We start from the raw sequence: 70338 nt of genomic DNA, 5'->3' as shown, positions 1-70338 counted from the left end.
CTGCGCATGCGTTCTTTTGAGGGAGTGGAAGTGCCAAAAGGAGACCACCATAAAGAGACCATGAAAGAACGAAGAAAAAACGAGAAACGAATAAAAACGACAAAAACGACATTAATTTAAAGAAAAGTGGTTAAAACTAGTCATATTGATTGAAAAAAAATTATATTCCATTAACAAAATACTTGAAGAATACATATGCAGCTTAACAATTTGATAAAATTCAAGGAAAAGCTGGAAAAGCTCCTCAAAAATATATTTCGAAAATTATCATTATCTTGCTGGCTTATTTTTTCAAACAGATTTCATTGCTATGAAATTATACATTAAACCATTTAAATTCCCAAAAGGCAAACATTAACTCTAAAACAAAAGTACTTGAAATTCAAAATGTCTCATGAGGTGTAAACAACACAATTATCACTGTGAATATGTAATTTTATAGCAATGAAATCTGTTTGAAAACGAGGACAACAATAAATTTATGCATCTCGAGAAGAGTGTATTAGGGTGAAATAGAAAACAATCCTAGTTAAGGCCCGGGCTCCACTTGCGTACCCTGTGATTGCACTTCTCAAGCAAAATCTTCTACGTTGTTGATCAAAAGAAAAATAAAGGAATGCCATTGTGGTCTATTCAGACGTACAATTAAGAAAAGTTGAAATGCACCTAAATTTTTTTCAAGTGCATAATACTTTTTCATGATGCAATCTTTTCTCCAAGCTGAAAGAATTGAAGCCATTAAGATATGATCACAGCGCAGACAATGAAGAGACGGGCCTTCAGGAAGCTAGACTTTTTGAGTTTATAGCTATATACTTTCACTTTATGGTGTTTCTGTATGACTGTCTGTGTGTCTAGTCTAACCACCGTTAAATGCCATCGGGAAGGTCCCTCCTAACTTGGAAAGCCAGAATTGGAGCTATTTCACCAAACCCCTGGAGTGTAAGTTATCTAGGCTATCACAACTGCATGAAAAGTTGAACGTGCGCATGTAAAGTTAAACGAATGTAAACAAACTTTTTTCAGGTTTTTAAAATAGATATGCCACACTGAACAAACAGGGAAAACACTCTAAGTGAGGTAAATCTATTTTGAAGACCAAAAAAAACAAACATTGATTGACATTCAACAAATTCAACCACTTTTGGATTCAACTTTACTGATGCGTACATTCAACTTTTTTGTACTTTGCCGGTATCTTGTTTTACCAAGTTAAGAAGGACTTTCTCCAGTTACGACCATATGATGGTCTTTAAAGCCCAAGAAGCCTTATAAACAATAAAGCTATAGTTATTAATATAATAGCAGACAAAGGTAAATTACAGTTTGAACAAAAATATCAAATGTATATTTGAAAACTTGAGTAAATTTCAGATTCAAGAAAAAGAATTGAAATCATTACTGAGATGAACTTCTGACTAAATTACATTTTAGTATTCAGTATCAAAGACAAGAAACAAAATTTGACATACAAAACACCTTTTCCAGTCAATGAATCATCTCATCATCATAACCAGTCTGCTATTTTGTTTGTTTTGATTTGCACAAGTTATATTGTAATTCGTGTTATGGTGTCTATAATTTGCATTTATGCATCAATGCTAAATCAACGTAATAAATGATAATAAAATATAACGTAATACATGCCCTCCCCCCCCCCAATATTTTGCAAAGAAATTTTTTTTACTTTAAAAGATCTTACATATACCGTTTAGAGGGGTGAAATAAGGGTGAAAAGTCGAAAATTTTCTTCGTCGCCCAACCATGGTGGGCGACATATTTTTTTGGCCCCCTCAATTCCATTCGCACGCCGGGGGCTATGTAATATGAAAATATGTATAACATTTACCGCTGTATAATTTACCGTCATATTTATTACGCACATTTTAATAATTGGCCGGAACGCCGATGTCAGACACAAACACACACACACACACACACCTATACGCGTCCCAACCGGATTGTGGGGACACATGTCTCATCCTACACTGTGGGGACAAAACTCACGTTTTTTCAAAACGAGCTTTTCATTTATTCTAACCAATAAAAAAGGCTCATTTTGCATTTCTTAAGTCAAATTAGCACTACTATAACGGTCATAAGCCGTGTGTTCTCGGTTTATTGAAAAATGTCCCCATAATGTTGTGTGTGTGAAAAGTAACCTGACTTACACACAACTGAATTTGATAAATTTTTGCACTATGGGGACATCTCAGTTTCGTGTGTATAGCATTGTGAGGACATAAGCCTAATGTCTCTAGAAGGCTAATTCTTCGAGTCTTTGATGACCTGTGAGGCTATGATAATAAAGGAAGAAAATACCTATTCTCTCCTGTTTTTATTGAATCTTTCTCTTTACATGCCTACTGATACTATCATTTAATACTCTCATTTAATTCCAAAACCGGCTCCATAAATACCTCCAATCAGAAGGTTACAAAGGTGGTACACGCTTTCTTTATAAGAACCAGAAAATTTTGGCTCAGGCTGGGCTGTTCTTAATTTTTCGAATTTTCTAGGGTTAAATATTCTTACGATGTTCTTAATACCCTTACTTGTCGTTTATTCTCTGTACTATTGTTATTGTTAGTTTTGTTCTTTATTTTTTTTCCATGGTGTACTTGGGATTTTAATTACAGATTGTTATGGTTAGTCGCTAGTTCGTATTTTCTTCAGTGCATATGAGAGAAGAGGGAGAAGAGAAGCTAACCCTCCGATATCATCGGACCGGGTCCTATCCCGGGATAGTTTCCTACCCCTAGATAGGAAATCACGGCGCTTACCAGACATTGTACTCATTGCTCGCGACACATCAGAGCCGTGATGTATCGATGATGATACTCGAACAGTACGGGAGAACCTTGCGTTCTTGCAGGTACTGAACAAATGAGTACCATCACCACACCACATTCAATGTCCAGCATATCTCCCCATACTCTTGTATCAGAGGTATGGTACCCTATTCCCCTCACATGGTATGGGTTGACCCGGGCCAAGGTACATTCACTTGCCAAGTGAATCGCAGCACCGAGTGGGAATCGAACCCTGACCTCCAGCACGGAAGTCAAGAACGATGACCACTACACTACTGCGCCTTTTCCAGTACATATGACTTCATTATTATATTTCTTTACTTAAAGAACTTATTCATTCTTAGTTTTTGGCCAAATTTCAGCCTCGTGTTCTTATAAGATTGTTCTTATAAAAACAGCGTGTAATTAATTCACATGTAATTTCTTTGTCCCATGCTCTTCAGATGTTGAAATTCGCTACAGATTTCAAGAAACTCACTGTCAATCACATTTCTTTAGAAAAAATTTTTCACTCGTTGATACAAATGAAAAACGCTCTTAAAGCCACCCTTCACTCGCAACGGTCATAAACCGTCTGTTCCTGATTTTTGGAAAAACGTCCCCAAAATGTTGTGTGTGTGTGTGAAAAGTTACCTGAATACACACAAATGAATTTGAAAATCTTTTCACTGTGGGGACAGTTAATTTTTTTATGTACAGGGTGTTTCACAAAAAGGTATACCCAATAAAATAAATTAAACTCGAATTATTAATAGATTTTAAACTTCTTCAACTTAAATTTTGGATTAACTAAATGCACAATTATTCGCTTTTTCTCTTTTTAGTATTAGCTTTCTAAAATGAAAATTTTGTTCCGAAAGGAGTCATCGTTTTAGAGACATAGAAAGCAGCCACCGAGGGATTTAGGCATGCCCCAGCTAGAAATGGTGATCTGTTCTAAGAAAAACGGGAAATTATTGATCTGTTCTTACATGAAATTCTATCCCCTAGAAGTTTTTGATCTGTTCTAGGCAAGAATTATCGCCGACCTTTTCCCTAAAACATATGCTTTCCGATTTTGGTGGCTTTTGTGTGCTTTAGGGAAATTCCCTAAAATTGAGACTTTCAGGATTTTCACCGTTTTCAAAAGTACAACTTTGAATTGCTCTCCAAACTTAGGAAATGGCTAAATGACTTCAAACGTGTTTTGTTCCTCGCCTAAAACAGATCCTATTGAGCATAATTTAAACAATTTTTCTCTTTGTCCGAAATCTGATATTTTAAATCGATTCCAAATACATACCATCCAAAAAGACTTTAAAAGTGTTTTCGTTGAGCAGGAAAAGCTTATAATCGATTATAAATACCACCCGAAGGCTTCAAAAGTGTTTTCGGTACAAGCAAAAAAAAGCTTAAATTCGATTCTAAATTCGATCTTAATTCTTCAAAAGTGTCTTAGTTCAGCAGAAAACTGTGAAAAAGCTTAAAATTGATGCTAAGATTGATCTTAAGGCTTTGAAAGTTTCTTCATTAGGCAAAAAAGCATGAAATTGATTCTAAATGATATCCAAAGTCTTCAAAAGTGTTTTCATTCAGCAAAAAAGCATAAATTTGAATCTAAATGCCACTCAAATGGGTCAAAAGTGTTATCATTGAGCAAAAAAAGCTTATTGATTACAAATAACATCAAATAGCTTCAAAAGTGTTTTTGTTTAGGAGAAAATGCTTAAAATTGATTTCAAATAGAGTGTAATTAATTACGTGCGTCCCGTGCCCTCGTGGGTCGTGCCTTCGTGCCTCTTGCCCTCGTGGGTAGTTAGTGGGTCCTGAAAAAAATACGTGGGTCCTGAAAAAAATTACATGGGTCCTGAAAAAAATACGTGGGTCCTGATAAAAATTACATGGGTCCTGAAAAAAATTACGTGGGTCCTGATAAAAATTACATGGGTCCTGAAAAAAATTACGTGGGTCCTGAAAAAAAGTTACGTGGGTTCTGAAAAGATGATTTTGTGGGTCCGGAAAATATGATTTCGTGGGTTCGTGTGTGGTGTCCTTGTAATTGTGTGGAATCTCTTTTGGAGAATTTGTTGGGATAAATTTGAGAGTTTAATCGCCAAAATGAAACAACATACAAATTTCCAAAAATGAATAATAAAAATTGAAAATTAAAAACTTTTATACCAGGGAGCACTATCAGACTGTCTTTTTGCAAAATTTAAAGTTGTATTTCAGTGTGATGCTTGAGATATGAGAGGATTTCTAATGCCAAACTTCAATTAAAATATTAGAAAAGGCTTTCTATCAACTTTCAGGACTTTTACTTCGTTCGGGACTTCATTTTTTTATGCTGAGCTTACCCACGAGATTTTCTTTCGGACCCACGAACTACCCACGAGATTTTTTTGGACCCACGAACTACCCACGTAATTTTTTTCGGGACCCATGAGGGCACGAAGGCACGAGGGCACGGGACGCAAGAGGCACGAAGGCACGACCCACGAGGGCACGGGACACATGTAATTAATCACACTCTTTCAAATACTAACTGATTGCTTCAACCTTTTTTCATTTAACAGAAAGTGCCTAAAATTGATTTTGAATGCTATCTGAATTCTTCAAACGTCTTTTCATAAGTGCTTTCATTCAGATAAAAATGCTTAAAATTGATTTCAAATAGCATCTGAAGGCTCCAAAAATCGAAAAATATTTATCATTGAGCAGAAAAAGCTAAAAATTCATTCCATAATACGATTTTAATGCTTCAAAAGTGTTTTCATTAAGTAAAAAAGCATAAATTTGACTATAAATACCATCTGAAGGCTTCAAAAGTGTTTTCGTTCAGCAGAGAAAGCTTAAAATGGTTTAAACACAACCCGACTGCTTCAAATGTTTTCATGAAACAGAAAACACTTAAAATTGATTTCAAGTAGCATCCGAAGGCTTCAAAGTGTTTTCGCTGAGAAAAAAAAGCTTGAAATCCATTCTATATATGTGATCTTAAGGCTTCAATATTTTCATTTAAAGCCTCAAAATTGATATCAAACCATTTGAAGGCTTTAAAAGTGTTTTCCTTGAGCAGAAAAAGCTTGACATCGATTCTAAATGGTATCAAGGCTTCAAAAGTGTTTTCATTCAGCGAAAAACGATTAAAATCGATTTAAAATACCACCCGTCTGGTTCAAAAGTGTTTTCATTTAGCAGAAAACGCTAAAATCGATTTCAAATGCCATCTGAAGTCTTCAAAAAAAGCTTAAAATCGTTTCTAAATGCAATCTTGAGACTTCAAAAGTCTTTTCGGTCAGCAGAAATGCTTAACATCGATTTCAAATATGCTCTCAGGGTCGACTTTTGATTATTATTGACAATTTTCAGGATGGAAATTAAATTTTTTTTAATTTTTCGTCTAATTTTATTCATTTTTGCCACTTTTCAGGGTGAAAATGAGAAAATCATTTAATTTTTCGTTCTGACAGGTTCCCAATTAAATCGATATTAAATTTGATTAAGTCTTCAAAAGTCTTTTCATTAAGCAAAATAAGCATGAAAGTGGTTCTATAAATACCATCTAAAGTCTTCAAAGGGTCTTCAAAAGTGTTTTTGTTTAGCATGAAAAGTATAAAAATTGTTTCCAAATACCACCCGACTGCTTTAAAAGTTTTTGATTCAGATGAAAATGCTTAAAATTGATAAGCAAAATAAGCATGAAATACACCCCTGTCTCAGTGCCCTGGTGGAACTCTTTCCCTCAGTGGGGATGACAATTTCTATCAAAATCCCAATGCGGATAGAAAATCTATTCCAGCTCAAAAATTCCATTTAGGATGGTTTTGAAGTGCAATTTTTCCCATCCAAACTTCCAATGGGGACACAATCATAGGGCAATTTCCCAGTTGGGTTTAGATTTTAGGTATTTTTTTACACTAGGGACGATTTTTAAGCCAATTTTTCGAGCAGGGTGGGGGTCAACCGGGTCTGTGACACAGGGGTGCTGAAATTGATTCTATAAATGTGAACCTTCAGGGGAGAGGGGATAAAGATTACAAAATAAATACCCTGTAATAACTGATAATACCAGTAACTTTACCGGTAAAACTACCAGTTTTTATTATCGGGAAATACTGTCTCTGTGTCCCAATAAAGCTCCCGCTAAATTACTGATAATTATTATAGGTAACTATCGGGACACCGGTAATTACGCTGATAATCGATACAGGATAACGTAATGCCTTTCAAACCAACGTTGCTTTCTTTCCAATAAAAAGCTAGCTTGATGTAGATCAATCCTAATTATACAAACAACCCTTTCTCCCTTTCCATAACATTCATCACGCACAAATCATTTCGAATGTTTTGATTATACAGATTATGATTCGAATGCTTTTTTTGAAAAAGGAACGAAGCCATATCACTGAGAGTCAAGTGATTTTCCCGGAGGGGGGTACTAGGGTTGGTGAATGAGAGGATGAGGGGTATGTGCGGAAGGGACCTCCGAAAACCGACCCTTAGAGAGACCAAGTTTTAGTGGATGCGAGTATAGGTGATTTCTTTACCTAACTCGAGATATTAATCTTTAAAAACAGTGTTTTTCAGTGTTTTTCAGCCAGAAACAGCTGTTTTGTCCAGCTAACCCATCAAAATTTCAGCTGATATACCCGGGAACATTCAATCAAAATCTCTCTTTGAAAATCAAGGATATTGTTCTAAATAATGTTGAGGTTGTTAAACTTCTAGGGCTCAAAATCGATGATAAAATTCCTCTTGTCCCTCACGTGACAGAGCTTTGTAAACAATCCAACCAAAAATTAAGGGCCCTTCGTAGGTTGAGGAACTTTCTGTCTGATGATCAAACTAAGATTGTTGTTAACTCTTATATCTTGTCACCTTTTAATTACTGCCCACTGGTTTGGATGTTTTGTGGTAAAGGGGGAAGCAACCTTATTGTATAAAAAATATGATAGTGTTTTTGCTGTAAATACCTTTGACTTCAGAGCAGTCTCCACCTGGAACAAATTACCATCCAATATTAAAAATCTTGACTCACTAAATTCATTTAAGGCTGCTCTGAAATCTGTTTCCCCGATATGCACCTGCAAAGGTTGCATTTAAAGTTATAGTTTATTTTACTTTTAACGTGCTTTTTAACTTTATTACTTCTTTTTTTAATTTTTACTAAGTTGGATTTAATTAGAGTTTACTTTCATTTGTAAAATCTATATTTTAATACCCAACTCTAAATAAAGAATAAATAAAATAAATAAAATAAAAATCAGGTGGCTGGGCAAAAAATTATTTTTTGAAAATATTTAAAATCTGATGAGAATTGAGGTATAAAACATGCTTTCTATCAAAGGTTATGAAGGTTCAAAGCTTTGCGATGACGTCATCATAAGCCTTTCCAGGTAAAATCTAAAAACCCAGTAATAACGGAACTAGTTCACCAAATTTGGTGTTTTATACATGAATCCATGTCAAAATTCGGAATTCCATCTGATGCTTGGGTCTAGACGACATAGGAAGGCTCAACCCATACAAAAAATAGCTGGTTGTACACTGTGCTCCTGAAGGGAGAACGCTGCGTTGATTTGCCTTGTAAATCTCAAAATCTAAGTTTTAGTATTATGTAGGATTTAAAGCTTTTAATCCAATTTGAGATTTTAAATATCAGAATCGGAAAAAACAATGAATTTTGATATAAATTCATGCATAAAACATCGGATTTGGTCTATATTAATTCAAAATTACGTTTTGCCCGGAAAGGCTTATGATGACGTCATCATAAAACGTTCAACCTCCATAACTTTTGATAGGAAGATGTTCAAGGCATGTTTTATACCACAATTTTCATCAGCATCAAGCTAGAAGAAACTTCAGTTGACCAGCAGCACTTTGGTCATCAGTTGTTTGAGTCGTGGTTTCCAACAAGGGGACGAGTGCGAAAGCGTAGAGAGGCATGGCCACAGGATGTCCTTGGGTTGTACCTTCTGATGAACTGATTTCATATCCACCACTGACAAAGAGCCTTGCACTTGACGGGTATATGTTGCTGATGAAGGTAGCAAACTCAGTACAAACAATTTGAATGTTATGAATCATGAAAGTGTTGTGAGCATCAACCAACAAGATTCCATCGCAATTTTCCTCTTCGAATAAGGTTTGCATAGCATGGACTGCCGCCTCACAACCGGACTTCTGGCCACCACATAGCTGAAGATCTCCAACACATTTCGAGACGTTTGGTTTTAAGCTGCCACAGCCAACTTCCCAACCAACCGTCTCATATAGATCCATTGTTCAGATTTCGTCAAGGACAAAAACTTCTTTCGTCATCTACAGAACAATGGTAAAATACTACCGTATTTACTCTAATAAATGCACATTTAGAAACTCGAAATTTGGATTCATTGCTTATCAGGGGGCATGTCGCTGCGAATTCTTTTCCTGTCAACGGTTGCGAACGGCTGAAGACCTAGAAAACTTCAAAAGGCAGTTTTCCAGCAGTTTCAATGTGCAATTAGTTAAAAAAATTAATCTGCGTCAGCGAACGAATACCTTTTTAAGCGTTTTAACGAAATTAACCTCTAAACTAAAATTGAACAGTTACTACAAGAAAGCATGAACATAGCACTGTAGGAAGTAATAACGGGTCACGTGGAAAAAAAGTGTTTGAAAATCATTGGAATGGGATTAAACCTCAAATAGGCTCTTCCCTAAAATTGGCTTCAAATTTCCGCGTTTACCCTGCCAAGCCAAACGCGGTGAGTGATTTTGCTTGGTTAGGCCTTTAAACCCACCCAACAGCCTTTAGAACAAGTATCAACCCCTAAAATTAGATTTAAATTTTTGCGTTTACCCTGCCAAGCCAAACGCGGTGAGTGATTTTGCTTGGTTAGGCCTTTAAACCCACCCAACAGCCTTCTAGAACAAGTATCAACCCCTAAAATTAGATTTAAATTTTTGCGTTTACCCTGCCAAGCCAAACGCGGTGAGTCATTTTGCTTGGTTAGGCCTTTAAACTCACCTAACAGCCTTTAGAACAAGTATCAACCCCTAAAATTAGATTTAAATTCCCGCGTTTACCCTGCCAAGCCAAACGCAGTGAGTCATTTTGCTTGGTTAAGCCTTTAAACCCACCCCACAGCCTTTAGAACAAGTATCAACCTCTAAAGTTGGCTTTAAATTTCCACGTTTACCCTGCCAAGCCAAACGCGGTGAGTAATTTTGCTTGGTTAGGCCTTTAAACCCGACTCACAGCCTTTAGAACAAGTATCAACCCCTAAAATTTGCTTTAAATTTCCGTGTTTACCCTGCCAAGCCAAACGCGGTGAGTCATTTTGCTTGGTTAGGCCTTTAAACCCGCCAAACAGCCTTTAGAACAAGTATCAACCCCTAAAATTAGATTTTAATTTTTTGCGTTTACCCTGCCAAGCCAAACGCGGTGAGTGATTTTGCTTGGTTAGGCCTTTAAACCCACCCAACAGCCTTTAGAACAAGTATCAACCCCTAAAATTAGATTTAAATTTTTGCGTTTACCCTGCAAAGCCAAACGCGGTGAGTCATTTTGCTTGGTTAGGCCTTTAAACCCACCCCACAGCCTTTAGAACAAGTATCAACCCCTAAAATTAGATTTAAATTTCCGCGTTCACCCTGCCAAGCCAAACGCGGTGAGTCATTTTGCTTGGTTAGGCCTTTAAACCCACCCCACAGCCTTTAGAACAAGTATCAACCCCTAAAATTGGCTTTAAATTTCCGCGTTTACCCTGCCAAGCCAAACGCAGTGAGTAATTTTGCTTGGTTAGGCCTTTAAACCCACCCCACAGCCTTTAGAACAAGTATCAACCTCTAAGGTTGGCTTTGAATTTCCGCGTTTACCCTGCCAAGCCAAACGCGGTGAGTCATTTTGCTTGGTTAGGCCTTTAAACCCGACCTACAGCCTTTAGAACAAGTATCAACCCCTAAATTTGGCTTTAAATTTCCGTGTTTACCCTGCCAAGCCAAACGCGGTGAGTCATTTTGCTTGGTTAGGCCTTTAAACCCATCCCACAGCCTTTAGAACAAGTATCAACCCCTAAAATTGGCTTTAAATTTCCGCGTTTACCCTGCAAAGCCAAACGCGGTGAGTCATTTTGCTTGGTTAGGCCTTTAAACCCACCCCACAGCCTTTACAACAAGTATCAACCCCTAAATTTGGCTTTAAATTTCCGCGCTTACCCTGCCAAGCCAAACGCGGTGAGTTCTTTTGCTTGGTTAGGCCTTTAAAGCCACCCACAGCCTTTAGAACAAGTATCAACCCCTAAACTTGGCTTTAAATTTTTGCGTTTACCCTGTCAAGCGAAACACGGTGAATGATTTTGCTTGGTTAGGCCTTTAAAACCACTTAACAGCCTTTAGAACAAGTATCAACCCCTAAAATTAAATTTAAATTTCCGCGTTTACCCTGCCAAGCCAAACGCGATGAGTCATTTTGCTTGGTTAGGCCTTGAAACCCACTCCTCAGCCTTTAGAACAAGTATCAACCCTAAAATTTGGCTTTAAATTTCCGCGTTTACCCTGCCAAGCCAAACGCGGTGAGTCATTTTGCTTGGTTAGGCCTTTAAACCCACCCCACAGCCTTTAGAACAAGTATCAACCCCTAAAATTGGCTTTAAATTTCCGCGTTTACCCTGCCAAGCCAAACGTGGTGAGTCATTTTGCTTGGTTAGGCCTTTAAACCCACCCCACAGCCTTTAGAACAAGTATCAACCCCTAAAATTGGCTTTAAATTTCCGCGTTTACCCTGCCAAGCCAAACGCGGTGAGTCATTTTGCTTGGTTAGGCCTTTAAACCACCCACCACAGCCTTTAGAACAAGTATCAACCCCTAAAATTGGCTTTAAATTTCCGCGTTTACCCTGCCAAGCGAAACGCAGTGAGTCATTTTGCTTGGTTAGGCCTTTAAACCCACCTACAGCCTTTAGAACAAGTATCAACCCCTAAAATTGGCTTTAAATTTCCGCGTTTACCCTGCCAAGCCAAACGCCGTGAGTCATTTTGCTTGGTTAGGCCTTTAAACCCACCTCACAGCCTTTAGAACAAGTATCAACCCCTAAAATTAGATTTAAATTTTTGCGTTTACCCTGCCAAGCCAAACGCCGTGAGTCATTTTGCTTGGTTAGGCCTTTAAACCCACCTAACGGCCTTTAGAACAAGTATTAACCCCTAAAATTAGATTTAAATTTTTGCGTTTACCCTGCCAAGCCAAACGCCCTGAGTCATTTTGCTTGGGTAGGCCTTTAAACCCACCTCACAGCCTTTAGAACAAGTATCAACCCCTAAAATTAGATTTAAATTTTTGCGTTTACCCTGCCAAGCCAAACGCCGTGAGTCATTTTGCTTGGTTAGGCCTTTAAACCCACCTAACGGCCTTTAGAACAAGTATTAACCCCTAAAATTAGATTTAAATTTCCGCGTTTACCCTGCCAAGCAAAATGCGGTGAGTCATTTGGCTTGGTTAGGCCTTTAAACCCACACAACAGCCTTTAGAACAAGTGTCAACCCCTAAAATTGGCTTTAAATTTCCGCGTTCTACCTGCCAAGCCAAACGCGGTGAGTCATTTTGCTTGGTTAGGCCTTTAAACCCACCACACAGCCTTTAGAACAAGTATCAACCCCGAAAATTGGCTTTAAATTTATGCGTTTACCCTGCCAAGCCAAACGAGGTGAGTGATTTTGCTTGGTTAGGCCTTTAAACCCACCCCACAGCCTTTAGAACAAGTATGAACCCCTAAAATTGGCTTTAAATTTCTGCGTTTACCCTGCCAAGCCAAACGCAGTGAGTCATTTTGCTTGGTTAGGCCTTTAAACCCCCCCCACAGCCTTTAGAACAAGTATCAACCCCTAAAATTGGCTTTAAATTTCCGCGTTTACCCTGCCAAGCCAAACGCGGTGAGTCATTTGGCTTGGTTTGGTGGTTAGGCCTTTAAACCCACCCTACAGCCTTTAGAACAAGTATCAACCCCTAAAATTGGCTTTAAATTTTCGCGTTTACCCTGCTAAGCGAAACGCGGTGAGTCATTTTGCTTGGTTAGGCCTTTAAACCCACCCCACAGCCTTTAGAACAAGTATCAACCCCTAAAATTGGCTTTACATTTCCGCGTCTACCCTGCCAAGCCAAACGCGGTGAGTCATTTTGCTTGGTTAGGCCTTTAAACCCACCCCACAGCCTTTAGAACAAGTATCAACCCCGAAAATTGGCTTTAAATTTCCGTGTCTACCCTGCCAAGCCAAACGCGGTGAGTCATTTTGCTTGGTTAGGCCTTTAAACCCACCACACAGCCTTTAGAACAAGTATCAACCCCGAAAATTGGCTTTAAATTTATGCGTTTACCCTGCCAAGCCAAACGAGGTGAGTGATTTTGCTTGGTTAGGCCTTTAAACCCACCCCACAGCCTTTAGAACAAGTATGAACCCCTAAAATTGGCTTTAAATTTCTGCGTTTACCCTGCCAAGCCAAACGCAGTGAGTCATTTTGCTTGTTAGGCTTTTAAACCCCCCCCCACAGCCTTTAGAACAAGTATCAACCCCTAAAATTGGCTTTAAATTTCCGCGTTTACCCTGCCAAGCCAAACGCGGTGAGTCATTTGGCTTGGTTAGGCCTTTAAACCCACCCCACAGCCTTTAGAACAAGTATCAACCCCTAAAATTGGCTTTAAATTTCCGCGTTTACCCTGCCAAGCGAAACGCGGTGAGTCATTTTGCTTGGTTAGGCCTTTAAACCCACCCCACAGCCTTTAGAACAAGTATCAACCCCTAAAATTGGCTTTAAATTTCCGCGTTTACCCTGCCAAGCCAAACGCCCTGAGTCATTTTGCTTGGGTAGGCCTTTAAACCCACCCCACAGCCTTTAGAACAAGTATCAACCCCTAAAATTAGATTTAAATTTTTGCGTTTACCCTGCCAAGCCAAACGCCGTGAGTCATTTTGCTTGGTTAGGCCTTTAAACCCACCTAACGGCCTTTAGAACAAGTATCAACCCCTAAAATTGGCTTTAAATTTCCGCGTTTACCCTGCCAAGCAAAACGCGGTGAGTCATTTGGCTTGGTTAGGCCTTTAAACCCACCAACACAGCCTTTAGAACAAGTGTCAACCCTAAAATTGGCTTTAAATTTCCGTGTTTACCCTGCCAAGCCAAACGCGGTGAGTGATTTTGCTTGGTTAGGCCTTTAAACCCACCCCACAGCCTTTAGAACAAGTATGAACCCCTAAAATTGGCTTTAAATTTCCGCGTTTACCCTGCCAAGCCAAACGCGTGGTGATCCATTTGCTTGGTTAGGCCTTTAAACCCACCCTACAAAGCCTTTAGACAAGTATCACCCCTTAAAATTGGCTTTAAATTTCCGCGTTTACCCTGCCAAGCCAAACGCGGTGAGTCATTTTGCTTGGTTAGGCCTTTAAACCCACCCCACAGCCTTTAGAACAAGTATCAACCCCTAAAATTAGATTAAATTTTTGCGTTACCCTGCCAAGCAAAAAGCCGTTGAGATTCATTTTGCTTGGTTAGGCCTTTAAACCCACCTAACGGCCTTTAGAACAAGTATTAACCCCTAAAATTAGATTTAAATTTCCGCGTTTACCCTGCCAAGCAAAATGCGGTGAGTCATTTGGCTTGGTTAGGCCTTTAAACCCACACAACAGCCTTTAGAACAAGTATCAACCCCTAAAATTGGCTTTAAATTTCCGCGTCTACCCTGCCAAGCCAAACGCGGTGAGTCATTTTGCTTGGTTAGGCCTTTAAACCGACCACCACAGCCTTTAGAACAAGTATCAACCCCGAAAATTGGCTTTAAATTTATGCGTTTACCCTGCCAAGCCAAACGAGGTGAGTCATTTTGCTTGGTTAGGCCTTTAAACCCACCCCACAGCCTTTAGAACAAGTATCAACCCCTAAAATTGGCTTTAAATTTCCGTGTTTACCCTGCCAAGCCAAACGCGGTGAGTCATTTTGCTTGGTTAGGCCTTTAAACCCACCCACAGCCTTTAGAACAAGTATCAACCCCTAAAATTGGCTTTAAATTTCCGCGTTTACCCTGCCAAGCCAAACGCGGTGAGTCATTTTGCTTGGTTAGGCCTTTAAACCCACCCACAGCCTTTAGAACAAGTATCAACCCCTAAAATTGGCTTTAAATTTCCGCGTTTACCCTGCCAAGCCAAACGCGGTGAGTCATTTTGCTTGGTTAGGCCTTTAAACCCACCCCACAGCCTTTAGAACAAGTATCAACCCTAAAATTGGCTTTAAATTTCCGCGTTTACCCTGCCAAGCCAAACGCGGTGAGTCATTTTGCTTGGTTAGGCCTTTAAACCCACCCCACAGCCTTTAGAACAAGTATCAACCCCTAAAATTGGCTTTAAATTTCCGCGTTTACCCTGCCAAGCCAAACGCGGTGAGTCATTTTGCTTGGTTAGGCCTTTAAACCACCCCACAGCCTTTAGAACAAGTATCACCCCTAAAATTGGCTTTAAATTTCCCGTTTTACCCTGCCAAGCCAAACGCAGTGAGTCATTTTGCTTGGTTAGGCCCTTAAACCCACCCCACAGCCTTTAGAACAAGTATCAACCCCTAAAATTGGCTTTAAATTTCCGCGTTTACCCTGCCAAGCCAAACGCGGTGAGTCATTTTGCTTGGTTAGGCCTTTAAACCCACCCCACAGCCTTTAGAACAAGTATCAACCCCTAAAATTGCTTTAAATTTCCGCGTTTACCCTGCCAAGCCAAACGCGGTGAGTCATTTTGCTTGGTTAGGCCTTTAAACCCACCCCACAGCCTTTAGAACAAGTATCAACCCCTAAAATTGGCTTTAAATTTCCGCGTTTACCCTGCCAAGCCAAACGCGGTGAGTCATTTTGCTTGGTTAGGCCTTTAAACCCACCCCACAGCCTTTAGAACAAGTATCAACCCCTAAAATTGGCTTTAAATTTCCGCGTTTACCCTGCCAAGCCAAACGCGGTGAGTCATTTTGCTTGGTTAGGCCTTTAAACCCACCCCACAGCCTTTAGAACAAGTATCAACCCCTAAAATTGGCTTTAAATTTCCGCGTTTACCCTGCCAAGCCAAACGCGTGAGTCATTTTGCTTGGTTAGGCCTTTAAACCCACCCACAGCCTTTAGAACAAGTATCAACCCCTAAAATTGGCTTTAAATTTCCGCGTTTACCCTGCCAAGCCAAACGCGGTGAGTCATTTTGCTTGGTTAGGCCTTTAAACCCACCCCACAGCCTTTAGAACAAGTATCAACCCTAAAATTGGCTTTAAATTTCCGCGTTTACCCTGCCAAGCCAAACGCGGTGAGTCATTTTGCTTGGTTAGGCCTTTAACCCCCCCACAGCCTTTAGAACAAGTATCAACCCCTAAAATTGGCTTTAAATTTCCGCGTTTACCCTGCCAAGCCAAACGCGGTGAGTCATTTTGCTTGGTTAGGCCTTTAAACCCACCCCACACAGCCTTTAGAACAAGTATCAACCCCTAAAATTGGCTTTAAATTTCCGCGTTTACCCTGCCAAGCCAAACGAGGTGAGTCATTTTGCTTGGTTAGGCCTTTAAACCCACCCCACAGCCTTTAGAACAAGTATCAACCCCTAAAATTGGCTTTAAATTTCCGCGTTTACCCTGCCAAGCCAAACGCGGTGAGTCATTTGGCTTGGTTAGGCCTTTAAACCCACCCTACAGCCTTTAGAACAAGTATCAACCCCTAAAATTGGCTTTAAATTTCCGCGTTTACCCTGCCAAGCAAAACGCGGTGAGTCATTTTGCTTGGTTAGGCCTTTAAACCCACCCCACAGCCTTTAGAACAAGTATCAACCCCTAAAATTGCCTTAAATTTCCGTGTTTACCCTGCCAAGCCAAACGCGGTGAGTCATTTTGCTTGGTTAGGCCTTTAAACCCACCACACAGCCTTTAGAACAAGTATCAACCCCTAAAATTGGCTTTAAATTTCCGCGTTTACCCTGCCAAGCCAAACGCGGTGAGTTATTTGCTTGGTTAGGCCTTTAAACCCACCCCACAGCCTTTAGAACAAGTATCAACCCCTAAAATTAGATTTAAATTTTTGCGTTTACCCTGCCAAGCCAAACGCCGTGAGTCATTTTGCTTGGTTAGGCCTTTAAACCCACCCCACAGCCTTTAGAACAAGTATCAACCCCTAAAATTGGCTTTAAATTTCCGCGTTTACCCTGCCAAGCAAAATGCGGTGAGTCATTTTGCTTGGTTAGGCCTTTAAACCCACACAACAGCCTTTAGAACAAGTATCAACCCCTAAAATTGGCTTTAAATTTCCGCGTTTACCCTGCCAAGCCAAACGCGGTGAGTCATTTTGCTTGGTTAGGCCTTTAAACCCACCCCACAGCCTTTAGAACAAGTATCAACCCCTAAAATTGGCTTTAAATTTCCGCGTTTACCCTGCCAAGCCAAACGCGGTGAGTCATTTTGCTTGGTTAGGCCTTTAAACCCCCACCCACAGCCTTTAGAACAAGTATCAACCCCTAAAATTGGCTTTAAATTTTCGCGTTTACCCTGCCAAGCCAAACGCGGTGAGTCATTTTGCTTGGTTAGGCCTTTAAACCCACCCCACAGCCTTTAGAACAAGTATCAACCCCTAAAATTGGCTTTAAATTTCTGCGTTTACCCTGCCAAGCCAAACGCGGTGAGTCATTTTGCTTGGTTAGGCCTTTAAACCCACCCTAACGGCCTTTAGAACAAGTATCAACCCCTAAAATTGGCTTTAAATTTCCGCGTTTACCCTGCCAAGCCAAACGCGGTGAGTCATTTGGCTTGGTTAGGCCTTTAAACCCACACAACAGCCTTTAGAACAAGTGTCAACCCCTAAAATTGGCTTTAAATTTCCGTGTCTACCCTGCCAAGCCAAACGCGGTGAGTCATTTTGCTTGGTTAGGCCTTTAAACCGCCCACACAGCCTTTAGAACAAGTATCAACCCCGAAAATTGGCTTTAAATTTATGCGTTTACCCTGCCAAGCCAAACGAGGTGAGTGATTTTGCTTGGTTAGGCCTTTAAACCCACCCCACAGCCTTTAGAACAAGTATCAACCCCTAAAATTGGCCTTAAATTTCCGTGTTTACCCTGCTAAGTCAAACGCGGTGAGTCATTTTGCTTGGTTAGGCCTTTAAACCCACCACACAGCCTTTAGAACAAGTATCAACCCCTAAAATTGGCTTTAAATTTCCGCGTTTACCTTGCCAAGCCAAACGCGGTGAGTTCTTTTGCTTGGTTAGGCCTTAAACCCACCCCACAGCCTTTAGAACAAGTATCAACCCCTAAAATTGGCTTTAAATTTCCGCGTTTACCCTGCCAAGCCAAACGCGGTGAGTCATTTTGCTTGGTTAGGCCTTTAAACCCACCCCACAGCCTTTAGAACAAGTATCAACCCCTAAAATTGGCTTTAAATTTCCGCGTTTACCCTGCCAAGCCAAATGCAGTGAGTCATTTGGCTTGGTTAGGCCTTTAAACCCACCCTACAGCCTGTAGAACAAGTATCAACCCCTAAAATTGGCTTTAAATTTCCGTGTTTACCCTGCCAAGCCAAACGCGGTGAGTCATTTTGCTTGGTTCGGCCTTTAAACCCACCCCACAGCCTTTAGAACAAGTATCAACCCCTAAAATTGGCTTTAAATTTCCGCATTTACCCTGCCAAGCCAAATGCAGTGAGTCATTTGGCTTGGTTAGGCCTTTAAACCCACCCCACAGCCTTTAGAACAAGTATCAACCCCTAAAATTGGCTTTAAATTTCCGCGTTTACCCTGCCAAGCCAAATGCAGTGAGTCATTTGGCTTGGTTAGGCCTTTAAACCCACCCTACAGCCTGTAGAACAAGTATCAACCCCTAAAATTGGCTTTAAATTTCCGTGTTTACCCTGCCAAGCCAAACGCGGTGAGTCATTTTGCTTGGTTCGGCCTTTAAACCCACCCCACAGCCTTTAATACAAGTATCAACCCCTAAAATTGGCTTTAAATTTTCGTGTTTACCCTGCTAAGCGAAACGCGGTGAGTCATTTTGCTTGGTTAGGCCTTTAAACCCACCCCACAGCCTTTAGAACAAGTATCAACCCCTAAAATTGGCTTTAAATTTCCGCGTTTACCCTGCCAAGCCAAACGTGGTGAGTCATTTTGCTTGGTTAGGCCTTTAAACCCACCCCACAGCCTTTAGAACAAGTATCAACCCCTAAAATTGGCTTTAAATTTCCGTGTTTACCCTGCCAAGCCAAACGCCCTGAGTCATTTTGCTTGGGTAGGCCTTTAAACCCACCCCACAGCCTTTAGAACAAGTATCAACCCCTAAAATTAGATTTAAATTTTTGCGTTTACCCTGCCAAGCCAAACGCCGTGAGTCATTTTGCTTGGTTAGGCCTTTAAACCCACCTAACGGCCTTTAGAACAAGTATTAACCCCTAAAATTAGATTTAAATTTCCGCGTTTACCCTGCCAAGCAAAATGCGGTGAGTCATTTGGCTTGGTTAGGCCTTTAAACCCACACAACAGCCTTTAGAACAAGTGTCAACCCCTAAAATTGGCTTTAAATTTCCGCGTCTACCCTGCCAAGCCAAACGCGGTGAGTCATTTTGCTTGGTTAGGCCTTTAAACCGACCACACAGCCTTTAGAACAAGTATCAACCCCGAAAATTGGCTTTAAATTTATGCGTTTACCCTGCCAAGCCAAACGAGGTGAGTGATTTTGCTTGGTTAGGCCTTTAAACCCACTCCACAGCCTTTAGAACAAGTATGAACCCCTAAAATTGGCTTTAAATTTCTGCGTTTACCCTGCCAAGCCAAACGCGGTGAGTCATTTGGCTTGGTTAGGCCTTTAAACCCACCCTACAGCCTTTAGAACAAGTATCAACCCCTAAAATTGGCTTTAAATTTTCGCGTTTACCCTGCTAAGCGAAACGCGGTGAGTCATTTTGCTTGGTTAGGCCTTTAAACTCACCCCACAGCCTTTAGAACAAGTATCAACCCCTAAAATTGGCCTTAAATTTCCGTGTTTACCCTGCTAAGTCAAACGCGGTGAGTCATTTTGCTTGGTTAGGCCTTTAAACCCACCACACATCCTTTAGAACAAGTATCAACCCCTAAAATTGGCTTTAAATTTCCGCTTTTACCTTGCCAAGCCAAACGCGGTGAGTTCTTTTGCTTGGTTAGGCCTTAAACCCACCCCACAGCCTTTAGAACAAGTATCAACCCCTAAAATTGGCTTTAAATTTCCGCGTTTACCCTGCCAAGCCAAACGCGGTGAGTCATTTTGCTTGGTTAGGCCCTTAAACCCACCCCACAGCCTTTAGAACAAGTATCAACCCCTCAAATTGGCTTTAAATTTCCGTGTTTACCCTGCCAAGCCAAATGCAGTGAGTCATTTGGCTTGGTTAGGCCTTTAAACCCACCCTACAGCCTGTAGAACAAGTAGCAACGCCCACCATCCACCCGTCTATGTAAATAGTAGCGGATGGACATCGGTTTACGCTATTAAAAAAATACGGATCTTCATCGAAGTACGCTGTTGCTCTGAATCTCTAATGACTGGCGTAGCGGATGACCATCAGATAACGTTCTTTCAAATACCTACATGCAGTTACTGGATCCGGGTGCTTTTCATTTTAAGCGTAAACAACATGGCGACTGCACGCTTACAGAAAGATGTCTTCATGAGTGTTTATTTTCAAGGTTTGTAACTCAGTTTCTTCTCTAATTTATTATAAAGTTTATGGATTTGAACAACCATTTTCATATTTTATTTGCACTCATGCAAACTTCTCTCTCTCTCTCTCTGTTGACAACTTTTTTACACATATTCACCCATGATGATAACCAAATCAAATCAAATGTAAATTGCGGTATTAAATTATCATATACCGGTATATATCAAGGACTTGGATTACCTAATAGCTGATTGATAAACCATCAATCAACTCTTTCAGCCTTTCATAACATCGACCACTTGTTGCTTGTGATCTTTTCCCAATGAAAAATTATACGAAACCAATCAAATATAGCTACTTGATATCCATTGATTGACGTCCGTATAGATTTCAATAGAGGAGGGAATATCCTATCAAAGGCATTTATGCATTAGTAGAGATGTGTATACTAGACCTTCTCTTGTCGATGTTTTCGAAGAAGTCAAACAGTCAAACCCTGGTCAAACCAGGCTCTCCCACTCGATACAATACAAACAAACAATACATTTTTTCAACGAAAACAATGACCAATCGATAGATTAGATATTGATTGGTTCCGACAATGGATAGGTAATCAAGCCTATTCCAAAATCTTTAGTATCCATTGATCATCGATTGAATAGACCTTTTCACCTTTCCATCCGCCATATTGAATTGTATGCAAAAATTATGGTGGCCGAATTGCCATGGTGAAATTCCCTTAGAAAGTATGCAAAACATATGCAAAATATAAATATAAAATAATAAATATAAAAGCACTTCAAAAAACCATAACATTAGACATACATGAACTCAAGCTGAAAAATCACTAGCAAAGGTACAAAAATAATCCTTATTCGGCTGACGATAAATTATTCTCCTGGGAATAAAACCGCTGATTGAAAAAAATTGCGTGTTTTGAAAGTTTGATGTGCGTACTCCGTCTTCGTGGATTGAAATGATGAAATCGTTTAACATCGATCATCTTTATAATGAGGCAATTTTTTAAACGGTTTTAATGATTATCCATTATACCTATCGATTATTGAAACCAATCGCTATCCAATCCAGCGATTTGTTATCAATTGGTCTGATCAAGAGCTATATCGATTGTATATATTGTATCGATTGGGAGAGTCTGGGTCAAATTCAATTGAAATTCAATCAAAGTCAATTGAAGTCAGGTAAGTTTATCAAATTGATTTTCAAAGGAATCAAAGTCGTCAATTAATAAGCTTCAAAAAATGTATATAAATCTTTCGAATATACCTTTTGCAGAACGCAATGTTACGCTGAATAATTAAGAACTCCAGCATCATCAAAACAATGAGAAGAAAAATTTATTACACTGTTTTACTAATTCTGCATTCATGTGTTATTGTTTTAATGCTGGAGTTTTTAACTATTCAACATGACATCGTGAGCTGTAAAAGGTCTATTGACTATGGTCTTCAATTAATTTGATTGGCTTCGATTGATTATAATGATTAGGTAACGCAGGTTGGTCCATGACAGCCCCCTTCTAATTTCGTCAGCCTTCTTTAGAAATAGGAATAAAAGACCTTTTTCCTAATCACAATGTCATGTTCAAATAATTAAAAACTCCAGCATCAAAACAAAACAGGAAAAGATTTAGTTCAATACCCACTTTTTGTCAGTGTGTTATTGATTTGTTAATACTGGAGTTTTTTATTATTTAAAATGACATCATTAGGAAGAGTTCTTTTAAGAAGGTAGGAATTACTGGTTGAGACTTTATTTTTAAATGTGGGTAGGAGACTTAACATTTAACAAAAGAAATATTAAGCCAGAGTCTTCAAAAAATAAATATATCATTGGAAAAATTAGGGCAAAAAGAGCAGCTAAAAACTGTAATATTTTACTTTCAAAAATACTTCAGGGCCTATTTCTAGGCAAGAATTATTCATGTTTTTTATGGAAATTATCTCAACTAGTATCATCACTGAAATCTTTGGCTGACAAAAGCTTGAGAATGCAGGATTGAAATCAGGGTATTTTGCTCAATTGTTCAAGCCATAAAATTTTTGACAAGTCCGACAAAATGTTTGAATGATTTTTTTCTATGAAGCACTTCTTTAAATCACTGTTGGCATTAAGTTTTTGTCTAAAGATGTACATTCGTTCTTCATTTGTGTGATGGAAAGAACATGCCAAAAGCAGAAATGCTCCTGGCTGGAAGGCTTGATTTTCATCGTCCATCATAATGAAATGATATAGATTCCATCATCATCATTGTACAGAAAACTTTCCACTTTGAAAGTAAAAAATACAGAAAGTTTACAGAAAAGAATGGAATCCCCCTACTGTAAAGGAAGTGAGTAAAGTGAGTAAGTGAAAACAAACAATCTAGGGAATTCATTTTTTTCTCATTGTCATGAAAACTTCCAGGTTCATGGTCATTTATTAAAAACAACTCCAAATTCCTTGTATATCTGTTTTGCCTTGTGCCATATTGGTGAAATTTGTAAGTCATTGTTTACCAATAACTGTTTACCAAAAATTACCTGATCAATACTACTATACCAAAAATTACCTTTAATACTACTATCAATATTAGCAGATTTTATTCATGGAATATTTTTTAAAGAATAACGATTTCCTTTGGTATAGCCAAAATTAAGTAATATTTGCTGTATTACACTAAGTACAGTTCCGAAAGTGTTCCTGTGTGAAGAAACAAAGAAAACTATTGTATTGAATCTCCAGATAGCCATTAATTTTCTCGCACTTTTTGGAATGAAGACTCTCCATAGGCCAGACAAGTAAACGTGGGAAAAGACATTTACTGAGCCAAATTTTTGTTGTTGTTGTTTTAATGAGATTGATCGATTTAAAATCTTTTTCTGGTAAAGAATTCATACAGTGGCATGAGATGAAAAGTTTTTTTGGGTTCTTTTTAAAGGATCAAGCTACATAGGTATGAGTTTGTTAAGGATGTTAATAGAATTAGAGGGTTAACTTCCAGTTTTATTACTATATTTTCTATCGTTTTTAAATTCACTGAGTTTCTATCATTTTTTTTTTCCTTTCAGCCATGTGGAAACAAATTAAAGGCACTCTTCACCCTGAACTTGATGGAAATAGTAGCCGTAAGAGAAGAGTACTAGAAAAATTGAAGAAAGATCAGAAGGTGCTAATTACAAATTAGTAGTTCCTTTCTGGTGACTATAAATTATTTATTTTAAATTTATAATTACACCAAATAACATTGCTTATAATGAAAATTATTTGCTTGATCAATACTGCAGAAAGAGCAAAGTATATCTTATTAAGTTTTAAGTTGTTTTTTTGTCTAATAATTCAGAAGAAAATAGAATCCATGGTGGACGAATTGAGCGTTGAGGAAATTTTCATACAAATTGGTGAACAGTTATCTTCTCAGTTTAAGGTAATTGAATTACTCTTATGAAATTCGACTATTTATTACAACTCTTCAGCAATTTTAATACAAAAAACTTCATGATATGAAAAAAAAATCACAACAAAATTCGATATAAAGTCTCCTCACTTTGTTTAAAACTCTCAAAAAAATTAGCTGAGAGAATAAGGAAGGTTTAGATGAAAAAGTACTCTATTATTTATAAGCATTAATTGTCAATTGATTTTTGGGGAAGATTCGGTTTACATTGAATCCGCAATTATATGATGGTCATTAGATTGTTTCTTTTCATTATTAAATCCATTTTTAATTCTTTGTCTAATTCTTAGTCTTAAAAATTGAAACATACACTCTCGATGGAGAGAATCTAGCCTTTGATTTCAAACATACAAAGATAATACACCTACATACATATAATAATTGAGTAAAGTTTGCGTTTGGTATGAGTTTAATGGTGCACAAATCTTTTTAGGTATCTTTGCAGCTCCAAATACCTGACATTCAAAATGGTACACAAGAGGTGACATTTTGGATTTATATTTTCAAGCCTTAATATTGGACTTAAAATAATCCAAGTAGTAGGGGAAAATTCCAAGAACTTTGCTTTACCACGTCCTTTCTTTTAAGTTGGATTTCAAACGTGTAAGAGAAAAGATTTAGGCGACTTAAAGTTCACACTGTATTTAAAGTTTACACTGTATTTTCATTGGTTTGTGCAGTTTTTTTCTGCTTTGAGACAGGGTCACTTAATTTAGTTTAACAAATCGAATTTGAAATTGAGTTTCTACCACCGTATAACTCTGGTAAAAGATTTCGTGGCAATTTCTCTATAATTCATTTAAACGGCCTTTAAAGACGATTAAAATGAAACGACTATTAAGTGACCTAAGTTAAAATTCTGTTTATGTATTGAAATAAGATGTAAATTGCTCGTTTATTCTGAATGAAAAATTTTTCAGCCTTTGTCTGATGTAGAAGAAAATGGAAATGATTTATCAGACAATGTCGAATTTGAACAACGAGAGGTAAATCAGAGATATTCATATTTGTGGGAAGGCTGACGTGCGATTCTCTTTTGTTTTGTTGATTCTGCATTCCTTTTTTTCTTATTGTAACATTTTTAATATGATTTTCGTGTCGTTTAGGCTTTCTTTTCTTTATCAATTTAGACCGTATTCACAAGTTATCGTTCCGTCCTGTTCTAAAACTTAATGAAACTTATTGAAAAATTACAGCTGGCAGTAGAAAGACTTCATCTCGGTTCGGAACAGAACGGAAACGTAATGGATGAACATAGTTATAAGAGAAGACATTACGATGTCTATTTTCCATTTCGAATAGACTTTACATCACAAAAACGATTATATACATCTTTGCTACACAGGCTAATGAATGATGGGGAATTAGGACTGATTGTCCTCTAATGAGGAGCTTTCATTATGAAATGGCCTATTGTCAGAAATAGGCTGATACACACCTTTTGAGAATCAAAATTTGACCTTTAGTGTTGTGTGGTATGTAAGGAGATCATAGGATGATGTATCTGGTTTTCGGGTTTAAGAGCTCAAAGTTTTGTTTGATTTTCCAATTTGAAAATGTTTTTTCTTTTAGAATGACCATCCTAAGAGTAAGCGCTTCAAGTGGAGGACTAAAGAAGTAACTGTTGAAGAACATCAGAGAAAGAAAATTGATAGGTTGAAACAGGTGAATAGTGAACAGGCACACACTATCTCAGTTTTACGCGAGAAAAATGCTTCCCTTTCAATGACAAGTGCGAGTTACACCCACCAAAAGATGGTAGAGCAACTTGGGCAAACGCGTTCGGCATCGTTAGTGGATGCATCCCTTTTTTCTAACGCCTTCCATTCCGGGGACTGCGTTTTGCAAAAAGAAGAGCCCATATTCCTCGATGAGAGTGAATTTAAGGGATTAAAAGTCACGAATTTACCCGCCGGCTTTTTTTGCGATGTCAAGCGATACTGGTTTCGCGATATTAATGATTCTGTTGCTGTTAAATGCACTAAAACTGATATTTTTGGGCATCAAGGAATTTCAATCTTAAGCCATGAACACCGGCTTCTAGTCTTTACTGGCAAACACAAAAACATTGTTCGTACCATGGGTTTGGTGGGCATAAGTGGTGTTTTGTCCCACGTTATGTATTACCAAGATGGAACAAGGCTCGACTTTATGATGCAAAAGTCTACATTCAAAAACTTTTTCGTTTTCAGAGAGTTAATAGAAGGTTCGCTTGTGGACTGAATTTTCTATTTTCAAAAGGAATCATTCATAATCACATTGTTCCTGAAAACGTAATTTTGAAAGAATGGGAGCCTGTTATTGCTGGTTTTTCATTTGCCTGTCGCTCTGAAAGCGTCAAACCAAACCTCTCTAAATTTTTACTGAGAAAATTCCCTGAACAGAGACATTTTGCTCCTGAGATATTCACAGGCTCGCCAGTCAGTTTTTCGACTGATGTTTATTCGTTTGGTGAATTGGTCAAAAAAGTTTTACTGGCTAGACGTGATTTTGGGCTGGATGACGTTCTCGAGTCAAGAATCAGCTTTTTTGCTGATGGTTGTCAAGCTGAGGCTGATTTTAGAGAAAAAGCAGATACTCTCTGGGAAAGAGTCCAGGCTATGTTTTCTTACTAGTTCTTATGATACTTGTTTCCATTGCCTGTGCGTACCAAATCTGAAAATAGAATTCATCACAGCCTCCGTACAGCGTTCCATTTTCAATGAACGGCCGATTAACTTATCTTTTGCTGCTTTAAGATGACAGGGAAACCATATTTCTAGCTCAAGACTTAAGATGAGAGGTTTTTCTTAATTTTTTTTCTCATGATGTTAAAGAAAGTAAAGGATTCAGCGTACGTTTCTAAGGATTGCGTCAAGCAGAATTTCAATGAAAAAAACATACCTCGAGATGCTTTTTGTTTGAAAAATAAACAAAAATAAATACCACTTTTCAAAACTTTTCACAGTTTCACGACTACATTTACAAAGGGCTCTTCCAGAAAAAAACCATTCATGGGGGGTGGAGGATATATTGTCCAGGGGTATTGAAAAAACCCTGAAAAACTGCCATGTCCATGGGGTAAATCTGCGATGTCCAGGGGTAAATATTTGTGTCCAGGGGGTCAACTTGATGCTTGTCCAGGGGTAAAACACGTGTCCAGGGGGTGAAAAATCGAAATGTCCAGGGGTAGATCACAGAAAAAATAATATATCCTCCACCCCCCATGAACGAATTTTTTCTGGAAAAGCCCAAAGCTAAGTTTTTTCTTACCTTTTTCTTTTGTCAACAAGAGTATTTGTAAAAACAGATCGAAAGGCATGGCTTCACCCCCTCTCAACAGCAACTAGTACCTGATTCTAGTCTAAGGCTAGGGACAATCTTCTCAGCTAGGGGTCACCTAAATTTATTACTGATGTTTTCTATTCAGACCAAGCAATGGTGGGAGGAAAACTCAAAATTCATTCTTTGAAACTAGTTATTGCACAGTGATTTCTAAAAAACCTTTGATATCTTGCACTGCTTGGTTAATAACTGTCTAGCAAGGGATTTGCACCCCCACTTACAAAAGTTTAATACTTTTTACAAACCTCTTTAAAGAAATCTTTTGTTATAATAATAGTAACTTTTTGTTATTTACTTGTACAAACTTATTCAGACTCTTGTATTTCTTTGATTGTGCTTAACAAAACGATGATAGATGATACTTCTAAAAAAGCATATCTACAGTATCAATTCTTCAAATTTTCTTAGTTTCTCAAACTTAGAGGCCACCTAGGATATTTCACAAGAAGGGGCAACCTAAATTCTAGGGGCCCAGAGGGGCCACTTCTCAGGGGAACTTAGAACCTGCTTATAAGCCATGAAATAGCGAATCTTTTTTCGAGTAGCTTATTCTCGATTATGATATTATTTAGATATCCATCTCTTATTCTCATTCTCAAAGAAAATTCATTGTTTAAGTTGTGGTGTATTAGTGTCAATCGACAACACATAAGGGGGTTTTGTTCGAGTTCACGGTCAAATTACGCTATGAATATTTCTTGTTATTGGGCTCAGGTAATTGGCGTCCGTTTGACCTTATTAATAAATTGGACTAAATTCAAACACAGTGTTTGATTATAAGCTCCGAAGTGAAAAACATTATCGATTTTAAATTTTAGTAAAGTATAAATAAATAAAAATGTCAAAAAGAGCCAACAACGCAAAAACACCAGAGCAGAAGACCCTCCTTCAAGATTATTATAATAAGGAAAAGACCATCTTGAAGCAAGGCAGATGATCTCTCAAGCTGCTAAAGAGACTGGTCTTTCGGAGAAGCAAGTTAAGGTATGTATACTAAATCGTATTCATAATATTACAGTTCGCCTTACTTTGAATAGCCTTGATAATGAACTAGCCTTGGTATCCGATCGGGGTCTATGTACTTTTCGGTCTCCAAGCCTATATTTAGTAAGACTGCGTAAGATTTCTCAACTGCGGTCGAATAGTGATGATGATAATTTCATTTTCCTTAAAAGTTAGTGAAGGAAATCAAGTTTAATCAATCCCTTTTTCTCTTAAGGACTGGATCAGTAACCATAACAAGCCTCCAAAAGTGTCAAAGAGGGACAAATTATATCTAACAAAACCAAGGGCATATGATGTATTCAGAAAGAAATACTTCAAAGAGTTAGAAGGTTTGTTTTTACGTTTATTTATTACATGCCTAATAATTCTTACAACGCTGAGTTCCTAGGAGTGAAGGATTGAGAAATATGTTTTTCGTTTTTTTTTTTTAAACTCGTGCAAAAACTCAATTGTGTGATGATTGTGAAAAGTTACTTTTTACTTGCAATCTGGTGACACGTAAAAGCTTTTACTGCGACTGCGAGGGGACATGTTGTATTACAACAACATCAAAAATACTCGTAGTAAATATACTTTTTAGTACATATGTGGTTTTTTTCGTAAGGTACTGTATACGACCCACAAATTGCTTTGGCGAAGGCAAATGAGAAATGGGGACAGATTTCGAAGTTTGAACGAAAGATTTACGAAGACGAGGCTGAAGCAGTAGTGGTTGCTGATTTTCACGAATTGCCGATTGAGGATCAACGATCAAAAATTAATGATACCAGGAAAAAGATATCTAGAATGGTATGTAATTACTTAAGTTTGCCTTCGATTTGAAGTTTTTGTAAGGTGTAGTATATTTCAGGTAGATATTAGTAAGTTTCGGATGTGATTATACTAGAAATTTTAATATCAGTTTAATACTTTCCTGCAATTCTGTTCCAAAATTAGTGTCAAGAGCTGGATGGTTATGGGGTAGAAGTTCTTGTTATGGACTATGACACCAATGACGAGAGAGCCACAAAAGAAGGAGTCAACAGCTGCGGAAGTTTAAGATCTGCTAGTTTTCTTGAGGCAGAAAACCGCCTGGAGTGGAGGTTTGCTCAATTCATGGACGGTGAGTATAGCTTAATTGTTGGATTGAAATACATAATCCGATTCCACAGTGCACCTCTGGGTTTGGACTGACATACCTAAATCGACTTGGGTAGGTTTTTTGGTACAGTTTCTGGAGAAACACGAAATTGACCTAGGAGGCAAATGGAGGCGTTCCATCCTTATTATACCTTTTAAATTTCGGGGAAATTTTGCTAAAGCTGTCAAGCCTCTCTGTCGCGGTTTTGTGTGCACTCGAAATTAAAGTTCTCTTTTTACATTTAGGGATATTGGGTAAAGTTGCGGAGGAAAATCAAGAACCTCGTCAAGCTGCAAGAAAAGAAGTTGTCGACCTTCTTAATAATAAAATTCGTATGTTGTATTTTATTTTGTCTTTCGTTATTTTAACTATATGGACGGAACAAGGTAATTTCTTTACCGTAGAAAAATGTTTTTAGTGAACATGCTTCATATTTCAAATTCTCTCTTCGTTATTAATTGATTATTAATAAAACTCGCTTTGAGGCTATCGTAGAGTATTTGGGGGGGGGGTATAAATGAATGCCATAAATGACATTTACAAACACATCGTTATTGATATATTCGACAATATTTCCTTTTTATTCAAATGGGTTTAGGCGCGTTACAAATAGGAAGAACCACAGTGCCGTATAAAGCAATCGTGGAAGGGTCTGTTGAAGTAATTGGGCTACCAGAAGGCTTTCATTTTCGAAACCCAGCATTGATGACAAAGAAAGAATTGATACTTATAAAGGAAAACATCGACAATATATCCTTCCTTTGTACGAGTTAAATTTATATTTTCACCTTTTATATCTCTATAAATTAGACTTGTCACCGTTTATTTATTTCTCGAGCTATTATTAAGGAGAATTTGTGGTTGTCTAAAATTTAAATGTTAAAAACAATTCTCAGTTACGATGCATTAGTTAAAGACCGTTTTATACTAATTTTGCTTTCTTGCAACTTTGAAAAAATTCTTTGTTTTTCCACAGGTCCGAAACCAAGATCGAATGAGTCAGAACTGGAAGAAAATGAGGGTGAAAGCGACGATTTCTTTGACATCAGAATGGAAGACTTTTGTGAGTGGTTAAAACCTGACGATTACGTCCCAAACTCATTAAAGTTGAGAGTCACTCTCAGACAGGTGGTCGAGAAAGACAAGAAAGGAGAGGGATATATAGAGAAGATTCTCGACCATTACGAGAGTACAGATGGGTATATGTTTTCTGTGAAATGGGTCGCATACAAAGAACCAACTTGGACAAAAGGCGATGGTATACCGGAAGAGGACTTGCAACCTTATAAGAAACGTTACAACCTACTTTAAGTGGATAAATTTTGACACAATTCATTCGAGCCACTCCATGCTTGAAAATAATATACTGTATGCCCTCTGAAAAATCAAAATCTAGATTCACGAAAAAAACTCGACCACACGAAATTTATCCACTTTAAAAGTAAGTTCGTTATATCTTATTCAAACTTAATCGACCGCCGGAGGCGGTTTCTTTCATAGTGGTACTATGAAACTAATCTCGTTTTGCCTTGGCTCATTACTTTGTCTACCATTTACTTTCGGTTTTTCTAACTAGATTACCCAGGTGTTTCTCTTTCTTTCGCTGAATGTCTTTTATTCAGAATTGAATAATCGAGACATGAAAAATGACTATATTGTAATCTGTTTTCAATGAATAATCTAAAATGTACTGGAGATGACATGTAGGCGATAATGTGTGCGCGCTCTTTCGCGCGAGCTTGATGCGTGATGGAAGGCACATCCACACTGTGACCTAGTACCTGTCTTCATTGGGCATTTAAGAGTATAAGTTTTAAGCCTTCATTTCTTCCGAAATCTTTTTAAAGGATCGCTAAATTTTGTTACTTTAACAATTCTATATGTATTAGGAAGTGTTTTATTTTACTAATATTTTTATCCTTATTCATGGGATCTTTCAGTAGATATATACATTAGGTTAGGATAAAACATTTATAACATTGATATTATAACATTTTTCTGGAGTTCACCCCCGCACAAAAGTTTAACCCCCCCCGTTGGTTTTAGCCCCATTAAGGTGGAAATTACCTCCCCCCGGACAAGGATAGTGTATGACATTCTTTTGCTACCACCCAGACAATACATCCAACCCCCATATACGAGTATTTTCTAGGAGAGATATTATTTTATTGTATATTTTATTATTTTATTGTATATTTTTTATAGACCTTTATATGCAGAATAGTTGAATATAAAAACAATATAAAAACACTCTCAAATTGAGGATAAATTGGTAACTGTTGTTGATATGATCTGTCGAATAAAAGAGGAGTTAACCTTCGCTTTGAAATGTTGCTTTCAAAATGAATGGCGCCTGTATTTGGACAAAACCAGCAATAATTACTGCCACAACCTAACAACCACAACATGTCCTAACTATTATGTTATGTCGATAATACATTAAACATAAGTTTCACGCGCTCATTTCTTTACAGCCCGCGAGAGTTCTAATAGCGCTCCGCAACACATACGTCAAAATTATTACTTTTCACTTTTTTTGACATTTGTACGAGTTGCAATCCCACAATTCAACGCGGCTCAATTCTTCGCCACGGCATGACGTCAGAACTGGGGTACAACAGAACACTTACTAAAGATTAATTATGTGTTTTCAGTAAGCATAATCTTTTAGTGAGTTAAACCATAGTGTTTGTTTTACCCTCGCAATTATTAAATCTTATTGGTTGAAAAAGATGTCACATGACTTTCCGTGGCATAGAATTAAAGATACGTGCAAGCTGTTATATATCTTTTGTCAAACGATGCAATTAACGTATGCAAAAGAGATTAGCGCAAAGGTTGATGGGATTGGAACTCGTACAAACACATCGAGAGTAATGATTATGTCAAAAATAAAATCTATTTTTAGATTCAACGCGGTGCGCTATTATGGAGATTCTAACGTAGACTTTATAAAATTTTGTTCAAAAAAATTTCCCCGAAAAACAAATAGTGACTAGGTTAACACAAGTTCACTAAAATGGGGATGTTTGGGATAGGCGGAATGAATTTAAAAACGAATGTAAGCCTGGGGCGGAGTAAACATAGCCTGTACCAAACACTAGTATTTTGATGTAGCTGACGATAGTAGGGTTTGTTACGTCGAGACTTGTCCGAGGTCATTTGCAAAAGTCTACACGATGAAGTGTCTTTACAATATGACGTATTAATGAAAGGCAAGTTTAATTCCCTATAGAGGAGTTGTTTTAGAAAAAAATTAAACTCATTTTATGACACAATACAAATGAAAACCAATTCTCAAGCTGATTGTTTCTAATTAACATGTGTTGTTCTAAACTCTACCGCCGATACATTTTTTTCTCCAATTACGGCTGTAAAATCCTCGCCTATATATCTTTTCGCGCTTACTATCTATTTAACGGACGTTATAGCATCGTCCATCTAGTGATTATTTTGTTTTCAGGCATTGGTTCATTTTTTCAAAAATTAGCAGTAGATCTATCTTGTTTCAATTTCCCATGCCATTCAAGTGTCCCTACTCTGGCGCTACGCATATAGATGTCTGCGCACGCTCATGTCCCAATGATTCCCAGTGGGAATGAAATAAAACGCCAAAGAGGATGGATCTCTTGATGATCCTTGGTATTAAGTGGTGGGGAATTCATAATTTCTATTGTTTACCGCTGTGAAAGGTATTGTCTTTGAAGCTATACTTACTTTCTTTATGTGAGTGCATGGAAGTAATAAAGGTAGAGATGGAGATACCACTCCTACTATTCTATTGTATTGTATCGCTGATAGCAAATTGTTGCTCTGTTGCTTTGGGAAAAAGCCATTAATTTTGCTTTTGCTCATGGGAATACTTGAGTCGAAGAGAATTTGAATAAAATCACGCTACATTTTTAATTCGTTCATTGTGTGATGACATTTTTGTTTATAAAACATAAGAAAACCTTGCAAGAATAAGCACAGAACATCGAATTTAAAATGTTCGCTGCTCGGGGAATCCTCAGCAAATTTTGTCAATTTTTACATATTTACTAATGCCAATCTTTCAACTATATTTCTATCAAAATTTTGAGGCAGCTGCTATTTTAGATCTAAATATATTTATAGCAAAGAACCTTCCACAAACAACAAAGAATTCGCAAAATTTGAAGGAATTTACCTCTCGAAAGTTTCCCGATAAAATAAAAACTTCTTTTAAAACTATAAAGGAATTATTACTCGAAAAAAATTCGCATTTTACCTAAAAATACGAGGTTTCGTTGGACAGAATAACTTTACTTTAGTTCTTATAATCTTATATCTTGACTGATTTTTACTATCAATGATTGGTAATCAAAGGAGGCCGATTTGAGAGAAATTTCTAAAGAGTTTTATGACTTCTCTGGCTATTACAGAAAGGTTGTTAGACTCAATCTAACTTTTATTACCTCTATGGTGAGTGTGAAATCATTGTGTAATTATAATAAGGATAGTGAGTATTTTTCTCTGTGGGGATAATGTTCTTTTGGTTTACTTTTTCAATGCAGTCGGTAGTGAGAATTTCCGGGTGTTGGAACGAATACATTTTTTAAGACTAGCCATAGCTTTCACTAACTGCCACCCGCTACAGATGCCTATTTATAAGCATTTATAAAGACTAATTAATGCTTATTAAAGACTAATTAATGCTTATTAAAGCTTTTTAATGCTTTATAGCGAAAGTTTGGAAATGATTATAGGAATAATTCGAATGATTCTTCTCAAAAGCATTTTCTTTGAGATATCAACGATAAAGCTAACATAAATGAAATATATTTTTTTCTAAAAACGTGAATTACTTTTACAAATAATAAAATACGAATCTTAAAATATTCATTAGCAAAAGTGTCCAGGTAGAGTCAATTACAGATACTAAAATACTCAAAAGACATGTTAGTATATTCCAACCAATTTGTAATATAAATGACCCATAGTAGAACCAAACATAAGTAAGAAATGCTATGAGCGAGAAACATAACGAGCAGGAACCAAAAATTGACAGGTAACAACGTACTTAGGAGTTTTTCCAAGGGTTTAACAAAGGATATCGTGATCCAAAATTGTTAACAATAAATGGATTTACCAGTAATCTAGAAGCTAGAACAGCGCCGTGTAAAGGATGGAAAATGATATGACGTAACGTGGTAATAGTAGCAGTAACGAGGCAATATTGATGAGCAGAAACCAGGAAATAGCGTATCCAGGACTTTTCCCAACGACATGACAAGGGATCTCATGGACAAAATTGATATGCCAGTTATCTTGCAGTTGTAACAGCAATATCGTGTAGAAGGATGGAAAATGATGACGTAACGTGGTAATCGTAGCAGTAACGAGGCAATATTGCGTTGTCAAAGTAAATGAATCCTCTTTCATAAGATAAGCTTAAAATGGAAAATAAGAAACATGAAATTAAATGATAATATGGTGAGTGTACTGAAATTTCCTCAAAATAGTTCACAAGTTTCTTTCAATTTTTGATATTAATTTCCCAAATAGTGACTGGTAAGTATCAATAAGAACACAGGTTAAACATAAAAGATTAATAAACCTTAGTCCTATAAAAGTACACAATGAAAAGATTATTTGTACTTACTGTCAAAGTTCCATAATACAGGATTTTTAAGCATTGTCGTTGGGAGTAGAGTATGTTGAATGACGATTCTCGAATAATTTTCGTTACAGCGGAATTTCGTTGCCAATTCAATCACCAAAAATAATCACTTTTGTCCATATTCATTCATTGTTCTACTATTATCATTTTTATCATTGTTCATTATTGTTCTGTGGTAAAGATCAAACATCAATTCACATTCACATTATTGTAATCAACTTGGAACTTGGAAGTAATAAATGTAAATTCAATCAATCAAATAAAATTTGTACAAAATCATAAATAATACGTAATTTCAATAATTCTGTATAAAAATATAATATCCTTCAAATTTATTATAAAGATATAAAAAAATTCATGTATTACAAAACAATATAATATTCTATAAGTTAGGATAAAAATATAAAAAAAATAATGTAAGGATTTGAAAAGTCTATGCAAGGCTTCTACTCATGATCAAGATATTTAAAGTACAGAGTATCCAATGAAAAATTCCTCTTAAAACAAAAGAATGTTTTCATCTATTGTTCTGGGGAATTTTTCATAGGACACCCTGTAGTTGGACCAGTTTTGAAATCTTTCTTATCTTAAATTCATCGATTTTTCATGATAAAAAGTACTAAATAATTTCACTCGTTGGATAAGAATGTATTTCAAAGGAAAAGAAAATATTGCTTTTTGCAAAATACCCTTCCCTGCCCTGAGCCCCCCCCCATGCAATGATTTTGACATGACATATACTAAATTATTCCATCTAATTACTTCTAAGGCTTGTTTCGTGCTGCTAATTCTTCTAGTCTGCTTTCTTCGCGTACTCTAAATTTGAATCTTTTACCGTCACTCAATTTATTGATTCTTTCGAATGGAAATGATTCAATTACCATGTCATTTAGCTTTTTCACACGTGATAATGCAACATAAGTTAAACCATCCATGCTTTCTTTCTTACCCAAATCCACTACAACTTTATCCAATGTAAGACCTTGAGATTTATGAATAGTTATCGACCATGCAAGTTTCAAAGGTATTTGCATTCTTTCTTTCTGTACGTTATCTTCAGATGAAGTTTCTATGATAGGCACAATTGGAACACAATTATCTTCATCATCAAAAAAACTTGGCCCTGTATATCTATCAAATTTTACTATAACAGCTATAGGAAGCGCAGGTGGCAAGTGGTTTCTTTGGAATATTATGTCTTTGACAATGCCTAAACTTCCGTTACAAAGTCCCACATCTGACCACAAGTTTCTTGTAAGCATTACTTTGGCACCTTTGGCAAGGAAAACTTCATTTGCTAAACCAAATTCTTCTGAGGATGATTTTGACGCACTTGGTGGAGTATTTTTTGCTTTAATGACTGCAATGGGTGATTGTAAAGAATCCAACATTTTCCCATTATGTTCTCTGACAACTTCATTTGCAAAGGATAGCCTGATGCATTTATTATAGACAACAAGGTTTTTTTCAGGTTGTCTGGTCAAGAAAAAATTCCAGTCTTCCATGGTTGATTTTCCATTTCTCAAATTTTTCAAAGCTTTTCTAAATTTCTTTTGTGACTCATCCTCACCAGCAGATCTCATATTTGCTTTAAGTTTTACGACAGTTCTGAAACAACAATAGGCCAGATAACCTGCAACTGCAATTTCATTTTTTGGAAAAGAATGGTACAATACATCATCCATGACTGGTGGTAACTGTGCAACATCTCCTACTAATATAATAGATATTCCACCAAACAAAGTTTCTAATTTTCTTGTTGCTTGACGACAGCGACTATCTATCCAGCCTAGCAATCTTTGGCCTACTACAGAGAATTCATCAATAATAATATAATCTATGTCTTTAAGGTTAGTTTGTAAATTGTCAAGTGACTTTCCTTTGAGTTCATGCTTTAACTTGCTTCGAATTGGCAATTTGAGAGTGCTGTGCAATGTTCTTCCATTAATATTAAAGGCAGCAATACCAAAATAAGATGTCAATAAACACTTTTTGCCAAGGAGTTTTTTAATGCAATTTATTAAATATGACTTTCCACTTCCTGCAATCCCAGTGATTATCATTTGTAAAGGGTCAGCATTTATATTTTGAGCATGATCATGTACAATATTGTAAGCTTGGAGCTGCTCTGCATTTAAGTTCTCAACTTGATATTGACTATAATCTGTGGGATTATCATTTTCAAAAGTCTTTTTTTTCTCTTCAATCCAAAAGGGCATTGCATTAATTTGATCTTGAGTATAAGAATCATAAGAATCAGTCCAATATTGTTGATTTTCTGTAGAAACGTTATTGGGCATGGAATTCAGGTCTGCTATATCCATCCAATCTTCACGTAAAAAAATATTTTCACTTTCTTCCTCTTCATTTTCTTCATCTTCAACCTGATATTCAAAATTGTTTGCATTGATGTAATGCCTTTTCCAATTCGGAACTAATTCTCTTCCTAAAGAGCTGTTAATGAATTCTTTCCATTTCTGGCAATATGTCTCATTTGTTGCTTGTAAACCTTCCCAGAGACTGTCTACAGAATCATTCCATGGTTTGTACTTGATCAATTGGAATTTACAAAATAAAGGATAACTGTCACTCTTTGGGTTTGGACTATAATTTGGAAAAGTACGAACAACAACTGCCTTTTTCCTCTTTTGAATCTTTTTGTCTTTAGCACTTATTTTCCAGTTCGAAACAAAATCTATGAGGTTACTTTGCCTAATCTCATTGTCTTCATAAACATATCTGGAAGCATAATCATCTAAGAAAGAGGTTTTGGTTTCAACGCCATCATTGTCAATTTTCATTTGTCTTGATCCCTCAAGAGAGCAACTTACAACATCAAATGAAGAGCAATGTAGTTTCAAAGACATAATTTGATGCATTACTTCTTGAGCACTAAAGTCTCTTTCACCGACAGATTTGATAATCAGTTTTCGAAAAATATTACCAGAAGTTTCCTTTCCTGAAAGATTACCAATGACAGATGTAAACGCTTCTTTTGCAACGTCAGATATCTTTTCTGCTTTTGATGCATACTTGGCAATATAATTCAAGCAAGCATTGTGGTCAAGGATAATTTGTATATCGCAATTAGCCCTCCATGATTGTAATTGAAGCTGTTGATGCCTATTCATTCTAGGATCATTTCTTTTCAGAACAATGTTTGGAACATACTTTTCACCGCCTCCCTTCAATTTTACTTTTTCAAAGGTTAAATGTGTTTTCTCGCAGCATTCAAAAGGAAATTTAAAACGACATTCCTGTTTGTCATTCTTAGTTCTTAGACAATAGGCTGAACTACATTTTGTATGCCGTTGCACGCTATTTGCTAGATCTATGTAATCTTGTTCTAAATCCTCTTCAGGTATATCCTCAAGTCTTTTTTTGCATGGATGAACATTTGGCTTTTCCCATTCATCAACAGGTCCTTCAATTGGATTCATAGCTGTCATTAAAGAATCTACATAATCACAGATTTGCCTTTCAGCATTGTTTCCCTCGATTACAGCAAGATTTAAAAGAGTATTATTTTCAAGGTCAATCTCTGTTTGATTTGATAAAGTTTGTTGAGCCAAAAAACCTTGCAGAGCCTTCTCAGTCAACTCACATATTCCTGGATCATCTTTCAATTTTGCTAAACCGTGACAATGTATAGAACCACGCATAACTGCAAATTCAAACCTATACCAATGCCATTCTGCATTTAAAGATTCATATAACCAATGTTTTACAAAACTTTTTACTCGTTCAGTGAAAAGCCAATCTACTATATGAGGATTATCAACAATGTTTTGTCTAAAATCAGCAGATTCAGATTCGTCATTTGAAGAAAATAAATCATGAATGTCTGGCCAGTGAAAATCAGCCATACTCAATGTCCAAAATATAGTTGGCGTGCCCATTTGTGTTATCGTGGCTTTTAATTTTTCCTTGACATCGCACCAATAGGCATTTGTACCTGTTACATTCTTTGAGTATCTTTGTAGTTTTTTCATTACTACGTAGTGATCATTATCCCTAACAAGATCTTGTAAATCTTCAATGCTCAAATTAGCTTCACCTGGGTTTTGCTTGATAAAAAAATTTCCTTGGCTAATCAATCTTTTTCTATACAGCATATTGAAGCCCCAAAAGGAAAATCTTGGATGAGATGCAAATCTATAAAACCATTTTCCTTTGTCATCAATTTCGGCAAATTTGATTAAATGTTTCAATTTTTCAGCAAAACTCTCTGTTTCACTTTTTGCTATTTCCCTTATGATTGCAGGATTAGTTGGGTCACCTTTTGTGTCTGGAAACAATGTCGGAAATGCAAGACTTGCTAAGTAGGGTGTATTGAATTCACTAAGTGGAGTACTTCCAATATCAACTTCAGTTTTTGTATTCAAAATTTCACTTTTTGTTAAGTCAGCTTCCTTTGCTTTCTCTAGTTTAGATGGTAAGAAACTTTTCATTTCAGTGTTTTCATCAAAAACACGTTCATCGTTATCATCATTAACTGGACCTAAATCTGGCAATTCTTCATATTTTCACTGACATCTTCATTTTCGTTGTCACTTTCATTTTCTTCACCGCTCTCAATATCATTTTTCTCATTCATTTGTACGTGCAAGTCTGGTAAGTCAATGAATCCATTTTCAGGCAGCTTTTGTAGCCTTTCCATATCTATATTGATTTCACTATATAGAAAATTATTAGGTTCACCTTGTTCATTTTTTCCTGTCAGCCATAATAATGCCTGTAAAATCTTTTCACGTCTAACGACAAGTTCTTTTGAAGTATTATTTTTCCCATTTATTTTAAAAATCATTATAGGAATGTCGCTGGGCTCTCGTGGTAGGACATCTGCAATTTTTTGAACATTATGAGGCAAATTTAAAACGTGACCTTTATAAGCTCTCTGACCTCCTCTTGGTCGGGTATACACTTGCATTACAGGAAAAGCTCTAGCAATAAGCATTTCTTCGATTTGATTGAGACCTTTCAGTGCTTCTGGTACTGGACTTGGTTTCATATTATTCTCAGAACTGAATTTTTGGGAGTACCTTTGTCTCTTTTGCAACGCGTACAAATGTAATCATTGACTGAGTTTACTTTTGATGTAATTTTTATTGGCCAGGATTCAAAACATGTTTGACATTGAACAATTGAAAAATTCATAGATTTCTGAAAATCTTTCATGTTTTTATTAATGTTGTGATCAATTTCGGTTTCCTGGGAATTTAATCTTTTATCTTGTTTTTTAGAACAATGTTTTTCTTTCAGCTTCTGAGAGTCATATATTGCCTTTCGTTTTTCAGGGTTGTATGATTTTTGATGCTGTTCTTTACGTTTTGTGGGGTCGTATTCTGCTTTATATTTTGCGGGGTCGTATTCTGCTTTATATTTTGCGGGGTCGTATTCTGCTTTACGTTTTATGGGATCGTATTTTGCTTTACGTTTTATGGGATTGTATTCTGCTTTTTGTTTGTCAGGGTCATAAGAATTTTGATGTCGCTCTTTACGTTTCAAAGGGTCATACTTTGTCTTTCTATTTTCATATCCAATTTTTGGCTTCTGTTTTGAAGGGTCAATGTGTATCCTTTTGTCAATTTTTTTGAATAAATCATCAAGCTTTACTTTTTTATTATTACTATTACTATTACAAAGTCCTTCATAGTTGACAAATTTTCTCTTTCGATTTGGATATTCTTTCTTGATTTCATCAGTCTGAATATTTTTCTTAAAGATGATTTCTTCTGGATTAGAATTTGCTGCGACATTAGCAGTTGCATCATGCACCACAAAGTCTATTTCTTCATCAGTTTTTTATAAAAAGCAAAAAACCATCCTTTATCATTTTCTGAAAACATTGCATTAACATTTTCAAAAATTATTTTTTCAGGATTTAAATCATCAATGTAAACCCATTTGTTCTCGACAAATACACCGCATGCAAAGTGAAAACCTAGATTTCTAACAACGGCTTGTAATCTATAAGTATCTCCCTTCACGGTAATTTGATCAAAAAATGTACAACTGTTGTGAATTGTAGAACTAAATTCTATCAACAAATAACATGGAAGGTCAACAAATTGATACCGGGCAGGAATATTGACAGAACAAATATTACAATAAACTTCTGTACTTGGCTCAAGAGCTCTATTCACACAATCTGGCCAGTTGTTTGGGTCAATCGTTATCTCTGGATATAAAAAGTCTGTAAGAAGAGCAACAATGATACCTGTCTTACTTTGTCTCTCGTTATTACAAACAGGGCAAGTTCCTCGAACATCGAATCTTGTTTCAAACAATCTTTTCTCTCCTTCTGATAATGTCTTGAAAAGGTTATCTGAAAAAAGCTCTGTAAACTGTGCATCACTATTTCTGCTAGCATACGTACCACAATTTTCAATAATTTTTGACCATATTGGTTCACGAATTTCATCAAGCAGTCTAAACGCATTACTTTTGACGTCAGTGATATCATTTTCAATTGGAATTTCCATCGAACCACTTATATAAAGCAAATAAAAGAATTCACTTAATTCTTCAAATGAGAGTTTCGCTTTAATTTCAGGAAGAAGCAGGCGATAACTTATTTCGAGAAAACAATCAACAGCGCAAGAATATGTACGACCGCGAGTTGTTCTACATGAATTTTGGAAATGCGCAACACTCAATGCTGTATCTAAGTCAATTAATAAATCCTCCTGTTCCATGACCGTAAAAAGTTTTCAATTCAAATAGATTTTCAAGTGTTACTTCAAATTTTCACGGAACAGCCTTTATCAAGCCTTTTTTTCCCTTTTTTATTGCAATCTCAGTGTGATATCAGACCGGCCTTTGTTTCAAACAAATTATATATGATATAAGTTATTGTAATTCCTTTACTTTGATTTTACTTTGATTTACTTTCAATCAGCTTGAGGGTGCTACTCAAACTGGGTTTGACAGTGTTTATCCCAGTCCTGAGTTTCCTCTATCTCAGAACTGTGGCAGTTTGAACGTCCGGGACAAACTGTTTGGGTCGAAAAATGAATCAATCTGAATGTCTAAGACAGTAGACAGATTGTAATTTGACTGTCAGCAAATTCACTGATTGGTATATGTATATATCTTGTTTAATCCCAAAGTCAAAAGTAAATGCGTTTTGACTGCAGGAGAAGAGAGCTTGAATTGAATTTAAGAAAACTTCCAGAAACTTCTCCATTCCATTTCCTGCATATTGACCAATCTGGCAAAATTCTACAAGCGGAATAGAATCTACTGTCGAAAGCTGAGTAAAATGCCCGCGGCGCCTGCTATAAAAAAGAAAAAGTTTTTAGGCTAGCAACTACCGTCCTGAAAAAAAACCGAACATTTACGGAAGAGACTAACTACGGGGATGCTTGCGCGACAAAACACAAAAACAACAAAATTTCGAGATTCCAGTCCAATATCTATGCGTGAAACTATGAGTGCCTCCTCGTCGCTTCGCTCCTGCGGGGGCAATTAGATTATTTTCATTAATTAGTTTTGTCCGACAAAAATGTTTCCCTGTAAATTTCCCTCCCTCTGCTCAATATTTTCAAACCTCTCCCCTAGCTTTGCAACAAGAATGTATAATGTTCGATAACTCAAAAATATTTTTTTCATTTTGTATTGCAATCAATTTTGGCGTACGTACTATATGGATGACCCCACGATCCGTTTGATTATTAAATTTGATCCATTAGATCAGAAGTTATGTTTTTTCTGAGATAACTTAAAAAAAGCATTTAGCATTTCAGATTAGGGGGAAACGCCTTTGTACCTTTTTTATATTTGAAGAAATATAAGTTTTTTCCGGATAGGATGTGCGACCTTCTTCAAGCAAATTCATAATCGACTTTTATCGTGTGATTGTATAATGATCAAAGCCGTTGCGTCAAGTAGGGATAGAAACTGGATTTACACAAATTAATTAATCAATTATTGAGTAAATTATCTCACAGGGGTAACTGATCAGATTTTTTCTGCAATCAATTTACTTCGACGAGTATAGTAAAATTATATCAAGAAGAAATTGCTTTAAACCAAGAGCGGAACGGAGCAAGAGTTTATTTTCAGTGATTAAAGAAAAGTTATTCCCTAGACGGAAAATGAACTCAACACGACAAATTCGCCAAAACTTTCAATATTTTGTTGAATTTCGCTAAATTCTAAGGACAGAATAGTCTCTTTTTATACTTCTGTAAGACGGAAATCCGTCTGAGACGGAAGAACTGTGAACACCAATGAATTAGGAGTAAATTATTTTCAGTTTAAGGTGTGTTTTTCTACAATTCTACTCTTGTCTTAAATCAATTTACTTCGACGCGTATCGTAAGATTACATCAAGAAGAAATTGCTTTAAGCCAAGAGCGGAACGGAGCAAGCGTTTATTAGGAGTAAATTTTCAGTTTAAGGTGTGTAGTTTGTAGTTTTCAGTTTATTATCTCAATGGGAATATACAATCAATACACTCTTCTCGAAATACATAAAAGCATTGTAGGCCTCGTTCGAAAACAGAATAATTATGCAACATTAAACTAACATAGACGTAAATGTATTCCCAAAAGGCAGTTTTAAAAGGTTCCAGTTTTAAAAACAAAAGTGTAAACGTTCACAAACGATAATTACATGTCAAGTGATGTTGAGTTACTTAGGCGACAATATTTGAAAGTTAGGCCCTGCATAGCTTTTATGCATCTCAAGAAGAGTGTATTGATAACATGAATCAGATATAATCATAAGTGCTTTAAGGTGGGAGTCACATGAAAAATTGAGAAAGTTGATTTTTTACATTTTCCTGTATAACTTTTGAACTTGAAGAGATTTTTAAATGAAATTTTCTACAGAGGTAACTTAACAATAGATGATTTCAAAAATGTAAAAAAAAGTCTAAAAATAGCCAAGACGGGGGTAAAATCAGCCAGGGGGTAATGTACTGTGAAAATATTGTGTCAACGTTTTAGAATAATCTACAAAACCTAAAATTTTTTTTTGCAGCTTGTTAATATTTGGATAAGGAGTGTTATGAATGGAATTTTTTTTTGAAATTTCATTCCAGGGGGTCTGGAAACTAAAAAATGCATTTTTTGAATTTAGAAATCAAAAAAGTATTTTTTCAAAAATGTAATCCATTCATAACACTCTAGACCATAAATAGAATTTCTCCTGAAAATTTCAAGTTCATAGCACTTGTCAATCCTGAGAAAACGTTGCCAAGGTGTGCGAAAACCCCCTGAAACATATTTTGAGAAAACGGACCGCAAAGTCAGAAGTAGATATATATCTCTTTTTCTCTGTAATAAATCGACCGTTTTACAAAATTCTTTCGCTGTTTGACTAAAATGGACTATAGTTCTACTTTATATGCTTTAAAAAAGGCTTTGAAATATCAAAATAGTCCAGAAATTCCAAATTATCACTTTCACGTGAAGTGTGCCAATCCTAAAATTTTGCGCCAAACTCCACGTCAACATTGATTTAAGTCAATTTAAATGTGTTTTCACAACAAAAACCATATTTTCAATGTAATAGATCATCCTAGTATATTTCCTCACTGATTCTGCCAGTTATAGGTTAATCTAAAGTTGATCTGTTGTGATACAAGAATCCACTTGGACATCTAGTCGTGCACGATTTCTTCGTGAATGTAAATAATCCAGCCAGAGGAGAGGGCGCAGCGGAGCCGGAGGGAGCGCCCCAGACCTTCAATAATTCATCACACACAATTGTTTAACCAGCCTCCAGGCTTTCGATTCCTTTAACACTTGGATTTTAAATAGATACATCATTGAATATGCCTTTGGTCTTTGTCCTTCAATAAGTTTTCCGGTGTCGTCTCAAACTAAGTTCATATCGAAAACGTTGAGTTTGAGAATCAAGTCTTTGGTTTCACCAAGCTCAAGCTTTCTTAGTTGAGAAGAATGACATTAAAGAGCTAAACATGTCATCAGTCAATCCAACATTTCCAAATTAAAGCAGTTTTCATAGTCAAAATCACTGCTGACTGGCTGACACTGCTGACAGCCTCCAAAATTTGTATGTTTTTAAAAATATAATTTCTTTGGTTACCATCTTTGATTACGTCATATTAGGAAATCCCGCGAAAAAAAGGCGGTATTGATTTAGACGCCCGAAAAGGGCGTAAAAAGATCTTTCGTTTGGTATGTCATGATCCTATGTTTAGATCAGCCATAAAGAAATCAGGCCCTAGCAACGGGTATGATTTTTCGTTGCTAAGGAAAATACTTTAGATCAGGGTCTAGAAAAAACCTTCTCTCTCAGGAAATATAAATGCTACGACCTTAAAATTTTCAGAGTGTGTTCAGAAAGGGTATAGGGTCATAAAACGCGCAAAATCTCGAAATCGATAATTTTTTCACCAAATCTCAAAACTTCATGTGACTCCCACCTTAAGTGATTAGGACTTCACGAGAGAATATCTATAATCTCGAATACCTGAATATTCTTAATTTTGTTTTTTTTTTTACATAAAACTCGGTTGACCTATTCTGTATGGTCTGTGCTACTTTCCAATTTGAAATTATTTATTCAACTACCACTAAAAATAAAACATAAAACATGAGATTTACAACATTTTAATTTCTACGAAAATTATAGTAGAAACATGAAATAAGAACAAAAGCTAAATGATTAAACTGGTATTTAAAAAATGCTCATCATACCACGACAAAAACCAAGTAATGTCTTAATTTATAGGTGATGAATATGAGACGTTCGAGACAAAATGTGGCAAATTGTTGAGTTACAAGTATGTTAAAACAAAATCTTACGTATTATTGTCCGATACTTTCAAATGTCAAATTATTGAAATTCCTCGACTAGAACTGCTAACCTGATTAGTTATAGTAGTAATATACAACGAAAAATAAATAGCATAAATAGTTTTCAGTTTATAAAAGCTACAAGTAAAGTTCGTGATCTTCATGAAAATTTTCTTCCGACTCACTGGGATTCTCTTCGTCTGAAGATTCCTCTGCTAATTGGTCATCTTCTATTAAAAATTCCTCGTCCAAGGCTTCATTGTCCACACCGTTAATTGTTGGTGAAAAAAGTTTTTGAAGCTCTTCAGCGAATTCTTTTATCATTTCTAATCGTTCACATAATATATATTTCAGACCAGACGACTGTGAGATGGTAACATTATGAAGTATCTCAATCTGTTGTTCCCAATAACGCAAAGTGTTTTCCATTTCCTTCTTAACAAGTAACATTTCTTCAAGAGCTCTTTGTTTTCGGATATAAAACTGAATGAGTGTTTTGATAACAGGTCCTGGAACAACCGAGCTTTTTACCTATTAAAGACAAAGATTTTCATGAAACTAGGCTAAGATTTAATCTAAAAAATCAACTGTGCCGTCAAATAGGAAATAGGAAATATGTATGTGGGTTTGTGAGTGCATATGAGATTAATTGTCCCTTTCCTTTGGGCATAAAGTTACAAGGAATAAACTTACATGAGAAACAAAGTTGATTTTGTCATAAAAGCTTGATTTGACATCAAGAACAACAATATATTGAACTGGTTTAAAGCTGTCACATATTTCAGAGTTGATAGTGTTGTATGAAGCCAATATGTTCTTGATTTCAGTGCACGACTTGTTAATCTGTTTGCATAGTCGCGTAGCTATTGCAGAACCATCTGAAAAAAGATTATGGCTTATTATAAACTTTTGCAATTTTAACTTGCTATCAGTTTTGTGTGAAAGAAGACTACTGATAACTTCATAACTATTCGTAAATATGGTGGATGGCCATTTAAAGAAGTCTTTTCATGTAGGAAAAGAATTCGCTCTTATAACACATGTTAAAACTTTATTAGTACCTGCATATCGTTTCTTTAGAGCTAACAGCATCAGTCGTTCGGAGCATCGGTGAAATAGAGTGGAAATCATCTCAGACGATTGTACTTTTATATACTCAGTGTGTTGTGATCTATAATCTGTCGAGGATGTTGTCCATCTCAGTTTAATTTTATACTTCTTTTCCAACGATATAAGAGAGCTTTCAAGTCTAAAGATAATTTCATAGAAGGAAATGATTTTTTCAACAACTAAATTTTGTAGACTAGACTTTCCATATCCTAAGAAAAGTCTACAGGCGAATGACATTGTGAGTTTCTTCACTCGAAATTTAATTTGAGGGCTAGGTTAGCATAATCACTGGCGATAATTCTTTCTGCTTATGCAGTTTGCACGAAAAGAAAACGATGAGCTACACTTAGGTATAACACAAGTTTACCTTTTGGCTTTTCTTTTGTGGGCTTCGATATCAGAACATTTCTCGCTTAACATAAACAACGACATTTCTTTGTTATAGTCTCTAAGTTTGCGGTAGTATAATTGTTTCCAGTCAAGCCAATCTGAAATTCAAGAGATGATTTTTAATCATTAGATCCTAAAAAATTACCATTCCTTTTATTGAAGATAAAATAGGAACAATTTGCACGTTTTCTTCTTATTCATAGGGGGTAGTTTGAGCTGAGGCTGGCTCTGTAGCAATTGATCTATTTTTTTCTAAGCCCAAATCCCATCGTTATTATGTATTTTAAATTTAAAAAAAAAAATGGTAGCGTCCACGTTTTAAAAAATTGCAGTATTGTTGGCAGGCCAGAAATATTGATGCTTTAAAGTGTCTTGTTAAGTTTTCATAAGTTTTGATCATCATAGAAGTTTTTGAATACGTTATTTCAAAAATACAAATTACGTCACAACGCAACAATCTCTGAATACGTATTTATATTTGATAATCTCATATTTCCTGCCCTTTTAGAGCGATTGCAAATCGATATTCTAACCAATTTCTTGAGATGGAGGTTTCTTGCCCATGTTGTCTTCTTCAACTTTCCACGTTTGGATTGTTTCTTCATTTACCACCACTGAGAAAAGAAGAAACATGGTAAATGGCCAAGAGGAAATGTTCAAAGAAAAAACATCGACAAAAGCTTTCTAAGATGCCCTAAAAATTATTTTTCGTTATAGTGTTTCTTGGAAATCATTTAACGTATCTTCTATCATTTGCGTACACAGCACTTTTAAACAAAAGAAAGAACAACTTTTCCTTCCCGTGGGAGCACAAATTTTGATAAATTCTTTTGTTAATTATGCTTTGTCTATATCATCAGAAAAAAATATCTTTAATAAACAATCGATAATGAATTTGAACAAGGTCACTTACCAGCTAATCCTGAACATATGGATTGTATCTCAGACTGGCACGAATTTAGAGTTTCTTTGGCTTTATGATGAAGAAACACAAGGTGCTTTCCTAAAAGTGGTTAAAGATGAATTTAATTTAAAATACATTTCAGGCTATGAAAATAGCCTTTAAATAAAGAATCCAATTACATTTTTGTCTAATCAATAAAAGACTAATCAGAAAGCGCTTCTATCCTAGTCAATGATTTAATTAGTTTACTAATCTTCTTAATTGAACTTGCTCTCAGAGAACTCACTTACCAATATTACTCATCTTCTTTGCACCAAAATGCATCAAGGCATCACTAAGAAGATCAGTGCGATGTGCTGGGGTCATTTCTTTTGTTATTTTAGAAAATGACCTGAGATAAGACCATAACCTTTCCATATGTTCGCCATCCATTAGGCCAAAGCCGTCAAGCCTTCGAATTGAGTTTTTGACCTATGGTGTCGATTAAAATTATATAAAAAAGACATCGTTGAAGACAACAATTCTCTTAAGGGTAATAACATTTTAAGAAAACTAATTTTCACTCAGTGAGATGAACTGAAATTTTGAAACAACAGGTTCGTGTACAAAACTGCAAAACTCATTCAGAAGTTATTGAGAAAGCAAATACCTGACAGTCTCCTTTATGCCCATACGAATGAAAAACTGGTATTCCAAACTTGAAACGATGAAATTTTTCATGAAGTTTATTTTTCTAAAGTAAAGAGTCATTTTTAGAGGTTATAAGCATTGATAAAACTATGGACAAGCAGGAACAAATCATTTTTGGGTAATCCTTAAATTTCGCTTTATGAATATTCAATTTTCAAACCTGAAGATGCGATTTGAGCACAGAAGCTATATCGTAAACAACATGGACATTCACTCTCTTATCGATGTGTTCTTTTAATAGACGATCCAATATAAATACAGCATAACCCAATCTATAAAAATCAAAAGCTAAGACTTCATAATGTGAACACTGACATAATGCCTTTGTTTGTCTAACAGAAGATGCTTTCAAGATAAAATTTAGTTAGAATTTAGGCTTCTCCAGAAATGTTCTGTAACCATAAGTTACAACCATAAGTAACTAAAATGATAGCATATTTACTCTGGAAAGAGGTGCATTCGAGACTATATTCGAGTCGGTATTCCCGACAAAAAACTGTTTACAGTAGATAGCGAGAGAGGTGAGCGGGAAATTTTTTAGGACTTTAACCCAGACTGAAAACTAGGAATTTAGAAAGATGCATGGGTTCAGAGAACTTGGCTAATGTGTTAACCCCACCCCCTTTCTACAGGAAATTCTTTACCCCCCCCCCCTTTTTGCAATTTTCAGGACATCGAAAGTAAAGTTCATCGCCAATTTTCGAAACCTTTTGGCTTTTTTTCATTGAGATAATCCCTTGGAATCAATACCTTTCTCCATGCTTCATGTTCAAAAAGATCTTTGGAAATTCATGGCGACAAGAGGCTCCAAAGATGCCCGTGACACTTAGTTTATTCGTTTTTCGTTTGGATCTAAGATTATTTCCTGCTTGAAAGTTGCTACATTCCTGTAAAAAAACAAAATGTTTCAAATTAATACATTTAAACTTCTTGGTTCGTTGTTGGTTTTAAAAGAAATACATGTTTTCATAAGCAAACCCCAGCAAAATTTCAAATTATTTGCATCTTTACCTTACTTTTCGTAGAGTCATCATATCCTTCCATAAATCCAGTTATTTCATCATCTGGCACAAAAAGATCGTCTGACCTTGAAGCTAATCGTTTCGATTTTGAAGAGGACGTTTTCAAAACCAGACCAAAATTTGCATCGAAACTGTAAAACACACTTCCGTCCTCCTATAAACGTAAAATAAATAAACGTAAATATTTTTTCGACATCTTATCAAATTAATCTTTTAAGTTCAATCCTAGATAGGAAAGTATTCAAAATTATCTTAGCAGTAGTTTTGAATACTTTCCAATCTAGGATTGTACTTAAAAACTTGAGCAAGAAAAGTATTGGACTCAAAAATTTAGAATTGCAAAACTACTGTACTACTTCGAATAGACGTCCAGCACGCTTAGTAAATTCTTCGCTTTTTATTATAAAAATGGCATTTATTCCAGGGGCGAGTTAAAAAAGGGGGCTTTTTTTGTTGAGTAATAAACTATCGAATGACACATTATATCATTATATGCTTTCACAAAACTGACAGGTCTAAAAAATGTTTCTCCTAGGCTAGAGGGGCGTTTAATCAAATTAAAAAGGTACTTCATATCATGAAAAAGTCCGAAAAAGTCCGAAAAAGTCATTTAATTTAAAAAAGATTTCCTACCTTTGGACAAGACGCACACTCTTCCAGCCCAGAATACCCTTTGCAAATGTTCTTGAGGTTAATTAGCTGCCGACGAAAATTCCGAAATTGATCTACGCAGTCTGTTTGAGCCATTCGATTAAGGTACATTTTCTAAAAAAAGAAGGACCCATTTAAATCATCAGCTAGTCCTTTTTATGGAAATTCAACGTTGTTTCTTCGATGAACATGCTTAAATCTGTCATCTGCGGAACATACACACTTTTACAAAATAGTAGTTTCTAATGTTAGTAGTTGAATCTTTTTCTCTGCTTAGATTCTCCTATACTGTGAGAATATTTTGAAAACGAATTTACCAATTTCAAGTCCATTACACCCGTTTTCCATGCCAAACCTTCGCAAAATGAGGTGAATGAAATTTTCCCCTCAAGTTGAAGAGCTACAAAGAGGTGCAACAAATTAATCGATATGACAGTGTTTGGTTTAATTGGAGTCACTGGCCAAAGATCGAGGGATAGTAGCGTATCCAGCTCGTTTTCACATTCGCAGTGGCAAAAGTGTATTTTGCACTGATGATGTGTACCTAAAATTAAAGAGGAATATAATATCAATAGCTAATTATGCTAAGAATAAAATTTATAAATAAAAAAAACTAACTTGAAATTGCTTCACAGTGTTTCATGCTATGCAATCGTCAGGCAATGCAGTTGCGGTTGTTTTTTTGCAACGGTTGCAAGCAAAAACACGAAACACTGTGCAGCTATTTCAAGTTATTTTATTATTTCAAAATATTATTCTTGCTCGATTCTTTTCTTGAGAACTCAGTGACTGTTTTTTCTATTGTATACTGAGAATTTAAAGAGCACCTCTTCAACGTCTGTGCCCCCTCATTGAAAGTGATATCAGCCTCAAACGTACTATCCATCCCTTTTTACCCCTTAATTGTTCTCCATTTTGCAATTCATATGACAAAATTATTACCATTTTCTGAGATGACAGTCAGCACTCTGGTATAAGGCTGATTTATACAGTATCGATGATGTTCAGTCTTCATACTACAAACAACTTTGAATTCATTAAAGCCTCCACTTTCCTAAAAATATAATAACATCCCAGATTTTTAAGAGATGAATATTTAACATGCATGTTCTCTTTGATCATGCAAGTCACTATCTGAATACAAGCGGACGTAAAATTCAAAACGAATGTTAATAAAGGACTTAAGATATGAAGAGAAAACAAAAAATCATACGTACTGTGACTTCAATTAAAGAATGAAAGTGAATATTTTGGTGTATCTTTAAGGCACAGTCTTTACAATAAATGGTAGATGGTCCACAGCTTTTACACCAAACACAACACTCAATTAAAGATTCTTCACAAAAACAACATTTTGATGGCAAAAGATTATTGTATTGTTTTGAAAACATTTCAACAAAATCATTGTTAAGCTCATCCCATCGACAATGCTCCTTCGCTTTGGCTCTTTCATATCGTTTTGATGTAGGGCTTATTGGTGCAATGGGGTTATCAAATACTTCAAACTCTTGGCTACTACAAGCTCCATCAATTACCACACCATTTATATTATTGTTATTATTGGTAATTTCATTTTTGATTCTTTTTCTTGGCGGAGATTTTATTTTAGTGACTTTTTTTCCATTAAAATTTCTTGTAACTTTTATCTTATTTCCTAGCCTCTTCCCTTTTGAAAAAGGCATTTGGATAAGATCTAAAACATAATTGAAGATCATTAAATACCATAATATTGTTTTTAATCTTATATTTTAGAGAATTGAAATAACCAAACATCTGGAGATATGCTAGGTTTTAAACAACTTCAGTAAAATTCCTTCATAGTCAGTGTTATACAAAACAACTAAACGAATAGATACTACATCCTGTAATCCTCTGGACTTACCTGCTACCACTTAAATTTTTTTTGCCTTTTCATATGTTCCACTAAAATTCTGGTACAAATTAAGACCAAAAATATATTTTCTCAAATTCAACAATGTGTGTGATAAAAATTATTTCAAAAATACCCCACTTTAAGCCCAAAAACTTGTCCATGAAGCCCATAAATCACAGGTCTTGAAAGTACCTGAAGGCAAAATCAATTATATTCAAATATGTCGGTACAGCTACTGCAATAGGCAATTGCTAGGCCATTTTGCCAACACTTTATGTATCTTCAAGTACCAATATTTACCCAGTATTCAAGTACTCAAATATTTCAAATCCTATTGTTCAACAGTTTCTAGAGGGGTAAAGACTCCAACTTAGGTAGAAAGGTCTGCCTTGGATTCATTTAGCTTTTTAAACCCTCACTATACAGGCAAATCCCCTATCAGCATTATCTCCTCCATGACGAAAAAAACCATTGGGATCCATCTTAAAAATTCTTAACCAACCTTTTAAATAATTTTTTCAAGTAAAGTGTGACAAAATAGGTTTAGCATGATTTGATGTTGAATAGCAGAATCGTGCAATTTAGCAATCTGTTGACCTCTGAAAAACAAAAAACTACTTCTAATCTTAAGCTTAGTAAACTCTTTGCATCATTTAAAATTCAAAATATGAACACCACATCATTAAAGATCCTTCCTGGCAAAGCAAATAATCAGAAACAGCCTGCCTATTTTCCTATGGACTGTCATGTTTCCAATTGTTACTTTGCATACCATTTTGCCATGCCAATTTTTAAACCCTTAAAAAATTTTGACTATCATTAAGTGAGAGATCACTAGAAAGTCATTTTTTTTGTGAAAAAGGGCTGGAAAATAAGACAAACCCCTAGAATCATGAAATAGCCAAGCCATAGGGGAACATTCTACAACCCCCTGGTAGTGAGCAAAGAATGATCTCTGGAACCGTCAAAACAATTAACACAGGAAAGTACTGTGATCAAAAAAAATCTTTGAGTGAGAACGGCCTAAATTGTCAAAACTTTTAACAGAAAAGTTTAGCCCCTAATAATCCTCAGATGTGTCTGCCTGATAATCTAAATACACTACCTTAAGAAATTTTTGCATAATATGAAATATAGAGATACAGAATAGAATTTCCTATGGGAACCGCATATAGTTGTAAAAAACTCCTTCAATATTGTAAGCTGTTCTAATGACAACAACCCAAAAAAGATTTTTCATCCTGGCTGCAAACCAAATGAATATTGTTTTAATCAGTGATTTCAACCTTCTATCATTCCCATCTCCAAGAAAGATGTCAGAATTAAAGTACTTTTCAAATTAGCTGGCAGTAAATTTTGAAATGCTAATAACTTTTGATATTCTTTAAGATAATCGTGAGTGGGATATTATCATCAAAAAAAAATTCGAAAAATTGGTGAAAATGAAGATGAAAAATGAAAAAGAAAAAAATCAACTCCTGGTAGAATTGTGATATATATAATCACCATTTTTATAGGGGTGATTCTTAAATCTTAAAACATCATTACTATATGAAGAAACTTTTCAAAAATATTTATTCAATCAAAAAATATGACACAAAGTCTTCAGCTAGTTGAATATAAAAAAGGCTGTTTTTCGCTGTTTTTTGGTGTTACTTTAGATTATTGGGGTTAACAAAATTAGACCAAGCAATTTAGATATGCCCCCCACAAAGGTCTTTTTGGAAGAGAAATTTATTATCCATGCTGTTTGCTTCAATCTCGAAGATTCGCCAGGTAAGAATATTCTTAAACTCATTGGATGTATTCAACGAACCTCAACTATTCATCATAGTTTAAATGTTAAAATTCATCGTCAAGTAAAACAAACAATAGGCTATCTGGAAATTCAGACCATCGAGTAATTTCCTGGAAATCAAGGGATAAGCACCCGGGAAAGTGAAATCTTATAAAAAAGGGACTGGAAAACAAACCTTGATGCCTGTTTTTAGAAAAGCGAGAACCCCCTGGAAACCCTAAACAGCTCTCTGAAAATCTGAAATAACTTCCTGGGAACCGTCTATTGTCTATAACCCCTTATAAATTTAAAAAACTGCTCAAAACCACCTCAGAAAATCAAGGATCAGACTCCCCTGTAAGTTTGTCATCTCCATATGGTTTAAAAATATGACAGAAAACAGATTTTCAAAGTTTAATTATGATTAGCATGAAACAATGTCTCCGACTGGATGTGGCAATCGAATGAATCGAAAGTCGAATCATCAATTGAACGCAATCATATAATTTGCCAGGGGATGTCAATCGAATGTTCCATTGCCAATCGAACCAGATCGAACCAATCGAATTAATCGAATTTACTCGAATCCAATCGAATGATTGATTTTCGATTAGCTGAATTGATCAAACGCCAATCGAATTCTAATCGAAACCGAAAAACATGTGAAATTCGATTGGTTTTGATTGAGTTCAATGAGCTTCGATTAACGTTCTATCAACTTTGATTAACGTTCGATCAACTTCGATTAAAGTTCGATCAACTTCGATTAACGTTCGATCAACTTCGATTTTACTTTAAAAAGTTTAAATTTCGCGGGGCTAAATTTGGAAGATTTTTGTAACACCACCATGAAATTCCCTTTCCGCCAAAAGAAGTTAGTGGAAGAATGTTTGCTTATAATTCCTGGGAAAAGCAATCGAAACTAATTGAACGTCAATCGAACATGAATCGAACGGTAATAGAATCCAATCAAAAAAAAGATGTGAAATTTGATTGGCGTTCGATCAATTCTATCGGCTAATCGAAAATTAATTATTCGATTGGCTTTGATTAAGTTCGATTGATTCGGTAATCAAATTTTTCGATTGACATCCCCTGGAATTTGTGATCAGCAATGGAATATTATGCAGACTTTGCTGTTAAATTGCATTCATTCATTCATCCATTGCATTGTGTACGATTGATTAATTATGTTCGATCTTGCTCAGTTGATTACCTACTACTGGTACTTTATAATGTGTTATTTATTTTACCCTTGGGAATCAATCCTTTGCCGTTCTAAAGATAGCAATCCTGCCCTGCATGCATTTTCGACGGCAGAGAACCAATCCAATCAAACATGATTGACTATCAATCTAATAAACCAAACTCAAAAATGAAAGGCCCGGCTGGTCATTAAAATACGAAAATAAATCGAAACAAAAATGGTAGAGTAGAGCTGCGAGCGGAGCTGCGTATGTGTATTTTAATGACCAGCCAAGTCATTCATTTGAGGGCTATGCATGTTAGCCTCCACTGATGCAAGTTACCCTTTCTCACGGTAAGCATTATACATCGACAATTGAATCAGAATTTTTTTGAAAATGGAAATTTGAAAAATTTGAAAATTATATTTGACTGCGAATTTCATTTTGAACTTGTTCGATTGACACCAACTTACCTGTGTTTCAAAAAGCAAACAAAGACAAGTCATATCTGTGCTCACTACCTGGAAACGTGTGAAAACGTTCACACCTCCTTTTGTTTTTTTGAAATTCTATAATGACAATGTTTGAAACCCCCCTTGGAATACCAAGCTCATACTCCGTGAAAAATTAGTAAGTCATTGCAGATTTCTGCATCATATTTATTACCTCTAGCTATGCTATAATCCAGAGTTTAAAGAATATCTAAATTGGTCAAGAGCCACACTGGTGGAAGAAGCATTTTTATTGTGTTTCGCGCCAGAATTCCTTCCTTCGCGCCATAGCCACATAGCAAGTCTACCATTTTGGATTCCCTCTACTGCGCATGTACAGTACGAGCTCGCCGCAGAGGATAAGCATCGACTACGCCAGTCATAGCCAGTCATTAGAGATTCAGAGCAACAGCGTACTTCGATAAAGATCCGTATTTTTTTAATAGCGTAAACCGATGTCCATCCGCTACTATTTACATAGACGCAAGCATGTTTCAATTTTCAATAAAATTGATTTTACCCTCCTTCCCTCTTCCCCCATCAACAATCAATGATAAAATTTAATGTTTTATGCATTTTCGCAAAACGGTATATCGTCTGACTGATTGTTTTAATTTTTCTCCTTATTGCCTTATTATCTAGCTTTCATCATCAGGTAGGTCCATTCAGCATGTTGCTTGTTTTATTTATAGAAGTATGTATTTCTCAGGTCTATTGACCTCTATGAAACAATCTTACATCTTTACAATTTAATAGATCTTATCATTCCATTCGTTTGTCAATTCTGTCATAGAGTTTCTGGAGTTTTACAGTTAGGCACCTTGGCCTCTAACCCACTTTTCTTACAATCATGTTGTTTCCGTCGTAAATTTCTTTAAATAGAGTTTAGTCCCAGGACTACCTCTCACTTTCCATACATGACTCTTGTCTTCTTCTTTCGATGTTTTTTCTTTTGCTTTATGATGCCATATTGTTTTATTATCGCGTTCTTTCCTTGAAAAATCGTCTGATACTCTAAAATCATCGTCTTTATTCCCTTTATTGGTGATATGTCACATGTTCGACAACCCATTTGTTCGACAACTCACTTGTTCGACAAATTCGTAAAATTGTCGAACAAGTGGGTTGTCGAACATGTGGGCGCTCACTTGATCGACAACCCACTTGATCGACAACCCACTTGTTCGACAATCTACAGTTGTTCGACACCCACTTGTTCGACGCCCATTTGTTCGACATAAATGTCGAACAAGTGGGCGTCGAACAAGTGATCGTTCACATAATCGACAGCCCAGTTGTTCGACAGTGTAGATGGTCGACAGTTTGTATATTACCCTGTACCCTGTATTTCACATAAAATCGTAGCCTATGGTTTACCCTTATCTGGCTCCCAGATGCAGAAATTTTCTTCCGACACGGTAAAGCTCTGAAGAGAGGCCCGTATATTCGAGTTAGAAAAGTTCGAGTTAGCAATTTTCGAGTTAGCTAAATTATGACGTCATAAAAATTTAAATTATGACGTATACTCAATTCTAACTGAATTTTTCTTTTCCAAAAAAGATTTTTCGAGTTAAAATTAACTGGAATTTTTTTTTTTCGCAAAAAAATTTTTCGAGTTGGCTAACTCGGATTTTTTTCACAAAACCTTTTTTTGAGTTAGTTAACTAGGAATTTATTTTTCACGCACAAGTTTTCGAGTTAGCTATCTTGGGAAAGATTTTCACATCTGAAAGGTTTAGATTACGGAATTTTGCAAGACCGCGTAAAGGATTTTGCAGTGAGGAGTCTGGTAACCCAGCAACCTCGTTCCCTGCGTATTATTAGCTTTTTATATGCTTAATGATAGCACACCCCCTTCACAGCCACAGCCCCACTGGGAACCCCTCCCACTGGAAAAATTGTCCAAAATATCGTCCCCGGTGGGAAATTATCCCCGATTTTTTTTCCCCATTGAAAATAGTCAAACAATGTCAGATCTTTTGTTTTATGACGTTTTGTTTTAAGAAATTCCCGCACTGAGGTCGTATAAATTAACCTTTGTCCGTCCGCCGTCCGTTCGTTCGTCCGTCTGCTGTTACCAGCTTTTCTCGAGATTGGCTCATTAGTTTTTTCTGATTTTTGGCAAAAATATGCAAAATGGTAATGCCCAAAATGTGACAGAGCCCAATTTTCGGAAAAACTTTTTTCCGGCCAAAAATGCCGGAAATATGCCGGAAAAACCATTTTTTTTTTCATTAGTTTTTTTCTGATTTTTTGCACAAAGATGCGCAAAACATTGCCGAGTACATTGCCGAGTATCATTTTTGAGAAAAACTTTTTTCCGGACGAAAATACCGGAACTTTCTAAAAATTGCCGGAACAGCCGATTTTCGCCGGAAAAACCGTATTTCTCGAGCTGTACTTTATATTTTTTCATGAAATTTTGAATACTGATGCAAAATGGTAATATATGAAATGTGACAAAGCCCGATTTTTGAAAAACATATTTTTCCGGCCGAAAATACCGGAAAAATGCCAGAAAAATCGGTTTTTTGGCATTTCTCGAGATTTCATCATTTGTTTTTTATGATTTTTTGCATGCACAAAGATGCGTATTAGCAATGTCCAAATCATGGCCGAGTCCGATTTTTGAGAAAAATTCTTTTCCGGTCGAAAATCCCGGAAATATGCCGGAAATCGCCATTTTTGCAGATTTTGATCAGACTTTATCCTTATATTTCGTTGTTTTTTTCATAGAAAAATATTATCAATGGCAATGCCTACCATCAAGCATGGTTCAATTGTCAATTAAACTGATTTTTGAAGCTGGAACTTTCTAAAAATCGCCGGAACAGCCTATTTTCGCCGGAAAACGGTATTTCTTGAATTTCTCGAGCTGTACTTTTATTTTTTCACGAAATTGATGCAAAATGGCAATATCCGGTATAAGATATTATAGAAGTCGCTGTGCATAAAACATACTATATCATATGATGTATGATACCCTGATAGCGTTATATTGTAAGATAATATGACTAAATTATTGCGTGTGGATTACGGTGTTACAATTCTATTAGTAGGGGGAAATTTGTAAAATCGCTCGATTTTTTTAGTCAAAGCACTTGTTATACATTTTTGGAAAGCTAAGGGGTAGGGGAATCAAAATAACTTGGGTGCCAATTTTTTTTCGGACACTTTGGTGTGATTTTCGGACAAATACGACGGTCTCGGGCAAAAATCATAGGGTGAAAAATTAATGAAAATTTCAGCTTGAGAAAACGGAGACCTGTTGTATATTTTTGGAAAGCTCTCAAAAAATTAGGATTAGTGATATATTGCGAGTATAGGTGATTTCTTTACCTAACTCGAGATATTAATCCTCAAAAACAGTGTTTTTCAGTGTTTTTCAGCCAGAAACAGCTGTTTTGTCCAGTTTTTGCGCTTTCGGAAGCTCATCCGTCCTAGCGAGTGGCTTGAAATCAATCGTAAAAGAGACAAGGTACGCTGAAATCAAAGAAAAGAGGGATCACGACCAACGCCAAAGGAACACCATAATCCATGGAGTAGCCGAACAAAGGGATAGTGAAACAACTGATGGTGACAAAAACTTTGTCAACGATCCTCGTTAAAACTATCATGGATTTATCATAGGACTTTGGATAAACATCAAATAAAACGGTGGAGAGCGAAGCATTGTTTTTCCATTGTTTTAACAATCGAGGATGTAGCTTTGTCCGCAAAGGACAACTGTCGAGGCGGCTCGAAGGTCTCTGATTTTGAAAAATGATTAATAATCCAATTTCTAAAAAGTCCTGTAACTTGTTGTTTTTGTATATTTACTGGATGAAACTTTGAAGACGAAAGCAAGAAAGCTCAACGAATACATTTATGAAATCAAATGTGACAAAAACATCATCAAACAAGAAAAATTTAGTAAAAAGCCTAGATTGACGCTAAAAATAAAGTTGGCAATATCTTTCCAAATTTTTTCTGGGAAGAGCTAGGATTGACATATGTTAAACCAGAGTATCTTGATTTCATAGTGATATGAAAATCTTTTGGAGGCACGCGGTGTCACGGTGGTTTTGGTGAGGTGGAAGTTTGAAATTTTCTGGTGTCAACATTCAATTTCTTTTACATCAAAACATGTTTATCATATTTTTGTATCATAGTTTGAAACGTCATAACGACATATCATTAGCAATTTATTTGATGCATTTGACTCTCTTGAGAGAACTTTAGGTCTCATTTGAGAATCGTATAATTGTGTTTTGATATGAGGGTGAACAATAATGTCATTACTGCGGACAAGGCTAGTACATGAGAAATCGATGAAATACCAGCTTGTGGTGTAAACATTTTTTTTTATAAGCAACTCCATTTTTCGGGTCAGGCCTAGAGTTGCTAAGGGTTTTTCGAAATCCAGGCCCAAAGTTGCTTGTATGGTTGCTTAAAAATTTTCAAGCTTAAAATGGTTGAAAAGCACATTTTGCATTTTTCAACAATTTTTCAATTTTGAATGGGCAGTAGAGGCATTTTTCAAAGATTTTCAAGGCTTTCTTTCAAAGTTGACTCAAAGTTATTTTTTATTGCTGAGGAAAAAAGTTGCTAATTTGGATTTGAGGCCTTAGGGTTGCTAAGCAAGTTGCTTATTTTTTGGGCCATTTTGAGGCCTGGGCCCTTAGCAACTCGGTTGCTTATAAAAAAAATGTGTATCCAGAGTCCTATCTATGATAAATCCATGTAACTATAAATATTTCAGCAATGGCGGTTACAGAAGGTACTCAATCTTTTTTACGGAGAGTGTTTCTTTTGTTATTATTCCTTTTATGGGAGTAATTGCTCTCCATTAAAAACACTGAGTACCTTCTGCAGTGTTAAAAGTTCTTCCGTCTCAGACGGATTTCCATCTCAGAGAAGTATATAGAGAGACTTTTCTGTCTCAAAATCCTGCATAATTCACCAAAAGTTCAAGAATATGTGCTAATTTGCTGTGTAAAATCCATTTTCCGTCTCAGATGAAAATCTTGCTTTGACCACTGCTTCTGTAACCGCCGTTGGATTCCGACCATTGAGTTTCAAGCCCGAAGGGCTAGAGGTCAATCTCTTTGGTAGGATTTGAAGCCAACAAATCCTACCAAAGTTGCGCGGCCTTGAGCGACCCGCCTGGTTTTTACACAAATGACAGATTGAAACTAAAATTTACCGCTTAATTTCGAAAAATATATCACTCGAAAACAAAGGAATTGCTAGATTCAATCCGTCATCAAAAATACGGCGCATATTTTAAGGCTTCAATCTTTCTTGCCTGAGAAAGGTTAGAGATTGACCTCTAGCCCTTCGGGCTTGAAACTCAATGATTCCGACACTAACCATCAAGAATATATCGAGAATCGGTAAACAGGCCGTTTATAAAAACGACCAATAAAGATTGTGCTTGGATCAGAAAGAGAAAAAATTAACTTTATTCTTTATAATGGCTCTGAAAATGATATCTTATTCGCTTATCTTAACATTAATTCTCTAAGAAACAAAAGAAAAGATTTGAAAATGTTAATATTACCTCATCTACTATCAGTCAAAATATTATGAGAATTTTAGTCGTTTTTCGAAATTTGAAGTTCAGACGAGAAAGTCAATTTTGGGCTAAAACCTCTACTCGTCTATTCCTTTTTTAGAGCACTTACCAGCACTTACGAATCGTTTGTAGTTTTGAAACTTCCTGGGGAACTTTCCTTTTTTCTCAAATATTATGACCATGATTGTAGATATTTTATGCACAAAGTTTGACTCCTCTTTTCCCGAATCTAAACTTCTTTTCAAAGAATTTAAAAAGCCAATCAGACTCGATTTTTCAAAAAATAGCAGAGGTCTTTTACTATGGAAAAAAACCATCTTCTCAGTAATAACCTGATCTCACCAGGAATAGAATGCTTAACTCTTTCAATACCGTCCAGCCAAATTTATTTTGGAACGATACTTTCGGCTGCTGGTAATTTTTATTGAGGACCTAATTTAAAAAAGTTGAAAAGATAGCATTTGAAATTAAAGTTTGAATAAAGCCACTTTGAAAAAAAAACCCTGAAAAATACGAGGAGTTAACGTTGGAATTAACCCTTTAAGTGCCGATGACTTAATAACTCGTCATTTCGAAACCTAAAAAATTTTCTTTCCATCAACATGCTTTAACCCTATTCGGCCTAGGGGGGGGGGGGGCTCTTTCTGTTCGGAAGTCAAACTATTGGTAATAGCTCCTGAAATAATAGAGCTTTTGCCGAGAAATTTTCTGTAAATTCCTAACTTTTATTTTCCTTCAAAATAAAAAAAACTTGTGTGCCAAGTTTCATCCAAAAAGACCCACTAGACCAAAAGTTAAGGGGTGGTGCAGGAAAAGCCCCCCCCCCTAGTTCTGAATCGCCCCTAAAAGCCTAGGTTGAATAGAGTTAAGTCAAAAGAGGATAGATGCATTGATTTTATTTTAACAGATCGGCCTCTTTGTTTCAAAAATAGTGGGTCCTTTGAAACAGGAATCAGTTACTACCACCGCTACCACCATTTGATTTACAGCATAGACCATAAACTTCTAGTCGCGGGTGTTTTGTCGAAAAGATTTTACAGCTGGTAGAGTTTGGTGGTCTTTGTTCCAAACTCTACCACCACTATTTTTTACGTAAACTGCCATTACGGCTGTCTCGGGTGAGTTAGGGCGTGTCTAAAGTTTTTAAAAACACAAATCACAAAAATGAGAGCAATAGCACCCATTTTAAGGGATCCACTTAAGGATTGTTAGGTAACATATACCTTGAACTTTCAGGAACCGGTTGTGGCCTAATTAAATAGTGCCCCAGAAAATAATAATTAAAGAAATTGTAAATTATGACGTCATAATTTGATGACGTCATAAATCGTAAAATCGCTATATCTTCAAAAGTAAACGACATATCTTGACCAAATTTGGACCAAAGATGCATCTCACTAATACTTAACTTTTTCAAAAAAACTTTCTGAAAAATTGATGACGTCAGCAAAAATCAGCAAAATGTGATTTTCGCAATTTTTGCTGACTTCATCATTTTTTTTGAAAACTTTTTTTCGAAAAAAGTTAGCTATTGGTGAGATGCAAAATTTTAGCTCATCTAAATAAATATTTTAGGAGATATTAGTATTTATAATTTCTGTTGACGTCAGGAAAAAGAGTTTTGCCTTTATGGCTGTAACAGAATTTGTAACAGGACTTTTTGGAAAGGTATCAATATGAAGGTGAAAATAGCCAAAAAATTTTCCCATAAAAAGGCCGAAAAGTGCACTCTAAAAATTAAAGAAATCTAAATTTAAAATTTAAATTTGAAATTGACCGACAAAATTGTTTGCAATCTTCATTTAAATTTTTTTGGCAAGCCCCGTCAGCCATTTTTATTGGGTGGACTCAAAATTTCTTGTCGTCCAATGAAAGCAAATGGGGCGGAAAAAACGTCCCTAGATAGATGCGCCTCTCGATTTAAAAGCGCCCTTCGATCGGGCAATTGTCCTAAACTGTTAGGTCACAATTTTATGCTGATTAATAAAAATATAATAATCTATGTTTGAAGTCAAAAAAAATTTTTTTCAAGCAAGGAGGACTAAAACGGGTTGAAAATCTAAAATCCGCCATTATGGAAATTTGTGCCTGATCCAGATAACGCCACACACGTTGTTTTCTGACTCTTCAAGGACTATACTTTCATGATCAAAAGATAAAGTGACTATACGCCGATGTACATACGAGACCTAACTCAGACCCTAGAGTATATTCCAACCCCTCGCTTATTAATTCTTGGGAAAATGTTTTCGAAAAATTTTTTTTGCCCTTTTTCTTCTGTATTAGCCTCTTTTTCAATAATTTCCACCCAGGACATTTTTATTCCATCCCCCCCCGGCCTATTAAGTTTTGAGATTATTTCTATCCACCCCCCCCCCCCCCGTTTATTAGGTACCCGAGAGTAGAAGCATTCCCCCCCGGCGGACAAAAGCCTCTAGACACCCCGGTGGTCAAAATGGTGCCCAGGCTGTTTCAAAACTGAACTGTCTCAGAGGGAACCGTAAGGTATCTGTATCATCCGTCTTTGACAAATTTAGCGTTTTGGTGCTGTATATTCTAGAGTGTGATTAATTACGTGCGTCCCCGTGCCCTCGTGCCCTCGTGGGTCGTGCCTTCGTGCCTCGTGCGTCCCGTGCCCTCGTGCCTTCGTGCCCCCGTGGGTCCCGAAAAAAATTACGTGGGTAGTTCGTGGGTCCCAAAAAAATCTTGTGGGTAGTTCGTGGGTCCGAAAGAAAATCTCGTGGGTACAGTTCGTGGGTCTGAAAAACATATACTTGGCATCCCAGAATTATTATAGAAAATTTGGTTAAGTTCAGGTGCAAAAAGTCGATGGTTCGATGCCACGAAGGGGGAGGCTTTGTATAAATTTGTCGAAAACTTTTTACAAAATCTTGTAAACACAAACGATTAGGCTCGCTATGGTCAGAGCCCTTAAATTTGTTATGTCAACAGATGCAGAAAAATTTATTTTCGGGTTATTTAACCGAACTATTCAGGTTTTTATTATAAGTGATGGATATAGTGTTAATTATAAGAACTTTCTGAAATAGGCAGGGAATTTTTAATATTTCAATTGAAGTTTGGCATTAGAAATCCTCTCATATCTCAAGCGTCACACTGAAATACAACTTGAAATTTTGCACAAAGACAGTCTGATAGTGCCATGTTTCCCTTGTATAAAAATTTTTAATATTCAATGTCAATTATTTTTGGAAATTTGTATTCGAAAATGGTGTTTTCATTTTGGCGAGATCGTATGTTGTCTCAAAGTATAGCTTTAAGGAGAACAATATCCGATTAAACTCTCAAATTTATCCCAACAAATTCTCCATAAAAGATTCCGCACAATTACAAGGACACACGTGACTACTGAACCCACGAAATCATTTTCTGGACCCACGAAATCATTTTCCGGACCCACAAAATCAAATCTTCAGGACCCACGTAATTTTTATTTAGGACCCACGTAATTTTTTTCAGGACCCACGTAATTTTTTTTAGGACCCACGTAATTTTTTTCAGGACCCACGTAATTTTTTTTAGGACCCACGTAATTTTTTTCAGGACCCACGTAATTTTTTTCAGGGCCAACGTAATTTTTTTCAGGACCCACGTAATTTTTTACAGGACCCACGTAATTTTTTTCAGGACCCACGTAATTTTTTTCAGGACCCATGAGAGCACGAGGGCACGGGACGCACGTAATTAATCACACTCCAGATTCTATAACCCATTTTTCTACGATGCACCCACACATCGTCGCAATCTCGATGCAACCTTGCATCTCTATATCATCCTCGATGCACCCTGCCTGACGGCCTTATAATTTTGATGCACCCTCACATCTAATTAAAACTTATTAATTTCGGTTCTACGCTACGTTATACACTACGCCACGAGCCCAAAAATAACGCCAATTAAGGGCTGGCGTAAAAAGGAGGAAGATGACAGAGTCCGAAAAAACGATTGTCGAAATGATCAAAATCAAAAGGATGAAATGGTTTGGACATGTATGCAGAAAGCCGAACACATCACTCGTGTACCAAAGTTTCAAGCAAGATTTTCCAAATAAGAGGCCGAGAGGTAGACCACCAAAGAGAGATGGTCAGATCAGATCAGAGCAGACACAAGATTACCTCTCCTCACTGCGGAACGAAACACAAAAGAGACCGTTTGAAATGGGCAAAGTTTGTCAGAAGAGTCGCAAAGGGTCGATATACCTTATGCTGTTAAGTCAAGTCAAGTAAGTCATGTCTACTCCATAATGGCGGCAAATTATGTAACTTACATTCCGATAAATAATGAGATCTCTCACGGACCCTAACTCCTCATAGTGGAATTCGAACCACCAAAGTATTCTTGTTAGTGATTTGAAGTCCGACGCCTTAACCACTACTAGGCCACCGGGCCGTTGCCAAAATTCTTAAATTGAGCAAATTTATAAAGTGACATATAGTGTATATATAAAATAACTCCAACTGATGAGTTAGGCTAACTATTATGATCGCCATTCCTCCAAGAAGACCCCACACACGGGTGCACCACCGGGAGGATGCACCGCCGTCTGGGTGCACGTTAGGGATGAGGTGCTTATCCCTAACAAAACGCTGCGCTCGCCTGTGCGCTTACGCGCACAAATTTTTCCCCACGACTTATCTGGTACTCGATGTAGAAATTTTCTTCCGACACGCTAAAGCTCTGAAGGTCGGGAAAATTTTAACATCTGGAACCTTTGAACTACCATTTTTCTTTTTTTCTGTAAGGTTTCTCAGGCAGCAGAGATTTTCATGCTAAGTTCAGTCGGGTGCAACCGAGAGTCAAGCAAAAAGTGTAAGGACAGCTAGACACGACTGTGATGCGGTACATCAAACGATGACTACTATATAGGTCTCCGATGGTATATTGGCCCGCTCCTTCAGAGCTTTAGCTATGCTTTTTGAGAAAAATGAAATCTGAGTTGATTGCTAACTCGAAAATCCTTTTGGGAAAATGGAAAAGCGAGTAACAGTTAAGTGACATCATAACTTTCACTTCATCATAATTTAGCTAACTCGAAAATTTCTAACTCGAATTTTGGTAACTCGATAATTCCGGGCCTAGGATTTCCGGGCCTCGTTTCATTTCTGTTGTTTTATTTTGTCGAACAACTGGTCCGTCGAACTGTTGCGCTGTCGAACAACTGATCGCTTAGTTGTTCGACAGACCATTTGTTCGACAAATGAGTGTCGAACAAGTGGGTGTCTAACAACCATACAGTCGAACAAGTGGATGTCGAACAAGTAAATGTCGAACAACTGGTCTGTCGAACAACTAAGCGATCAGTTGTTCGACAGCGCAACAGTTCGACATTTTTTAAGATTTGTCGAACAAATGCACCGTCGAACAAGTATACTGTCGAACAAGTGGGATTTCCCCCCTTTATTTAGTTTGTGGGCTGATGCAAGTATCCTAATCCTTTCTTCTTCACTCTTGAGAGTAACTTTTAATGGTCTCCATCGTTCATTTGTATACATTTCATCTTTACGAGCACCTATGCGTTCTACCTTGATTATCGTCACATCGAAACCCATTTGTTGTTTCAGTGTTCTTTCTATAAAATCTTTGTCGCCAACTCGTTGCTCTTCTTCGTTTTCGTGCTTGTTTTCACCTAAATCATGCACCATGATGTTGCACTTGGTTGATTTGAGCCAACGCTCCTCTTCGTTCACTGATTTGATGAAACTTTTTATGGTCACCTCTTGTTTTTGTAGATCTTCTTTGGTGACTTCTGCATATGATTGTTTTTTTGTTTCTGTGTTGTTGAGTTGTGCTTCAGATCGTTTGTTGTTCCGTTCTTTGTTGACGTCTTTTTTACTCATTAGCTTCTCGACTTTCCTTTCTAGAGAGGTTATTCTCTCATTGAAACCTAATTTCAATTCATGATGTTCATCTTTATCTGCTTCCTTCGTTGTAATGTTACTTCGAGCTTTTTGTCTGCTTGTTTTTATCCTCTCAAGTAAGAGTGGCGTTTCCACAATTTCCACATTCGAAGTGCCGGCTTTTATATTGCAGACAAAGCTGAATCTGATAGGCCGGGAGCTCAGAGCAAGCATAATGGACAAGTCTATCACATCTCCTACATTGTAATGTGTCGTTATCTGCTATGATGGTGTTTGTTAAACAGTTATTGGGTGTGCAATATCCATATTTTTGTTGAATTTCCTTGTTAGAATTTTCGTTGATTTCCGCCATATTGTTGCATTTTCAGGATCGTGGCAGCACAGAAAAAATTTGACGTCAAAATGGACCTACCTGATTATCAAAACTAATCAATGAACATTTAAACAATGAAAAACTTAAGACATAAAATGGTCAAAATCCAAAATAATAATATTTGTTTGGTTAAGAAGTGCTTACAAAAACACATATATAATTAATGCCTACGTGAGCATGACCATTAAAACAACCACTCAGAGCACAAATAGTCTGAGGAAACAATTTACGAATTTAGCAAATGTGCTTTCGAAGAACTACTACCCTACTTACTACCTTCACTGTCCTTCTCTCAAATGTATAGAAAATTAAATATTATATACCTTGTCAAAATTGCTTTTTTTAAAGAGTACAATTTTTTACATTTTTAGGATTCTCATTCTGTGGTGTCAACAACAGAAAATGGTTGTATCCACGACTAACATTTATTCATTGAACGGGATTTGTATGAGGAGCAGATGAGAGATGCTGATGTCAAGAAAGATGAATTACATGTATTGGGCTCTTCCAGAAAAAAACCATTCATGGGGGGTGGAGGATATATTGTCCAGGGGTATTGAAAAAACCCTGAAAAACTGCCATGTCCATGGGGTGAATCTGCGATGTCCAGGGGTAAATATTTGTGTCCAGGGGGTCAACTTGATGCTTGTCCAGGGGTAAAACACGTGTCCAGGGGGTGAAAAATCGAAATGTCCAGGGGTAGATCACAGAAAAAATAATATATCCTCCACCCCCCATGAACGAATTTTTTCTGGAAAAGCCCATTTACGATAAATCATACGTTATGATGTTTGACGTTACTCCCCAGCTAGATTGATCTAAATCAATGTCGTTAATCAACTGGTCAAATTCTAATAAAAAGCAAAGCTTTTAAGAAAGTTTGTTATTAAATCTCTCACACACGCAGAAAAAAATGGATATCCCTTTCTTTAAATTGACATTATAATGACAGGACTTATTTGGAAATGAATTTCTAAATTGAACATGTGATAGTTTGGTATATTATATATGACTTTCCTGACTATACTTTATGTCAGTTTGGTCAAACTTTGTTAAAATATTGGAAAATACACATGAAAGACTGCAATGGAATGATGGTCAGCTTTTTTGTTATTTTGTTTGCTGACAATATTGACACTCCCAGCGATGGTAAGGTCATAGCTGCACAATGACCAAAATTTGTACGTGAACATAAATTGGCAGTGACTCTGGAATGTAGTGGCAAAAATCAATTTTTATTTAGAAATTTTATTTCAAAAATTTTGATTGAATTTTACTTATGTTATTTTTGGTAATGAAAAATTTTTTCTAAATTTTATTGATTTACTAATTTTATGTACAATTTTTTTTAATGTTTACAGGATAAATCTCTATGCTGTGGAATTTAATCAAATTAATTTGATAAAGTGTACACAATTTGATCAGTCTTTTAAATTTTCACAAAGCAATAAATTACAGTATTTCAAAGACCTAAATCATGTGTGTGCATATCTTTTTCAATTTTACAATTTCTGAAATGAAAGCTGTTTAATACCACATTTCAACAACATTTCACAATTTTAATTTAGAAAATTTTTGGCCATTTAAAAAAAAACACCTAATTTTTTCAGCAAAAGTTTTGTACAAGTTAATACCTCAAAATTTTTACTTTTTTAATTGAGCAAAAAGTTTTATGAATTTTAAATCTGTACAGGCAAAAGAAGTTTTTGTACGAGGCATTCTGGTACGCCTGGTGCTTAGAGTGTTATCAGTTTTTTGTTTAACCACTTGTGTCACTAAATACCATAAATAAATATCTTAGATTTTATCATACACCCAGATAGACCTCCTAGTAGTAAGTACACCTAATATAAAATTGGCAATTTGTAATATTTCAACTGAATTTATGTATATAAGGGAGCAAAATTAATAACTTTTCGTAATTTGGGTAGAAAAAAGGAGTGACATAAGTGAAATTTTGGAAGCAAAAGTTTGGGTATAAAAGAGAAATCCCAAAATCAGACCAGACATTAAACTTGTTTTAATTTTTCTTTAGATGAAATATATTTACCAGGACCCTTGTTACTCTCGGGTACCTAATAGCCGGGGGGGTTGGAATAAGCAGGGGGGTTGGAAAAAATCTCAAAATTTAATAAGCGGGGGGGTTGGAATAAAAATGTCCCGGGTGGAAAATGTTTGAAAAGGAGGCTAATACAGCAGAATTAAGACAAAAAAGGGAACTTTCAAAAACATTTTCCCAAAAATTAATAAGCGGGGGGGTTGGAATAAGAATGTCCTGGGTGGAAAATTTTCGAAAAATTAATTAGCGGGGGGGGGGACGGCTATTAGGTACCCGAGAGTAACTGGTACAAAAATCTAATTTAAAAATTATACAATTTTCAAAGACAATAATATTCATTTTATTATAGGTGTTCCTATAGAATATTTTAGCCAAAATGCTTGTCTCTCCCTAGTCAGAGTATGAATGAAATCAGACAAAAATACTGAAGATACAAAACATTAAATAATTTTCAAATTGAGGTCTAAGTGCAAAATATCCTGCAAATGCTCATTTAAAAACTTCAAAGAATTGAAGTAAATTTTAAGAAATTAATATAAGGTCTGATAAAATATATATGAAAAATAAAATCGTAATTTCTTGTATCAGTGAGGG

The 70338-nt window shown here is 36.2% G+C and overlaps 4 protein-coding genes and 1 long non-coding RNA gene across 5 annotated transcripts; 2 read left to right on the top strand and 3 right to left on the bottom strand.

Annotated features, from left to right (window-relative positions):
• Positions 1 to 20247: 20247 nt before the first annotated feature.
• Positions 20248 to 27868, top strand: LOC136822964 (uncharacterized). Its single transcript, XM_067079266.1, has 6 exons — positions 20248 to 20487; positions 23534 to 23631; positions 23806 to 23889; positions 24353 to 24400; positions 24840 to 24905; positions 25492 to 27868. The coding sequence occupies exons 1-6, from the start codon at positions 20340 to 20342 to the stop codon at positions 26140 to 26142; spliced, it is 1095 nt and encodes a 364-aa protein (XP_066935367.1). The 5' UTR covers positions 20248 to 20339; the 3' UTR covers positions 26143 to 27868.
• Positions 27869 to 28027: 159 nt separating this feature from the next.
• On the top strand, positions 28028 to 31637 carry LOC136822963 (uncharacterized). The gene is made up of 7 exons (XM_067079265.1): positions 28028 to 28227; positions 28463 to 28577; positions 28853 to 29037; positions 29185 to 29350; positions 29614 to 29700; positions 29967 to 30131; positions 30345 to 31637. Exons 1-7 carry the CDS (start codon positions 28177 to 28179, stop codon positions 30677 to 30679), a joined length of 1104 nt encoding a protein of 367 aa, XP_066935366.1. The 5' UTR covers positions 28028 to 28176; the 3' UTR covers positions 30680 to 31637.
• A 2473-nt stretch (positions 31638 to 34110) lies between these two features.
• On the bottom strand, positions 34111 to 35716 carry LOC136822950 (uncharacterized). Its single transcript, XR_010848968.1, has 2 exons — positions 34992 to 35716; positions 34111 to 34779 (listed from the first exon to the last, which is right to left on the bottom strand). It is a non-coding gene; the product is annotated as an uncharacterized lncRNA (long non-coding RNA).
• A 57-nt stretch (positions 35717 to 35773) lies between these two features.
• Positions 35774 to 39460, bottom strand: LOC136822921 (uncharacterized). Its single transcript, XM_067079227.1, has one exon. It carries the CDS (start codon positions 39458 to 39460, stop codon positions 35774 to 35776), a length of 3687 nt encoding a protein of 1228 aa, XP_066935328.1.
• Positions 39461 to 45411: 5951 nt separating this feature from the next.
• LOC136822961 (uncharacterized) lies at positions 45412 to 52242 on the bottom strand. Its single transcript, XM_067079263.1, has 15 exons — positions 51766 to 52242; positions 51491 to 51602; positions 50866 to 51092; positions 50531 to 50662; positions 49887 to 50051; positions 49626 to 49762; positions 49036 to 49147; positions 48835 to 48918; positions 48476 to 48656; positions 48195 to 48284; positions 47815 to 47895; positions 47259 to 47379; positions 46843 to 47030; positions 46475 to 46659; positions 45412 to 46312 (listed from the first exon to the last, which is right to left on the bottom strand). The coding sequence occupies exons 1-15, from the start codon at positions 52228 to 52230 to the stop codon at positions 45920 to 45922; spliced, it is 2673 nt and encodes an 890-aa protein (XP_066935364.1). The 5' UTR covers positions 52231 to 52242; the 3' UTR covers positions 45412 to 45919.
• Between the last annotated feature and the right edge of the window lie 18096 nt (positions 52243 to 70338).

This window comes from Clytia hemisphaerica, unplaced genomic scaffold, assembly GCF_902728285.1.
Source record: "Clytia hemisphaerica strain Z4C2 unplaced genomic scaffold, Clytia hemisphaerica genome assembly, whole genome shotgun sequence".
Lineage (NCBI taxonomy): Eukaryota > Metazoa > Cnidaria > Hydrozoa > Leptothecata > Clytiidae > Clytia > Clytia hemisphaerica.
Note: the sequence above shows the minus strand (reverse complement) of the source record. Positions and strands in the feature narration are given on the sequence as shown.

Coding starts and splice junctions, on each gene's coding strand:
- LOC136822964 (XM_067079266.1), top strand. CDS start 20,340: ATGACTGGCGTAGCGGATGACCATCAGATAACGTTCTTTCAAATACCT. Junction 23,890..24,352: donor AGTTATCTTCTCAGTTTAAG/GTAATTGAATTA, acceptor AAATCTTTTTAG/GTATCTTTGCAGCTCCAAAT. Junction 24,401..24,839: donor TTCAAAATGGTACACAAGAG/GTGACATTTTGG, acceptor AAAATTTTTCAG/CCTTTGTCTGATGTAGAAGA.
- LOC136822961 (XM_067079263.1), bottom strand. CDS start 52,230: ATGCCTTTTTCAAAAGGGAAGAGGCTAGGAAATAAGATAAAAGTTACA. Junction 48,919..49,035: donor TGCTCAAATCGCATCTTCAG/GTTTGAAAATTG, acceptor TCTTTACTTTAG/AAAAATAAACTTCATGAAAA. Junction 47,896..48,194: donor CATATGTTCAGGATTAGCTG/GTAAGTGACCTT, acceptor TTCTTTTCTCAG/TGGTGGTAAATGAAGAAACA.
- LOC136822963 (XM_067079265.1), top strand. CDS start 28,177: ATGATCTCTCAAGCTGCTAAAGAGACTGGTCTTTCGGAGAAGCAAGTT. Junction 28,228..28,462: donor TTTCGGAGAAGCAAGTTAAG/GTATGTATACTA, acceptor TTTTCTCTTAAG/GACTGGATCAGTAACCATAA. Junction 28,578..28,852: donor ATACTTCAAAGAGTTAGAAG/GTTTGTTTTTAC, acceptor TTTTTTCGTAAG/GTACTGTATACGACCCACAA.
- LOC136822921 (XM_067079227.1), bottom strand. CDS start 39,460: ATGAAAAGTTTCTTACCATCTAAACTAGAGAAAGCAAAGGAAGCTGAC.